Source organism: Lynx canadensis, chromosome B4 (genome assembly GCF_007474595.2).
Source record: "Lynx canadensis isolate LIC74 chromosome B4, mLynCan4.pri.v2, whole genome shotgun sequence".
NCBI classification, from domain to species: domain Eukaryota; kingdom Metazoa; phylum Chordata; class Mammalia; order Carnivora; family Felidae; genus Lynx; species Lynx canadensis.
The window spans coordinates 43,403,780-43,475,868 of record NC_044309.1 but is presented as its reverse complement, the minus strand read 5'-3'; the positions used below and the strand labels follow the sequence as shown (position 1 = coordinate 43,475,868).

Genomic DNA, 72,089 nt, shown 5'->3' with positions numbered 1-72,089 from the left:
CATTATTACTTTTATTTTAAAATGAGCTCCTCGAGTTAAGGGCAAAGCCATTTGTCTACGTTCAGTTACTGATAGATGCCATGATTAGATGATCTGTCTGAGGAACTAGTTTGAAACTAAGACCCTCCATAGTCAGTAAAGGTCAAACGTTGACCTTGTTAGTCAAAAAGCCACAAAAAACCCTCTCAGTTTCTGTTCCTGAAACAGCTCCTCTTAATGAGCAAAAGAAACGGAAAACTAGTGCATACAGTCCCGATGATGTGTTAGCTACATGAAAAACTACCTTTCTAAAATACAAGGGCTCTATATTAAACTGTGTGAATTTCATGACTTATAAGCCCTAGGATTCTGTTCACTCTTCTTATCAAATCTTGTGTCTAACAGGTGTTACCCTATACACGATACACTGGCATGTTTTTACACGGTGAAAAGACAGAGTACCCAGACAGTTATTTCAAATTTCACTTAGAAAAAAAGGATTTTTTTCTTTTCCCAAACAAGATTTTTTTAAATGAGGCATATATTTAAAAGGCACAAATGAGTGACTGTCTGGCTGTGGCGAAAAAGCCCTTCAAGGTTCCCGTCACTACTCAATAGAAGGGACTCTCTCAAGTGACTAATGTAAAAATAATTGTAACAGGTTTTGTTTTGTTGGAACAGCTCACTGATAAGAAACTATAGGAAACAGCAAAACCTCATGAAAAGTATTTAGTCCTACTTTACCTCTGCCCCACTTTTCTTGGCCTTTCTGGTTTTGACAACAGAATGGATGACAGATGTATTCAATGTGAGGAAACATAAAAGATTGTGTGAAAGACATGGCCTTTGGAGCAAAATACTCTCAACTCAAACACAAGTCTTATAGCCTGGTAGTTGTTTAACTTTACGTGTATATGGTAGGCAGAATATTGGCCCCTCAAAGATTCCCCGTCCTAATCCCTAAGCCTGTGGATATGTTACCTTACATGGAAAAGAATTTAAAAATGTCTTTAAGAGGGGTGCCTGGATGGCTCAGTCAATTAAGCATCCAACTTTTGACTTCAGTTCAGCTCATGATCCAAGGCTATGGGATCGTGGCCCTCATGGGTCTCCATGTTGAGCATGGAGCCTGCTTGAGATTCTCTCTCTCTCTCTCTCTCTCTCCTTCTGCCCCTCTGCCCTATTCATGCTCTCTCTCCCTCTAAATAAATTTTTTATTTAAAATAAAGAAAGTTGAGGCACCTGGGTGGCTCAGTCAGTTAAGCATCTGACTGCAGCTCAGGTCATGATCTCACAGTTTGTGGGTTCAAGCCCCACATCGGGTTCTGTGCTGACAGCTCAGAGCCTGAAGCCTGTTTCAGATTCTGTGTCTCCCTCTTTCTCTGCCCCTCCCCTGCTGGCACTCTGTCTCTCTCTCTCTCTCTCTCTCTTTCAAAAATCAATAAACATTAAAAAAAATAAAACTAAATTAAAAAACAAAAAAGGTCTTTGAAGATGTGGTTAAGAATACAGAAATGTGGTCTATATATACAATGAAATATTACTCAGTGGTCAAAAAGAATGAAATCTTGCCATTTGCAACAATGTGGATAGAACTAGAAGGTATTATGCTAAGCAAAATGAGCCAGTCAGAGAGAGACAAACATCATATGATTTCACTCATATGTGGAACTTATGAAACAAATTAGATGAACATAGGGGAAGGGGAAAAAAAAGGGAAGCAAACCATAAGAGACTTAACTATAGAGAATAAACCTAGACTTGCTGGAGGGAAGGTGCATGGGGAATGGCCTAAATGGGTGATGGGTATTAAGGAGGGCACTTGTTGGGATGAGCACTGGGTGTTATATAGAAGTGATGAACCGCCGGGTTCTACCCTTGAAACCAATACAACATTATATGTTAACTAACTTGAATTTAAATAATTAGATTTTTGAAAAATTAAAAAAATTTTAAAAAATGAAGACTGTTGGGGCGCCTGGGTGGCTCAGTCGGTTAAGCGTCTGACTTCAGCTCAGGTCGTGATCTCGCGGTCCGTGAATTCAAGCCCCGCGTCAGTCTCTGTGCTGATGGCTCAGAGCCTGGAGCCTGTTTCGGATTCTGTGTCTCCCTCTCTCTCTGACCCTCCCCCATTCATGCTCTGTCTCTCTCTGTCTCAAAAATAAATAAACGTTAAAAAAAATTTTTTTAAATGAAGACTGTTAAGATGGAGAATTATTCTGGAATATGTGGGTAGCTCAATTTAATCACATGGGGATCTTTGTTCGAGGAAGGTGGCAGCGTTACCCAGAGAAAGGCTTGAAGGAGCTGTGCTGCCATCTTTGAAGATGAAGCAAGAGGCCACAAGCCAATGAACGCAAGTGGCTTCTAGAAGCTGCAAAAAAGCAAGGAAATCGATTCTCCCCCAGAGTTCCAAAGAGAACAGAGCTCTACCAACACCCTGACTTTTGCCTATTAAGATCCATTTTGAAACTCTGACCTCCAGAACTATAAGATAATAATTCATATTGTTTTTAAACCACAATGTGTGGTAATTCATTATTTCACAAATTATTACAGCACATTAACTAAATTCTCTCACCCGCAAGATCTATATGGTGACAGGCTTGCTCTGAAAAACGAAATCTATGATTTAGGTAAACGTGTCCAATAAACTTCAGCTTAATACTTAGTATCCAATAACTATTAATTTATGCCTGCTTCAGGAAACATTATGAACTTTAGTATCTAAAATCTTCCTGATGAAGCTTTGATGTGGAGAATATCGACAACCTTTTTTCTGCCGGGTTCAGATAAAGCCATTTCCCCCAAGTGGACCACTGGCCAGAGATTACTCTGATTGGCTCATGCCTGGGTTAAAATATTCTGAACATCAATGTTTCTTCAAGGGTAAGAGTCATGGGGGGCGGGGGCGCCTGGGTGGCTCAGTCAGTTGAGCATCCAACTTCAGCTCAGGTCACGATCTCATGGTTTGTGAGTTCAAGCCCTGTGTCGAGCTCTGTGCCGACAGCTCAGAGCCTGGAACCTGCTTTGGATTCTCTGTCTCCTTCTCTCTCTACCCTTCCCACGTCCCTCTCAAAAATAAATATTAAAAAAGCCGGGGGGTGGGGGGTAAGAGAAATGGTGTGTTTCATCCTAGTGCATCATGAAAAGAATCTGAGAAAAATGAGGGAAGCCATCCAGACAAAGCAACTATTGCTAAGTAGCTCAGTAAAGAAAGCACCCTCTTCAAGAAGCAAAAACATTGAACATGAGCAGTTAATGATGAATTGTAACTGGGGAGAAAAATGACTCTGTGTAGGACCAGGTACATGGACATCCAGTCTGTCCAGGAGCCGATCTCCATGCTCAAAGGGGCTTTATACTCAGTTTAATATGCTGCCTTCAATGCCTTCAACTTATTACTAATATCTAAACAAGACACTCTAAGCTTTTATTTTGCACGTGACCGTGCAAATTACGTAGCAGGCCCTGACCCTTTGTGCGTAAAAGAGGTGGTGTAGTTTTTGTCTCGTCCAATATAGCTTTCATTTTTTTTTTTTTTTACTTACATGTTTTTAATTACACTTGGGTGACTGGGTTGGTTAAGCCTCAGATTCTTGGTTTCAGCTCAGGTCACGGTCTCATGGTTTGTGGGATCAAGCCCCATGTCAGCTTTCCATTAAAAGGAGTTGGACCACACAAATCATATGACCACTTTGCCGGCTCGCTTTGACATGTTACCATCAACGTCTAACTTGCCTGCCTCAGAAAGCTAATGAGGCCAAGAAGATGCTAATTCTGATGGAGCTTGGCATACCTGAAACTTCTGGGGGTCACTAAGAACAAAGACCGGGGTTTAATGAGCATCAGAGTTTAAAATATTGTGACTTCCAGTCGGTTAAGCGTCCAACTTCAGGCTCAGGCCATGACCTTGCGGCTTATGAGTTCGAGCCCCACGTCGGGCTCTGTGCTGACAGCTCAGGGCCTGGAGCCTGCTTCGGATTCTGTGTCTCCCTCTCGCTCTCTGCCCCTCCCCCTCTCATGCTCTGTCTCTGTCTCAAAAAAAAAAAAAAAAAAACATTAAAAAAAATGAAAATATTGTGACTTCCAGAAAGACTGGTGGAGTAGGAGAATCCTGAGCTCACCTGGTCCCATTGGTACACCTAAATAACACACACATCAGTGTAGCTCACCTAGAAAATGACCCCAAGACTTGCTGAACAGACTCTCCACTCTTTTTAATTTTTTTATGTTTATTTATTTTTGAGAGAGAGAGAGAGAGAGAGACAAATGCGAGCAGGGGAAGGACAGAGAGAGAGGGAGACACAGAATCGGAAGCAGGCTCCAGGCTCTGAGCTGTCAGCACAGAGCCTGACGTGGGGCTCGAACTCACGGACTGCAAGATCATGACCTGAGCCGAAGTTGGATGCACAACTGACTGAGCCCCCCAGGCACCCCTCTCCACTCTTGATCATAGAGAGGAGGCCACATCAAAACTGGAAAGATGGCCTGGAGACAGGCTGGGAACCAAACTAAGCTGCAAGGCTCACCACAATAAGGAGGTACACCATAGGCATGGAGAAGGGAGAGGAAGAGACCCACGCCGGGGACCCCAGACAAGGGGGACTTGCACTGAGAAGATGAATCCCCATCATGTCTGCCTTTGAAAATCACAGGGGCTTAACTTCACACGTTTTTATAATCAGCAGGGCTTAACACCGGAAACTCTAACAGTTAGCAGGTTTGGTTCTGACGGAGCTTGAGGGTGACAGGGAAACTGAGTTCCAACCCTTAAAAAAAAAAAAGCATAAGAAACAACCCCACCTACACAGATATAGCATAAGAGCAGCAGTTTGAAAAGCATAGCATATGGGGTATGCAGTAAGGTAGACTTATTTCCTGGCCTCAGAGCATGTACAGGAGGGGCAGATATCTTTGGGACACTTCTCTAAGAAGTGCCCTCTGGCTGGTGCCATCTCTCTCCTCGGCCCACTAGCCTAGATACATGGACACCTGTGGGAATCAGCCCAAAGACTCTCCACGTAGCTTTGCTAACGGTGCACCCTGCTCCCACATTCTCCTGCAGACTACACCCTCCAACCATCCTCATTCAGCAGAGTCCCTCTAAAGTGGATGCAGGTCTCATCCCCAACAATGGCCAGCACCACTCCAAAGTGACTTGTCCTGGGGAGAGGGTAAGATAACCACACACGTAAGTAAGACTCTAGCCCCAGCAGTGGGCTGAGGCCGGGCGTCTATCTGGTCTGACCCAACTCAAGCCCAAGGTGGCCTAAGACTGGCCCTTTAACATCACGGAGACCAAACCCTGCCTATAACAGGCCAAGGGAGCCATTGCAGACAACTAGACTGAAGGCAAACACATCTCAACCACAATAATAGGGCACACGTCTTTGCTCTGCTAATTTATCACCTTCTAGCCCCCCACTACCATAACCACTGACCTTTTTATTGTCTCCATAGCTTTGCTTTTTCCAGAAAGTCGTATAGTTGGGATCACAAACTTTTTCAAATTGATTTCTTTCACTTAGTAATGCGCATTTAAGTTTCCTCCAAGTATTTTCATGCACTGATAGCTTATTGCTTCATAGCTGTGAATAATATTGCCTTGTCTGAATGTTCCGTAGTTTGTTTAACCACTCAGCCACTGAAGGACATCTTGATTGCTTCCCAATTTTGGCAATTATGAATAAGGCTGCTGACATCCTTGTGCAGGTTTTTATGCGGATGTAAGATTCCAGCTTCTTCAGGTCAATACCAAGGAACATGATTCTCTATTTTGACCATTACGTTTGGAGACTCTGGGAGCTATACATCCTTATTTTAGTAGGGAGTCAGCTTCTTTAGATGTAGCATGCACACTCTGGCCCACTTTTGGGTTCTGTGGTTCCAGTGACAATTTTCAGAGTCAGGGTTATTTTGGTCTTGGTTTATCTGGTACCACAGGGGCTCCCGTGGTCTCTCCTGGTGCTGCAGGAGGGGGGCAGAAGGAGCGTTCTCAACCCGCCCAGCCTGGTGCATCCAGCTGGAAGAAGGGAGCCTTCAGCCACAGAAATGAAGAAAACTGCCTGGACAGTGTGCTTATTAGGGTGTGTTCACCCCTGCTGGCGTTCCTGGCCTTGTGGTGTCTCTGCACGGGAGAGGAGAGTCTCAGGTCTGGAAGGGTGAGTGCTTTCTTCAGCTGCTTACTGACAGTGGGGATCCCAGTAGATCCCTTTCACTAGCCCTACTGGACTTGCCTGGTAGTGTTAGTGGGAAGCCATCAATCAGTGCAAAAGAAGAATCTACCTGGGTTGTCTTTTATTGTTAGGTTGGGGGTCAGGAAATACCAAGCTGTAGTTGACTTCTTTTAGGTACAGTGGGAAGGGCATACAAGGTGCCCTGCCACCGTGTTAGTTCTCCAGTTCTAGGATCCCAAACCAGCTCCCTTCCATCTCACCATCTTGAAAAATTCTCGACTGCCTATCCCTGGTGTGATTTTCAGACGGGGATCACGGACAGATAATGCTAGCCCAGCCTGTCCTACCAGAAGTTATGGCCCCACCCACATTTTCTATCTGAGTTCCTGTTGTGATAAATCTTATCCAAGGTCACTTCCTTTGTCCTTCTCTCTTTTTCCATTTTTATTACTTTGTGTCTTCCCACGTCTTGCTCTCCACCTATTCTGTGGTTATCCCTGCTCTTGAGGTCTCAGTGGTCTCTCTGGTTATTACATTGTATTCTAAGAAACACAGAAGTCCAATCTTAGACCTAATGGGAATGCTGAAAGAATCCAATTTTCTGGGGTGCCTAGTGGCTCAGTGTCCGACTCTTGGTTTGGGCTTCGATCGTGATCTCACGGTTCATGAGATCGAGCCCCAATCAGGCTCTACACTGACACCGTGGAGCTTGCTTGGGATTCTTTCTCTCTCTCTCTCTCTCTCTCTCTGCTCCTCCTCCCCACTCTCTCTCTCTCTCAAAAATAAACGGATGGTGAGTTAATATGGCAGAGCAGCTCGGAGACGCTGAGCTTGTCTTTGTCCCTGAAACGCAGCTAGATCAGTACCATACCATTCTCAACACCTAGGAAATTGAGCTGAGGATTAACACAACAATCCGTATAACTTGGGCCACAGAACTCAGCAGGTACCTGGTGTAGACAGGTGAACTGGGGGAGAGAAAAGCCACAAAAAGTAGGGAGCCACTTTCACAGAGAGAGGACAGAGAGAAAGAGAAAGAGGGAAATTGTGGCGCACTGGGATTGCACAAGAAAAGTACTCCCCCTGAAAGTAGCTGGAGAGAAAGAGTGAAAACGCTCGCAGGGGACTAAATAAGAAATCTTTTCCCCAAAATCATCGATGGGGAGAAAAGAGAGGGATTCAATACCACCAGGATTCTATAAACAGTGGAGTGCAAAGTCTGAAGTTTCAGAGGTTAGTGACTGGCGGTGCTCTGGTGAGGAACTAGGGTGAATTCCCAGGAGCAAGCAGCGGGGTCTGAGGGGTCTGTATGCCGGAGAGAAGCAGTTCCCTGCTTGGAGGGCCTTTGCCCCCCTACAGTCAAAGGTCCCAGCGGACCCTGGAAAGCAGCCACGTTTGCCGGTACTGGGACGCAGAAACCAGAGTGCGGCGAAACCTGGCATCGGGCTGTGGGTTGTGACTTGGCATCTCTGAACCTCTGCTACTACGTGATCATAAGAACATTTTCTGGGGCAAGCCATTGCTCGGCGAGACCCTCCCCCAGAGAGTCAGTGGGGGTCCAAGCCACGGGGATCTCTGAAGTGTGGGGTTTGGAACACAACCCCATCTGAGATAAAGCTCTGGAGTGAACTGCCACCTGACAGGCAAACAGCTTGGACATGGACAGGGTAGAGGTGGGGAGTAGACGGAGGCCTGAGCCAAAGGGGAGGTGCCTGAATGCAGGTCAGTGAGAGCAAGAAGCTCCTTCCCCAGAGACTAAGGAGCTGGGTGAAGCCATTTTCACCTCTCACACGCACACAGATCCACCGCAGTAAGTTAAGCAGCAACAGTTAGTGGAGAAAGGAGCCATTATACCATTAATCCAAGAACATCCCCCAGAAGACCAGCACAGTCCCTCCACCTGCTTAGCGTATGGACTATAGAATACTTCATAGTTTCAGTTCTAGGGGAAACAGGATGTAACTTCATTTGGGTTTCATTCTGTTTGCTGGTTCATTTATTTGTTCATTCTCTTTGCTTCTGTTTTTGCTTAAATTGTTTTCTTTTTTCTTTCCTTCTTTCTTTCTCTTGGACACAGAAAGAGAAAAATGTATTTCCTTGTATTTTATTTTTTATTTTTTTAAAAAGTTTTATCCGATTTCATTTTATATTCTATTTTATTATACATTTTTTTAATTTTTTAATTTTTTCTTTCCTTTCCCTTTTTTTCTCTATCAAGCTTCTTTCAACAAGGACACTGAAACACACCTAAAATCTAGCTTCCTTTGATTTTTTTTGTTTTGTTTTTAATCTTTTAAAAGTCACAGGATATAAAATCAACACACAAAAATCTATTGCATTTCAATACACCAATAATGAAGCAGCAGAAAGAGAAATCAAGGAATCGATCCCATTTATAAATGAACCAAAAACCATAAGATACCTAGGAATAAGCCTAACCAAAGAGGTGAAATATCTATGCACTGAAAACTATAGAAAGCTTATGAATGAAATTGAAGAAGACACAGAAAAATGGAAAGACATTCTATTCTCATGGGTTGGAAAAACAAATATTGTTGAAATGTTGATCCGACCCAAAGCAATCTACATATTCAATGCAATCCCTACCAAAGAACACCAGCATTCTTCACAGAGCTAGAACAAACAATCCTAAAATTTGTATGGAACCAGAGAAGACCCCAAATAGCTGAAGTAATGTTGAAAAAGAAAACCAAAGTGGGAGGCATCACAATTCCAGACTTCAATCTGTATTACAAAGCTGTAATCATCAAGGCAGTATGGTACTGACACAGAAACAGATGCATAGAATAGATCAAGGGAACAGAAGAGAAAACCCAGAAACGGACCCACATACATATGGCTAACTAATCTTTGACAAAGCAAGAAAGAATACCCAATGGAAAAGAGACAGTCTCTTTAGCAAATGGTGTTGGGTAAACTGGACAGTGACATGCAGAAGAATGAATCTGGAGCACTTTCTTACACCATACATAAAAATAAACTCAAAATGGATGAAAGACCTAAATGTAAGAGGGGAAGCCATCAAAATCCTAGAGAAGAAAATAGGCAACAACTTCTTTGATCTCAGCCATAGCAACTTCTTACTTGACATATCTCCAGAGGAAAGAGAAACTAAAGCAAAAATGAACTATGGGACCTCATCAAGATTAAAAGCTTCTGCACAGCAAACAATCAGCACAATTAAAAGGCAACCGACGAAATGGGAGAAGATATTTGCAAATGACATATGTGATAAAGCGTTAGTATCCAAAATCTATAAAGGACTTGTCAAACTCAACACCCAAAAACAAATAATCCAGTGAAGAAATGGGCAAAAGACATGAATAGACACTTTTCCAAAGAGGACATCCGGATGGCTAACAGACACATGAAAAGATGCTCAACATCACTCATCATCAGGGAAATACTAGTCAAAACCACAATGAGATACCACCTCATATCTGTCAGAATGGCTAAAATGAACAGCGTATGTTGGTGAGCATGTGGGGAAAGCGGAACCCTTTTGCACAGCTGGTGGAAATGCAAGCTGGTGCAGCCACTCTGGAAAACAATATAGAGGTTCCTCAAAAAATTAAAAATAGAACTACCCTATGACCCAGCAATTGCATTACTGGGTATTTATCCCAAGGATACAAAACTGCTGATTTGAAGGGGAACATGCACCCCAACGTTTATAGCAGTGCTATCAACACTAGCCAAATTATGTAAAGAGCCCAAATGTCCATCGACTGATGAATGGATAAAGAAGAAGTGGTATATATACACAATGGAATATTACTCGGCAATCAAAAAGAATGAAATCTTAACATTTGCAACAACGTGGATGAAATTAGGAGTGACGATGCTAAGTGAAGTAAGTTAGGCAGAGAAAAACAAATATCATATTATTTTACTCACATGTGGAATTTAAGAAACAAAACAGATGAACATAGGCGAAGGGAAGCAAAAATAAGATAAAAACAGAGAAGGAGACAAACCATAAGAGACTCTTAAATACAGAGAACAAGCTAAGGGTTGCTGGAGGTGTTGGGGGGGGAGATGGGCTAAATGAGTGATGGGCATGAAGGAGGGCACTTGTTGGGATGAGCACTGGGTGTTCTATGTAAGTGATAAATCACCAAATTCTATCCCCGAAATCATTATTACACTATATGTTAACTAACTTGGATTTAAATAAATAAATAAATATTTAGGATAAAATGTAATCTTTTCCCTTTTTATTGTGATCACAAAACTGAAGGAAACCACAATATGTACCCCAAAATATTAATTAACTTAACTGAATTACTACTGTCAGGGACCGCACAAAGCAATGAGAACATAAGCAAGAAGTCACTGTGACTTCTCCTTGCATGCTGCAACATTGTTATTGGGAAATAAGAAAACTGGGTAAGTAACAGAAACACAGTGTAATGAGGTTTCTGTTGGGGAAGTAACAGCTTTGGGAACACAAGCATGTGGAGAAACTCAGAAAGGAGCTCTGCGAAAGGCCATGATTAAATGAAGACTAAGGATGAGTTGACGAAACTCCTCTATGGTTGCAGCTCTCTACACATAAACCACACCCCCAGTTGATCCGCTCCTTCAGTCTCTCTCCATCGTCTATGCCAGAATTCAGGTCTATGGAACCCCAGCTGCTGATGCGACTATAATCCCAATTACTCCTAGACGGCTGCGCCCTGAATGCTTCTCAAGTTGCTGAAAAAGCAATGCAGCAGTCCCCCCCCCCCCACCGTATCCACAGGGAACACGTTCTAAGATCCCCAGTGGATGCCTGCAACTGCAGATACCACTGGGCACACACGCACACACACACACACACACACACCCCTACGACAGAGGTTAACTTATAAACTATGCACAGCAAGAGATAAGCAATAACAATAAGAAAAGAGAACAATTGGAATTGGAACAACACACTATAATAACAGTTATGCTGATGCGGTCTCTCTTTCAATTGATCTGCTTTTCTTATACTCACCCTTCCTCGTGCGATGGTTGAGACGATAAAATGCCTATGTGATGAGATGAACTGAGGTGAATGATGTAGGCAGGCAGGGAGATGGAGTGTTAGGCTACTGCTGACCTTCTGATGTTATGTCAGGAGAATCGTCTACTTCCAGACCACAGTTTACCCAGGATCTCTGAAACCACAGAATAAAGAGACAGTGCATTAGTGGGCGACTCCTGTTCTCATTTCCAGTGGACGTGAACACCACGGAGCTCTGGCTTGACTACTGCGCATTCTGGAACGCTTCTACCAGTCCGGAGCTATCCGGTAGCTGGAAAAGTATTTAGGGTACGATTTCTTTTATTTATTTATTTTTTGGTAACAAGGTCGGGGAGATGGGGCGCAGGCATTTGAAAGATGGAAAGGAAACAGTGATATAATTCTATCATGTGGCCTTACCTACTGTTAGGAGTTTGGGTTGCACACTGAGAGCAGAGGAGGAATTATAGAAAGATTTTATGCAAGAACGTGACCTGATCCTATCTGTATTGAAAGGATCTCTCTGGTCACAATGTAAAGAATGAATCAGAATGTATTTAAATTAGGAAACTGGGTAAGTCCCAAATTACCTAGACTTTTTCTGTTATAAACCGTGTACTTTTGCAAGCTTGTTCTCATAAGGACATGTTTCACACATGCGCTTTGAATAATTAATTCAACTAATCATGATTTCCACAGAAGTATCAACAATTGACTTAAACAGCTCACTGACTTCCTGCTGGGAGGAGCAGAAGACTGACCATGAACTTAACGTCACTTTGAATTCCCCACACTGGTAGCAGAGCTATTGCTGGTACTTTATTTTTATTTCCATAGAGCTATAATGGAAGAACAACATATTTTAACATTTACTATGAGCTTCACATGCTGGCAAAGACTTTTATGTTATCTCATTTGAACCTTGTCACTAGGCAGTGAAACTGCTCCTTATACTTACTGTTCATATGAAAAAATTCTCCTCAAGGGGCTTGGTCATGGATCAAGGTCACAGCCGGTTGAGAAATGGAATCCATGCTTTAGATATATGCCTCGGAACCTAGTTTGTAAAAGAACACCAGGTTAGGGCCACGCTTTGACTCAAATTTCATCTGTGAGTCAGTCACACACAGTTTGTCAACGTAAAGTCTTGGGGTTTTTTGCTTTGTTCTGTTTTTTACTCTCCAGACGTCTGGAGAAATTTACCCGTCTTCGTCAAAAAGTTCACAGAAACCACGCAAGTAAGACGGAGTCTTATAATAATGAAGGCATGTCCACAGACCCGTTTCGAACATGTGCTATATCTGAGACACACTGCCAGTCTCCGAGGATACAGACGTGAACTAGATGGGAGTTTGTGCCTCTTGGAAACCCTGAGCTATAACAGATTGTATGGCAAAAAGCATCATATTCAGGGTGAAATAAAGTTACTACTCACTGGAAAAAAAGATTTAATCCCTGAATGAAATTTATTTGCATGCAGCTAATAACATAGCCTTAAAGGATATATAATAAGAATTTCATGGAATTACAAGAAGAAATTGACAGATACACCAACAAAGGAGGAGAAATGGAATAAGGGAAAATTGCAGTGTCAATTCCTAGTTGTTCTTTTGGGGATTCATCAGTCCCGTGTAGCTAACGCTATAAGGATTTTTAACATTTTGTTTTTTAAAACTCAATAGTATAGAAACAGCCTTGACATCGGGTGCTGAGTGCTTAAAGCGTTCCAGAAATTAACTCTGTGTGATTTAATCTGGGATAAAAGCAGAATTTTAAAGCCAAGAAAGGGTAAAATAAAGAGCGCTATTGGTTTATAGGTATAATATTTATGTAGCACCCTGTAATTTAAGACATAAACACCAAGAATTAAAGTGCAAAAAGCACTTTTCAGTGTTTCTAAGTTTTTAACATACAGAGAACAAAGTAAAGAGTTTCAGCACTTTTCAAATTCTCCTATATAATTGTAAGTGACAATGAGAGAATTTTGAATGTGTTAACACTTTTTAAAGGCCAGTCACAGGCCAGTTTGTAATTTTTCTCATTGGTTATCAAAATAATTTAATAAATGGAAGAGCACAAAAAGAATTTATATATCTTATCCCATTGTGCAATACGTGTTCCATGAGGTTAAATTTTTCCCATAAATACAACGCCCACACGTGAGCCATACATAATCCCAGTAGAAAGAAAAGAAAGCTCAAAATATACCAGACACTATATTCAGTGTTGTCTGTACATTTCCAAGTGTGATGGGATGATTCTCTGCTAAGGCCTATCTGAAGGTCAGAAGGGTTTTTTATCTTTACAGGAAATTCTATTCTAAAAGGAAAGTCTACTTACAGGAAGTAAGTACGTGTGTTATCTTTCTGTCACATTGCTCTTGGTTCTCTCTTCTCTACAGCCTTCTCTCTTTCTGGGTGGTAGCATGGTAATAAGGAGAAGCACGGACTTTGGGGTTTGACTTCCCAATTTCGAGCTTAACTCATTCAATGTCTCTGATTCCAGCTTACTTTTGTGAAACTGACCAAAAATCCCAGCTCAGGGAAGTCCCAGTTTATGCCTGTTGTGCTACAGAACCCTCTGGTCATTTTCACTTCTTAAATGAAGATGACTAAGATGATATTTAGATGACAAACTATAGGATCACCATACTTCTTCATACAGTGGGAGCGACAGAGCTAGTCTTGTAGGCTAATTATGCAGATTACATGAAAGAGTTGATCTAAAATATCTCACAGGGTTCCAGGAAGAGAACACAATAAATGTTAGGTACTAATATGCACCCAGGCCCCCAAGTCTGCTGGGATAGGGTTCTTCCTTATCCTTCAGCTTTAATCCTATGCAGTCTACCCCTCTCAGAGGGCAAAGTATTCAACAAACAGCATGATCCAAAACCATTTTTTACCAGTTCTTCCAGGGTTTCAAACTGAACCATGGCAGCTTGAGTCACAGAAGGTCTAAGTGGCTCCCTGCAGGTTCCCACTAACCTAGGGCCTCCTCCCCACCAGTGCCAGCCAGCTCCAGTGACCAGGATCCGGGCAGGGTCCCGGAAACCCAGGCGTCATTTCATCCAGGCACCTGCTGTCTCCAGTGGCCCCAAAGCCACTCCTGTGACTCCCCTGCAGGCTCCCACGAGTCATGAAACCAGCTCATCCAGCACCTGCCTGATCCAGAGGTCCCAGACACCATCCACGGCTCCAGACAGCTGCCAAGGCAGGGTTCCCTGCAGGCTCCCAAGAATCCAGGCCCCTCATTGCATCCGGGAATCTGGCAGCCCCAGCAGCCCCGTGTGGCTCCAGCAGCCCCACGCAGAATCCTTGACTCAGGCAGGGAAGCACCCGTGGCCCTAGGCAGCTCCCGTGGCACCAGGTTCTACAACGCTCCCATGAGAACAGACCCTGGTTCACTCTGGAACCTTCCAGTTCCAGTGACCCCAGGCAGGCCACACGCTCTAGGCAGCTTCACTGGCCCCGGCCTCACAGAGGGCCCCTGGGAAATGAGGCTCCTGGCCCACCTTTATGCCAGCTAGCTCCAGTAGCCCCTAGTGGCTCAGTGGCCACAGGGAGCCCCCATAACTCCAGGTATCTTTCACTGTTCTCATGAGTTCGGGCCCCTGATCCACTCCATCACCTACCAGGCTCCTATGGCCCCAGGTAGCTCCAGCTGGCTCCCATGGCTCTGGGTGACTCCTATGAACTCAGGCTCCCAATCAATACCCACAAACCCTAGCTCCATGGGAGCAACACCTATGAACCCAAGGTCCCACTAGGGCTCAACATCAGGGTGAATACAGCTGGTCCAGACATACAACCATTTTCAGCATCAGGTCACCCAAGGACTCCAATAGCAAGCCCACCCCTGGATAACACTAGACTGCCCACCCGAATCTCTGGACAAGCTGAGTAGTGAAAGGCTGGCCTTCCAACACTAGTTTGTGAAGACTGGAGAGGTGCCTATATCCTCAAATGTACAGACACCAATACAAGGCCACAGTAATCATGAATAAGCAAGGAAACATGACACCATCTCCAAAGGAAACTGATAAAATTTCAATGATGGACCCTAAATAAATGGAGATCTATGGACTGTCTGACGAGGAATTCAGAAGAATCCTCCTAAAGAAATCCAGTGAACTCTAAGAAAACACAGATAGACAACGAAAGAAAATTCAAAAAACAATGCATAGACAAAACGAGATGTTCAACAAAGGAACAGAAAACATTATAATAAGTCAAGCAGAAATCCTAGAGTCCAAGACTACAATGCCTGCACTAAAGAACTCAAAGAGAGCTTCAACAGGAGACTGCAACAAGCAGGAGTAGTGAAGACAATACAGGTCTATTAAAATCATATGGCCAGAAAAGCAAAATGAAAAAAAGAGTGAAGAAAGCCTATATGAATTATAGGATATCATGCAAAGAAATAATCTGTGCATTGCCGGACCCTCCAAAGGAGAAGAGTGGGCAAAAGGAACAGAAAGTTTGTTTATTTTTTTTTAATTTTTATTTTTTTTACTTTTTTTTTAATGTTTATTTATTTTTGAGACAGAGAGAGACAGCGCATGAACAGGGGAAGGTCAGAGAGAGAGGGAGACACAGAATCTGAAACAAGCTCCAGGCTCTGGGCTGTCAGCACAGAGCCCGACACGGGGCTCGAACTCATGGACCGTGAGATCATGACCTGAGCCGAAGTCGGACGCTTAACCGACTGAGCCACCCAGGCACCCCAGAAAGTTTGTTTAAAGAAAGAACATCTGAGAACTTCCCAAATATGGGGAGGAATTTAGATATCCAAGTTCACGAAGCTATTAAGTCACCCCACACTTTCAACCTAAAACAATCTTCTCCAAACCACAAAATAACAAAACGGCATAAAATCACAAAGAGAGAATCTTTAAAGGAGCAAGAGAAAATGAGTTTTTCACAAATAAAGTAACCCCCGTAACGTTATTAGATTTCTCAGCAAACACCTTGCGAGCCAGGAGAGACTGCGATGACATATTTAAAGTGCAAAAGAAAAAAACTGCAAACCAAAATTACTTTACAGGGCAAATTTGTCTTTCAGGAATGAAGGAGAGATAAAGACTTTCCCAAACCATCATGAACTGGGGGTATTCATCACCACTGGACCTACCTCACAAGAAATGCTGAAAAAAGAGTTCCTCGGGATGAAACAAAAGGATGCTAATTAGTAACAAGAAAACATGAAATTGTAAAACATCCTGGTAAAGACATATACAGTAAATATACATAGTCAAGTGCAGAATATTCAAATACTGGAGTATGGTGCTATGTAACCATGGCTTTAGCATAAAGGCTTAATGGGCAAAACTGTTAAGAAATAACTATAGTTATGAGACTGTTTTCATGGACCCACATCATAAAAAGAAATAAATTATGACACTGAGAACACAAATCATTGAGGGGTAAGTAAAAGGGTAAAGTTTTTGTGAGCGAGCCAAGTTTTCAGCATAAAACGCTCTGTTTTATCTGCAACACATGTTATGTAACCCTCATGGTAACCACAGACCCAAACCCACGGTAAATTCATCAAGCATAAACAGACCAAATCCACTGCATACCCCTAGAGAAAATCAAGCACCTACAAAGAAAGCCAACGAAAGACAAAGAAAGGAACACAGAACTCCAAAAACAGTCAGAAAACAGCAGGATGGTGTTAGCAAGCCCTTACTTATCAGTAATTAATTCTCCAATCAAAAGGCACAGAGTCGCTAAAAAGGATTTAAAAGCAAGTTGCAACTGGTCATTTCTTATCCAATCACCAAATATTTGTAGAATGTTTACTGTTGTGGCTTGAGAAAGGAAAGTTTTGCATACTCTGAAGGTGGGGGGGGGAGGAGGAGGGCAAGCACCTTTGACATCTGCAGGAGAGGTCTGGACAGATTTTCCAGAATGAGCCAGGCAAGGTGGGTGGTGTCTAGTCAAGAGAAGGATATCTCAAAAGGTCATGATTATCTGGTACCCTGAAAACCATGGTAAAGCCAAGAGCAATATGTTAGGAAAACAGTGGCACAGATAAGCTGCCTGATAAAGGAACCTTTTTTTTTTTTTTTTTAACACACCCCTGCTCTGCCACGAGGGGCTTGAGGACACCCAGACCCACTTTATTTTTTTATTATTTTTTTTAATGTCTATTTATTTTTGAGACAGAGAGAGACAGAGCATGAACGGGGGAGGGTCAGAGAGAGGGAGACACAGAATCTGAAACAGGCTCCAGGCTCTGAGCTGTCAGCACATGGCCCGACGCGGGGCTCGAACTCCCGGACCGCGAGATCGTGACCTGGCTGAAGTCGGACGCTTAACCGACCGAGCCACCCAGGCTCCCCAAGACCCACTTTAAAAACAAGTCTCCCCCCAAAAGTTAGGGTGGAGAAGGAGACAGGGACCAGTTCCAAGTGGATCTCTACCTTCCACTTAAAATACCAACGCTTCTTGAGAGGAGCGGCTTTCACAGATTTTCCACCCAGGAAGGCCAAGGAGTTGGGGACGAGTGGGGGGAGGACGATATTGAGAAATAGGAAGGGCAGGGACCCTGAACTGGAACACTAAACACTTGTTTCCCCCTGCGGCCTTTCCAAAAGTCCTTATGCCTCAGCCCATGGGGGTCTGTCCCAGGGACTCCATTACTTGCCCCCCCCCCCCCGCCCCTAAGTTCTGCAAACTCTGACGAACAGAATAGGTCAGGGGCTCAGGACGTCTGGGGTGGGGGTCTTAGGTCAGATTTTTTTCAAGTGGCCTGGCCAGGGCATGTTCACCAGGCTAGGAAGGCCCTCGGAGGTCACAGCCTGGGTGAAACCCGGGTGGCCTTTTCTTCTTCCGCCTTTTTTGGCTCCCGGCGCTGGTTCCTCCTTCACAATCTGGGAACTCCGGAGAAAGAGGAAAAGTGGGGACGGAGGAGTCTTAGGGCTGCCCACCTCGGCAGGCCTTGCCTTGGCGTCTGCAGAAGCCCTGCGCTCCGCGCCCCAGCTTCTAGGCCGCACAGGCCTGTCCAGGGCCGTGCCAGGTGGCGCCGGCAGCCGCCCAAACCACGAACAGGGCCTGACCGCCACCTGGTCTGGTTCTTACTCTCAGTTTCACCTCCTTGTGTTTCTATTCGCTGCCACGAGTTTTGAAATAGACAAAGAGGAAGAACGGAGCCGCGCAAGCCTGTAAACAGGAAGCCAAAGTGGTTCACTGGCTCCTTGCCACACTCAGCTGGGCCGCTCGACCTGCTGTTTGGGGTCCTGGTGGACAACTGTGGGGACGCCTTTACCCTTGTCCTTAGTGAGGACGGAGCTCCTCCCAGGGCCCCTGCCATGCCCTGCTGCGCCACTCACTGCAGGGGAAAAGTCTGCTCCGGACTCGACATCGTGGGCGTGGCCTGGCCTAGCAAAGATGGCGACAGGGCTCTGCCTCTTTGGGTTAAGTCTGTCCCCATCACCCTCTCTTGGATTTTCTTGGGCGCGGATTAGATTTCAAAGCCGACGATGGTCCACAGTGAGATTTGTCCAGTTGGAGCAGCAATGACACGTGTTTCTATTAAAACAAGACAGTAACTGAGGAAATCGGTCTTAGTTTCAACATTTTTCCCCTCCGTGGACTGTTTCAATTTCTGATACATTTTAGAAGTTTCAGCAGGTGATGATAATAACAAAGCACTCGACTGTGAAAGGCAGCAGTTTCTTAAGAAACTAAATATGCTTATCTTAGGATCCAGACCTCGGCATTTCACAAATGAGTTTCATTCTCTGGGCATTTCACAAATGAGCTGAAAATGGAGTTGAAAACCGATGTCCATGAAATACCTGCCCAAGCTTGTTTGAATTTTTTTTTTTAACGTTTTATTTATTTTTGAGACAGAGAGAGACAGAGCATGAACGGGGGAGGGGCAGAGAGAGAGGGAGACACAGAATCGGAAGCAGGCTCCAGGCTCCGAGCCATCAGCCCAGAGCCGGACGCGGGGCTCGAACTCACGGACCGCGAGATCGTGACGTGAGCTGAAGTCGGACGCTTAACGGACTGAGCCACCCAGGCGCCCCTGCCCAAGCTTGTTTGTAGCAGCTTGTCTGTCTGTCTGTCCCACAGCCGCCATGTCTGTCAATAGATGGATGGATAAGCAGTGTGGAACATACAAACAATGGCATATTATCTAGGGAGTTAAGTAAGGAGTGGGGGGGGGGGGGGGCAGTCCTTAGGTCAAGAAAAGACCTAAAAGAAACTGTAATGCATGTTGCTAAGTGAAAGAAGACGATCTGACAAGGCTACATACTAGAAAACCCCAACAATTTGGCATCCTGGAAAAGGCAGAACTATGGAGACAGTGAAAAGATCTGTAATTCACAAGGCTGAGGGGTAAGAGAAGGGAGGGATAAAGAGGCAGAGCCCACGGGATTTTCAGGGCAGTGAAACTATTCTGTCTGATACTGTAATGCTGGACATGTTCTTATAGATTTGTCAAAACACAGAGAATATATAAATAGAGACAGCCTTAATGGAAAGTATGGATTTTTTTGGCAACAAATGCACCACGCTAATGCAAGATGTCAGTAAGAGGGGAAAATGGGAAGGGAGGGGAAAGTTGGCATATGGGAACTTATTTTCATCTGTTACTATGTGGACGTAGGTTGGTAAGTGGACATACCCTGACCTCTAAAACTCCGACCTCCTCCTATGACCGGCTCCCTGGAGATATCACCCCACTGTTGAAAGGTAAACTGAAACATATTTAAAATGCTGAAGGTTTATTTGAACAAAAATGGATTCGAGTCAGCAGCATCCGGTCTAGCAGACGGAAGGAAGCTTTGAAGAGTTTTACAAAATGAAAGACTCTACAAGATAAAAGAAGGGAGTAGCATCGAGCAAGTTGTGTTAGGAAAAAAAGGTCGATCTTCACAAAGTTACCTTCCTTTAGGGGATCGCAGGGGTCTATCGGGCAAATAACCTCGCTAGCACTGATCAGGCGATTTCTGATTGCCTGGCTTAAGATGCCATTTCTGGGAAAGCTGAAATTATAATTAAGTCTTTTCGGTAATGTGGAGCTTAACACAAGTGACTCCATTTTGGACCTGTTGTTTTGTTCTTAACACCACGAATGCCATTCCATAAACCTCTAATTCCTTCCACATACTCTTGAAGTAAATTTCCCTTTATGCGCGTCCCAGATAGCCCAGAGGCAGGGGGGGAGCACCCATAACCGCCAACCATCCCTCCTCCCTTAACTCACTTTCCTTATAGACTCCTCACCCAGTGAGAAAGTCGCTTCCCACGTCTGTCTCCGTCACCTTCAAAACCATTCAGTTGCTCTTTCCCTCTTTCCCCATTGCCAGGCTCAGAAAGAAGTGTAGTTTTAAAGAGAAAAACTTCTTGGGCTTTAACGAAGTCTGAAACAGACTCTGAAATCTTTGTTAGGTAAGTAATCTACATCCCTCCTTGTACCTGAGTTTTACATAGTTGTATACCGAAGTAAGAAAGTTAAAGCTACCTGCCAAGTGCCTAAATCCACATTATTTAATTTGATGCACCAATAACTGTGTTGTTGACTGTGCAGATCAGGGCTATACCCTGTGATAAAGTTTAGTGCTTCCTGTGCAAAACTGCAAAGGAGCCTTTGCAGATTAAAAATCCGATATACACAATGACTTTCCTCCCTACTTCACAAATTACTTAAAAGATAACAATAACACCCTTTTCCATGACTTTTTTTGAATGATCAAAGGATGTTATATATACTTTTATGGATAACTTGTGTGTGTGTGTGTGTTTATTTTTGTAGAGACTGTAACTTAGCATAGGCAACATATATTAGGCCAACAGAGGAGTGAGCCTACCACCAGCCAGAAACTTTCTTTTTTTTTTAAATTTTTTTTTAACGTTTATTCATTTTTGAGAGAGAGAGACAGAGCATGAGCGGGGAAGGGGCAGAGAGAGAGGGAGACACAGAATCCGAAGCAGGCTCCAGGCTCCGAGCCGTCAGCACAGAGCCCGACGCGGGGCTCGAACCCACGAACTGAGATCATGACCTGAGCCGAAGTCGGATGCTCAACCGACCGAGCCCCCCAGGCGCCCCCCAGAAACTTTCTTAAACCCATTACACATGTGGTCTCAGTCTCCACAAAGCATCCTTATCTCCCGATTGTACTGGTTGTACTAAGAAATCTCCTCATCGTACTAAGAAATAGGTCTGAAAAGATTACTATATCTTGTCCAAGGCAACAAAATAAGTAAACAGGAAAGGGAGGGCGTGAATCCTCGCAATGTGATTCTAGGGTTTATACAAACTGACAGTTGAAAGACCTAGTATGTTGCAACTACTAAGTGAAACCTAAGTCAGGCACAGTTCTGTGGGTCCGAACTACAACTGGGTTTAATCCTTTACACTCTACTAAGGTACATTCAAGCTAGAAGTATGAATGAATGATCCCTATGACAACAAAATGACTAGAATAAAGTACCAAATAAGTGAGTACCATTTTCACCTATTAAACTGGCAAATATTAGAGAAATGAAAGGAAAGTTCTTGGGGATGTTAAGAATGAGAAGTGGCACTGTTATGCTTAATCAGCATGGAATTTAATTGACACAACCTTTCTAGAAAACAATTGGCAAGAGGTCGAGGATCTTAAAATTTTTGAGACCTTAAAGACCCAAAGATAAACAGTGTGGACAAAAATCCATTTCTCCTCATCGTATGACAGTGTACATTTTGTTATAAGAAGCTTGTCTCCTTAATTTCTCAGATCTGTATACCTAGAGAAACTGTACTTAAAGAACGATGTCCAAAGAAGCATCCACCTATGAACCTGATTTATCTGGTAAGATTCCACACTAGGAGCTGATATTTTAGTGGGATTAGATGTTTGGGGCTTTTGGGAGGATGAATGTATTTTGCACGCAGGAGCACGGGCTGGAGCTGGTAACTAACTTCTAATGCACAGAATACAACAAAATGATGGAATGTCACTTTTGACATTAGGCTACAAAAAACTGAATTCTGTGTCCCATAAACTTTCTTCCTCTTTATTCCTTAGGACCCTATGGAGAGATCCACATGTCAAACAACTGATATCTACAGCCAAAAGGCATTGAAGATCGGAAGCCAGCTAGCAGCCATGTGAGTGAGGTTGGAAACAGAACGTCCTCCAGTTGAACCCTGACATGCCTGTCTCCCTGTCCAACATCTTGGGAAACTCTCAGGCAGAGCATCTCACTGAGGGACATTCAGATTCTTGATCTAGAAAGACTGCAATATAATCAATGTTTGTTGTTTTAAGAGGCTAAATTTTGGAGGTGATTTGTTAAACAACAACGAAACCAAAAAACCCATCAAAGATGAGTCAAGAAATAGAAAATGTGAAGTGGGTTAGGAGAGGATTAAATGTAGGTTATGGACTGCCAAAGTTTCCAAATTCGAATAGTATTATTATTAATACTTAAAATACTTTTCTCATAAATGAGATATTAAGTGTTAAAGAAATCACTTGGGTATGTCCACTATATCTCAATGAAATAACTAGTTGGAATAAAATAAAAGAATTCACTCAGGGTTCTGGAGGTGAAGACCATTTGAATACCATCAGAAAATGGTGGGGGGTGGTTGAAAAGTTTGGAAAATGAGTTGATTTTAAGAGCTCTCCATAGGTATTTAGAGATAAACAATGGATTTTTTTCCCCTATCAGTTGTTTCAAAATGGTATCATATTTATTTATATGTTTTTTCCTTCTCTATTCCACACAAATTCTGCTTGCATTGTTCTTAAATTTTTTTTTTCAACGTTTATTTATTTTTGGGACAGAGAGAGACAGAGCACGAACGGGGGAGGGGCAGAGAGAGAGGGAGACACAGAATCAGAAACAGGCTCTGAGCCATCAGCCCAGAGCCTGACGCGGGGCTCGAACTCACGGAGTGCGAGATCGTGACCTGGCTGAAGTCGGACGCTTAACCGACTGCGCCACCCAGGCGCCCCTGCTTGCATTGTTCTTAATGTGTGTCTATATGATTTCCCTCTTTGCTAAAATCTTTTGATGGTTTCATACCATCCCTGGTATAAAATTGGAAATTTCCGGATCATCTATATTATTATACCCATCCCTTCCAAAACTATCTTTGAACAAATGACTGGCTTGAAAAGCTGCCCCATACAACACGAACAATGTCCAGAAAGAAGTTCCAGGGGATCCATGCATAGACACCCTCTCCACGTTGTTTTATTGTTGTCCCCACTAAAATTAGCATAGAAAAGCAGGTGAACACTTTGTATGAGAATCCATGTTTCGGGAGAAATTAGGTAATTGCATAGAAATACTTTTTCATACTTGAAGAAATTATGGACGACTCACACTGGAAAAAGAACTCCTCTAACAGGTAAAATGGAAAGGGTAAAGACATAACAGAGAGACGAAACATGAGCTGGAGGCAGTCAGCACAGAAAAGGGAGGTGAAAAATACCTCTGATATTTTTATCAGAAAGATAAGAATGCCTTCTGATATCTCAAAACTACGTTAGAGATATCATGATGTCAAAGTGACTGTGTGAACCAAGTCAAAGCAATGAGAAAATGGTTGTTAAGAAAGAGTGAGCGGTTCTGACATGCATAGAATCGGTGTTCCTGAAGACTAGCCCACAATGGAAAACAGCTAAGCATTAGTAGAAGAAAACTTCATTGAAATAAGAAGACAACTAAATCTGAGCATTGAATAAATAAACAAAGCAGTCTGGGTAAAGTTTCTTATTTTTCGGTACAAAGAAAAAGTCTGTTGCTTACAATGCAGAATGTGAACCCCACCCTGGACTTTGCCACAGGCCCATCGATGGCGGGAAATAGAAGAATAATGTCTACACTGTCTGAGAAAAACAGCGAAAGAGGCAAGTTCTTATATCCATCGAGTTGTCATGCAAATTAAAACCAAAACTTAACATTAAGAACTTATTGAATATGATAAATATAGCATATATCGTTCGAAAAATAAACAACTTGATGAATAAGCCCAGCCAACTAACGGATGATTAAAACTAAGGATCTCAGAAAAGATAAAGACGTCTTTATCATGAAATGACTAGAAGTTCACTGGGGTTAATGACTGTATTTAATATGAAGTTTAAAGTGGGTGCTGTATAACTAATATCAACACCATGTATGATGAAGTAAGAACTAAAGCTGAGCTACAATTGAAATTATTGTGACCTAAATATATAGATAGATAGATAGATATTATATATTGTAAATGTGGCTAAATTCTTCTTCTGGCAAAGGTAGAAATTCGTGTGATAGACGTTTGGTCAGCCAACAAATATGAAATTAAGAAAATCAATTTAAATCATAAAAGTTACGGAGCAACATCATAGCAGCGTAAGACATTCCTCATTTGCCCTCTCTCAACATCTAAAATTGGGCATCTATCCAGGAACGAAAGTGCTTCCGTGGGAGCCTGCGTTATCTAACACCATATGCCAAGGGATTTAGGAGAAGCCTTACTCACCTGTGAACTGGATAATAGGCAGATAGACCCCAGTGGAACCAGCAGGATCCTGTGAACCAGATCCAATCCCTTTTGGTCGTGGTGCCTGGAAAACACAGACTCGGGCAGATATTTACAGACAAGAGGGCCTTCAGGAAAGTTCAGGTTTATGGAGGAAAAGTTCCAGCGCGAAAAAACAAAAAACAACCCAGAAGAGTTTGGATGCCTTGGAGTGGGTGGGAGGAACTTTGCAAGCATTATTCCTCCCAGAAGGTGGCACACTTTAGAGAAAAAAAAGAAAGCTGGTATTCCTCCCATGAGAAAAAAAGGGAGACCAAGTGAGCGCCTGGCTTACCCAATTTGTGCAGGACACTGCTAGAGAAGGCCTTCTCTCCCACACAACCCAGAGCATAAGCGTACGAATTCTGTGAGTCCGAGAAGGGAGATTGGGAGAGAGGGAGATGAGAATATCAGAGACACTGATCTTAAAGTGACACTGGTCTTGCCAATTGCCTTCGAGGCTCCAGCAGGAAGTCTGGCCAAGAGCTAGGAAAACCTCACCTGGGGATTCCCCGAGCTGGCCCTAAGTACCAAACTCACACTTGCTCCCACTCCGTGACTGGCATTCTGTGTGCACTTTCCAGGGTGGAAGCAAGAGGCAGCGAAATAGACAAAGAGAGGATGTGCAGAAAACAAGCCAGAGTTTGACGCAAGGGAGGAAACACAAGCTTCAGCTGTAGCACCACCTTCAGGAAAAGAAAAGAAAGGTTACCAAAGCCAGCTTGCTCTGTTTGTTATAAGGTGAAGAGAAGATATACAAATTTAAGAATTATGCCAAACTAGGAGCGCCTGGGTGGCTCATTCCCTTAAGCCCTGGACTCTTGATTTTGGCTCAGGTCATGATCCCCATGGTTCGTGAGATTGAGCCCCGTGTCGGGCTCCATGGTGAGCATGCAGTGGGCTTGGGATTCTCTCTCTCGCTCTCTCTCTGCCCCTCCCCTGCCTGTGCTCTCTCTCTCAATAAATAAACAGTTAAAAAAACAAAGTGCTGAAAAAAAAAGTTGCCAACCAAGAATACACAAGCTGGCTAAACTGTCCTTTAGAAATGGAGAAATCGAGATTTTCTCAGGCAAACAAAAACTAAGGCAGTTCATCACCATTAAAACTACCTCATAAGAAATGCTGAAAGGAGTTCTTCAAACTGAAAATGAAAAGATGCTAATTAGTACCATGAAAATATACTAAGTTATACAACTCACTGGTAAAGGTAAATGTGTAATCAGATTCAGAAAACTTCAATTCTGTAACATGATAGTGTGTTAATCACTTAACTACATTACAAAAGTCAAGGCAAAAGAGTATTAAAATCAATTAGAGCTACTGTAATTACTTAAATACAAAATGTAAAAAGAGGCAAATTTTGACATTAAAAACATAAAAAGAGAGCTAAAAGGGTAGAGTTTCTGTATGCAATCTAAGTTAAGTTGCTATCAGCATAAGATGGACTATTATATCTGTAAGACCTTTTATTTAAGTCTCATAGTAACTACAAAGCAAAAAAAAAAAAAAAAAACTATAGTAGATTCACAAAAAACAAAGAGAAGGAAATCAGAGCACGCTGCCATAGAAAATCACCATTTCACCAAGGTAGGCAGCAGGTGAGAAAAAAGAAGAACAAAATATTTTGGAACTACAAAATAGAAAGCAGTTAATAAGATGGCATTATGAAGTGCTAACATATCAATATTTACTCTAAAAATAAATGGATTTCATTCTCCAATTAAAAGATACAGAGTGGCTAGATGGAAAAAAAAAAAAAAAGACGACCCAACAATATGCTGTACGAGATTCACTTCAGCTTCTGATAGCACAGAAATACAAGAATCCTAAAAGACTACTATGAACAATTATATGCTGGCAAGCTGGGTAACAAAGAAGAAATGGATAAATTCCTTTCTACCAGAAATGAAGCACAAAAAAATAGAATGTCTGAACAGACCAATAGCAAGTAAAGAGATGATATCAGGAATCAAAAGCTTCCCAACACAGGAAAGCCGAGGACCAGATGATCGCACTGGTGAATTCTACCAAACATTTAAAGAAGAGTTAATACTGGGGTGCCTGAGTGGCTCAGTCGGTTGCGCGTCTGACTTCAGCTCAGGTCATGATCTCACAGTCCGTGGGTTCCAGCCCCGCGTCGGGCTCTGTGCTGACAGCTCGGAGCCTAGAGCCTGCTTCCAATTCTGTGTCTCCTTCTCTCTCTGTCCCTCCCCTGCTCACACTCTGTCTCTCTCTCTCTCAAAAATAAATAAAGGTTAAAAAAAATTAAAGCAGAATTAATACCAATCTTTCTCAAACTTTTTTTAAAAAATTGAGCAGGAGAGACTACTCTCAAATTTTCTTCACAAATCCAGCATTACCCTGATGAAAACTGACCAACATCCCTGATGAATATAGATACAAACACTCTCAACAAAATATTAGCAAAACATGATCAACAACAGCACATGAAAAGGATCCCATGGCATGATCAAGTGGGATTTATTCCTGAGATGCAAGAATGGTCTAACATAGGTAAATCAATAAATGTGATACCCCACACTAATATAATAATTTTAAAAATTATATGATCATCTCAATAGAGGCAGAAAAAGCATTTGACACAATACAACATCATTCTATAAAAAGACTCAACAATTGGGCATAGAAAGAAGGTATCTCAATATAATAAAGGCCATATGCAACAATCCCAGAGCTAGCATCATAGTCTATGGTGAAAGGTTAAAAGCTTTTCCTCTAAGATCAGAAACAATACAAGGGTGTCATTCTCACCACTCGCTCAACATAGTACCACAAGTACTGGCTAGAGCAATCAGGTAAGATAAAGAAATAAAAAGTATCCACATCAGAAAGGGAAAAGCAAAACTGTCTCTATTTGCAGATCATATGATCTTATTATATACAGAAAATCCTAAAGACTCAACCGAAAAAACTGTTGGAACTGATCAACAAATTCAGTAAAGTCGTAGGATATAAAATTAACATAAAGAAATTAGTTGCATTTCTATCTACCAACCATGAAATGTGTGAAAAAGAAATCAGGAAAACAATCCCATGTATAATAACATCGAAAACATAAAGTACTTAGGAATAAATTTAACCAAAAAGTAAAAGACCTGTCCAATGAAAACTACAAGACTTTAATGAAACAAATTGAAGAAGCCACAAACAAATGGAAAGATATCCCATGTTCATGGACTGGAAGAACTGATATTGTCAAAATGTCCATAATACCCAAAGTCACCTATAGATTCTATGCCACCCCTGTTAAAATTCCAAGGGGCATTTTCCAAAGAAACAGAAAAGAATCCTAGAATTTGTATGGCTAGCCAAATAGTCAAAGTAATCCTCAGAAAGAATAAAACTGGAGGTATCACATTTCTTATTTAAAAGTATACTGTAATGCAATAATAATCAAAATGACGTGCTACCAGCGTAATATGGACACATAGACCAATGGAACAGAATGGAGACTCAGAAATAACCCTCCAATAATGTCTACCAATATTTGACAAGGTAGCCAAGAAGATGCAGTGGGGAAAAAATATTCTGTTCAATGAATGGTATGGGGAGAAAATGGATACCCACATGCAGGAAATAAAATTAGGTAGACACTTGTACCTCTCAATAGTTAACTAAAAATGGATAAAGGGCTTAAACATAAGACCCCTAACTATAAAACATCTAAAAGAAAACATAGGGAAGAATCTCCTTTACATTGGTCTTCAAAATAGTATTTTGGATATGACACCAAAAGCACGAGCAACCAAAGAGAAATCAACAAGCAAGACTACAGCAAATTAAAAAGTTCCTGTACAGGGGCACCTGGGTGGCTCAGTCGGTTGAGCATCCAACTTCAGCTTGGATCATGATCTCATGGTTCATAGGTTCAAGCCCTGAATGGGGCTTGGTGCTATCAAAAGTTCCTATAGAGCAAAAGTAATGATCAACAAAATCAAAAGCAACCTATAGAACTAGAGAAAATATTTGCAAACCATCTAGCTGATAAGGGGTTAGTATTCAAAATATATTTTTAAAAAAACTCATACAACTCGATACAAAATGAAAACAAGCAAACAAAATGGGGAGAGGATCTGGATAGAATTTTTTTTTTTTTCCAAAGAAGACATACACATGGCCAACAGGTCAGTGAAAAGATATTCAATGTCACTAATCATCAGAGTAATGCAAATGAAAACTACAATAAGATATCGCCTCAGACCTGTTAGAATGGATACCGTCAAAAGGCCAAGAAATAACAAGTTTTAGTGAGGATGTGGAGAAATGGGAACACTGGTGCCCTATTGTTGGAAATGTAAACTAATGTTTTAGCCAGTATGGAAAACAGTATGGAGGTTCCTCAAACAATTAAAGCTAGAACTACCATATGATCCAGCAATCCCATTTTGGGTTATATATCCAAGGAAAAGAAATCATTATCTTTAATTTTTAATTTTTTTTTTACATTTATTTATTTTTAAGAGACAGAGTGAGACAGAGTGTGAGCAGGGGAGGGGCAGAGAGAGAAGCAGACACAGAATCTGAAGCAGCCTCCAGGCTCTGAACAAGTGGTCAACACAGCCTGATAAGGGGCCCGAACCCAAGAACCATGAGATCATGACCTAAGCTGAAGTCGGAAGCTCAACTGACTGAGCCACCCAGGCACCCCAAAATCATTATGTTGAAGAGATATCTGCACTCCAATGTTCACTGTAGCACTATTCACAATAGCCATGGTATAGAAACAAACTAACCGTCCATCAACAGATGAATGGGTAAAGAAATATGAGGTAGACAGATATTATAAATGATATTATATAGACAGGTAGATCTATCTATCATTTATCTATCCAACTATTACCTATCTAACCATCTTTCTATCTATCTATCTATTTATCTACCTATCTATCCATCTATCTATCTACCTAATGGAATATATTATTCAGCCACGAAAATACGGAAATCCCACCATTTGTGACGACAATATGAATGAAACTTAAGGGCAGTATGCAAAGGAGTTAAGTCAAACAGTGAAAGACAAATACCGTATGATATTACTTATATGTAGAATCTAAAAAAACTGAATTCATAGAAACAGATAATATACTGGTGGTTGCCAGAGGCAGGAAATGTGGGTTGAGAGAAATGAGGGAAGGTGGTCAAAAAGATACAAACTAACAGTTACAAAATAAGTAGGTTCTGGATATATAATGCACAGCACGGTGACCACAGTAAACAATAATATACATTTGACAGTTGCTAAGGTAAAAGATTTAACCACAGGACAAAAGTTACAACCACATGAGGTGATACACGTTAACTAGATCCATCATGGTAATCATTTCAAAATAGATACACTTATGAACTCATTATGTTGGATACCTAAAGTAATACAATGTTATATACCCATTATATCTCAAGAAAAGTGGGGAGAAAAAAGACAAGATAGCTGCAGGCCCATGTTTATTGCAGCCTTATTCACAAAAGCCAAGCTATGCAAATAACCTAAATGTCCATCAATGGATGAATGGATCAAGAAGATGTGGTAAGTATTTAAGATGGAATTTATTAGTCGGCCAGGAGAAAGAAGGAAATCCTGCCATTTACAACAACATGGATGGACCTTATGATAAGTAAGGCAAATCACACAAAAAGACAAATACTATATGATAGCATCCCTATGTGGAATCTAAAGAAGTCAAACTTGTAGAAACAGAGAATAGAATGGTGGTTATCAAGGGCTGGGTTTCAGGAAATTGGGTTTCAAACCTGCAGTTAGAAAATGAATTCGCTATGGAGCTCTAAGGCACAGCATAGCACTTATAGTTAATGCTGTATTATATAAAGTTGTTAAGAGACTAAATCTTAAAACTTCTCACCACATAAAAGTAATAATAATCATATGATGTGTCGGAAATGCTATGAGGGTAATCATATTGCAATATATAAATGTATCAAATCAACATGTTTTACGCTTTAAACTTACACAATGTTATATGTTGATCTTACCTCAATTAAAAAAAAAACTCCAATAAAAAGCTATTTATTTCCAGATATTTAAATTTGAATTCAGTATGAAAGTCATATGCCACGAAACATTCTTTAAAAATTTTTGTCAACAATGAAAAAGGTAAAAATAAAAAATGTTTCCAGTTTTCTGGCTATAAAAAAGCAGGTGGCAGGAAGATTTGACCCGTTCCTTGATTCCTGATATAAAAGTTATAAATTAGAAGAGCTTGAATAAAGTGGGGTAGCCAAGAAGATGCAATGGGGAAACAATATTCTGTTCAACGAATGGTATGGGGAAAAAATGGATACCCACATTATCATGTCCCTTAACTGTTTGAGTACAAACAGAATAACTGTTACATATCAATCTGGGTTAAATGGGTTCATTTCTTTAATATATTAAGAGCCTTAAATATTCACTAAGGAAACCTCTAGTAATTCAATATAGAAATAGTCAAACGACCAAAACAGAACATTTACCAGAAGGATCTACAAATGGCTCTAAAGCATTGAGCAGATACTCAGCTCCCTCAGAATAAAAGCAACGTAAACTTTTAACAAGATAAATAAAATAAATAGATGCAATATTACCACTAAAGACCTTAATAACATTATAAAACTTTCAAATTTCCAAAAGATGTGCTCCTATGTCCTAGGCAAACAAAGAAAACATAGATCATATAGCAAAAAATAATCATAAAACACATATGCACAAACACACACACAAAATAAAGAGATGAAATTATGGGTAAGCTGTTACATCAACAAAAATAAATGGGATAAAACATCCGTTGAAGTTGCTGCTTGTATAAAATAAAAATTTCTGATTATGAAATGCATGTAAGCAAAATGACTAATGATATTGAAAATAAAAATACGGCCAATACCTGCTTGGGATTTATAGTAAAAAATTAAATAAATTAGTGATTCAATAAAATAATGCCTCACATATGTAAGAAATCAACACTTTTGCACACAGTTCACTTGCATCAAGTTAAAAACCTGAACAAAATTTACAGATACCACTAAAGCCATTTGTTTTTCCTTTTCTTTCTCCCAAAGTTACCTTCTAAACTGAGGTTGGTGCAGATAGCTTGCATGCATATTTTTATGCATTTACCATAAATATTTATTAATAAATAGCACAGGAAACCGTTTTATGTATTTTTTACATTGCATCGTGTTCAAAACCCAAGGCTCTTTTAAGACTTTTTTTCTTCATATAAATTCTCTTACTTTCACCACCATTTCCTATACTACAACCACCCACCCAACATCAGCTGCGAATTTACCCAACCCTTTTCTTTCTTTTTTTTTTTTTTTTGAAAACCTAAATTGTGCTTAACATTTGCTGTTGCTAACTTTGTATTGTGTATTTGTATTTTATATTTAAATTTTATTTATATAACCCTCCAAGCAAATAACATGAAGCATAACATAGTAAATGCTTCATGAATATGGACCAAATACCAGCAGAAGGATTCACATGACAAGGGGATCATATCACTTTATAAAAGAAAGACTTTGAGGCGTGCCTGGGTGGTTCAGGCAGTTAAGCATCCATCTTGATTTTGGCTCAGGTCATGATCTCATGGTTGGTGAGTTCGAGACCTGCATCCAGCTCTGCACTGACAGAACGGAGCCTGTTTGAGATTCTCTCTCTTGCTCTCCCTCTGTCCCTTCCCTGTTCTCTCTCTCTCTCTCTCAAAATACATATATATATATTTTTAAAAAAGACTTTGCGCGGCGCCTAGGTGGCTTGGTCGGTTAAGCGTCCGACTTCAGCTCAGGTCATGATCTCATGGTCCGTGAGTTCGAGCCCCGCGTCGGGCTCTGTGCTGACAGCTCAGAGCCTGGAGCCTGTTTCAGATTCTGTGTCTCCCTCTCTCTCGGCCCCTCCCCTGTTCATGCTCTGTCTCTCTCTGTCTCAAAAATAAATAAACGTTAAAAAAAATTAAAAAAAAAAAGACTTTGAGAATTTGGTAGTCCATTTAAATTCAGAGTAATTATTGAAAGCTATGGATTTAATGTCCTTGTGTTATCTGTAGGTTTCATGCATGTGATGATGTCTCTGGTCCTTTGTGGTCTTTGCAGTGTTCCACTCACAGAGCCCCCTGTAGAATCTCTTGTAGGGCTGGCTTATCCTTTAGTTTTTGTTTATCTGGGAAAGTCTTTATCTCTCCTTCTATTCTGAATAACAGCCTTGCTGGATAAAGGAGTCTGCATACCAGATCATAATGCTATGAAACTTGAAACCAGTCACAAGGAAAAATTTGGAAGGCCTCCAAATGCATGGAGGCTAAGGAACATCTTATTAAAGAACGAATGAGTCAACCAGGCAATTAAAGAAGAAAATTTAACATATATGGAAGCAAATGAAATGAAAACACGACAGTCCAAACTCTGGGATGCAGCCAAGACAGTCATCAAAAGAAAATACATTGCAGTCCAGGCCTAGCTCAAGAAACAAGAACAATCCCAAATACAAAACCTAACCACACACCTAAAGGAAATAGCAGCAGAACAGCAAAGAAACCCCAAAGCCTGCAGAAGAAGAGAAATAATAAAGATTAGAGCAGAAATAAACAATATAGATTAATAAAAAAGACCATGAGAACAAATCAATGACTGTAACAGCTGGTTTTTCTTTTTGAAAAAAAAAAAAAAAATTTGATAAACCCCTAGCCAGATTTCTATGAAGTCTGGGAAAAGAGAGAAAACCCAAATAGATAAAATCATGAATGACAGAGGAGAGATCACAACCAACACCACAGAAATACAAACAATGATTAGAGAATCCTATGAAAAATTATATGCCAACAAACTGGACGACCTGGAAGAAATGGACAAATTCCTACACACCTACACACTCCCAAAACTCAAATGGCAAGAAATAGAAAATTTGAACAGACCCATAACCCATAACAGACCAAGTGAAGAAATTGAATGACGGAGCAAAAATCTCCCAACAAATAAGAGTCCCGGGCCAGATGGCTTCCCAGGGGAATCCTACCAGACATTTAAAGCAGAGGTCATACTTATCCTTCTCGAGCTCTTCCAAAAATAGAAGTGGAAGGAAAGCTTCTGGGCTCATTCTATGAAACCAGCATTACCTTGATTCCCAAACCAGATAGAGACCCCATCAAAAAGGAGAATTACAGGCCAATACCACTGATGAACATGGATGCAGAAATTCTCAACAAGATACTAGGAAATCGAATTCAACAGCATAATAAAAGAATTTTTCACATGATGAAGCGGGATTCATTCTTGGGCTGCAGGACTGGTTCCATATTTGCAAATCAATCAATGCGATACAACACTTTAATAGAAGAAAGGATAAGAACCATACGATCCTGTCAATAGATGCAAAAAAAAAGCATTTGACAAAACATAGAATCCTTTCTTACTAAAACAAAAGTCGCGCTAGAAGGAACATACCTTAACATCATAATAGCCATATAGGAAAAGCCCACAGCTCATATCATCTTCAATCGGGAAAAACTGAGACCTTTTCCCTGAGATTAGGAACACGACAGGGATGTGCACTGTCACCACCCTTGTTTAATATAGTGTTGGAAAGTCCTAGCTTCAGCAATCAGACAACAAAATGAAATAAAACACATCCAGTTTGGCAAAGAAGAAGTCAAACTTTCACTTTCCACAGATGGCATGATACTCTACATGGAAAACCCAAAAGACTCCACCAAAAAGCTGCTAGGACCGATACATGAATTCAGCAAAGTTGAAGGATACAAAAGCAATGTACAGAAGTCAGTTGCGTTTCTATACACAATTAATGAAGCAGCACAAAGAGCAATCAAGAAATCGATCCCATTTACAATTGCACCAAGAACCATGAGATACCTAGGAATAAGCCTAAGCAACGATGTAAAAGATCTATATGCTGAAAACTATAGAAAACTTAATGAAAGAACTTGAAGAAGACGCAAAGAAATGGAAAAACATTCCGTGTTCATGGATTGGAATCACAAATAGCGTTAAAATGTCAATACTACCAAAGCAATCTACACATTCAATGCAATCCCAATCCAAATTGCACCAGCATTCTTCTCAGAGCTAGAACCAACAATCCTAAAATGTGTATGGAACCACAAAAGACCCCGAATAGCCAAAGTTATGTTGAAAAAGAAAACCAAAGTGGGAGGCATCACAATCCTGGACTTTAGCCTCTACTACAAAGCTGTAATCACCAAGACAGTATGCTATTGGCACACGAACAGACACACAGACCAATGGAATAGAATAGAGAACCCAGAAGTGGACCCACAGAGGTATGGCCAACTAATCTTTGACAAAGCAGGAGAGAGTATCCGATGGAAAAAAGACAGTCTCTTTGGCAAATGGTGTTGGGAGGTTGGGACAGCAACATGCAGAAGAATGAAACTGGACCACTTTCTTACACCACACACAAAAATAACTCAAAATGGATGAAAGACCTAACTGTGATACAGGAAACCATCAAAACCCTAGTGGAGAAAACAGGCAACAACCTGTTTGACCTCAGCCACAGCAACGTCTTACTTGACACATCTCCAAAGGCAAGGGAAGGAAAAGCAAAAATGAGCTATTGGGACCTCATCAAGATTAAAAGCTTCTGCATTGCAAAAGAAACTATCAACAAAACTAAAAGGCAACCAATGAAATGGAAGATGATATTTGCAAATGAAATATCAGATAAAGGGTTAGCATCCAAAGTATATAAAGAACTTACCAAACTCAACACCTGAAAAACAAATAACCCAGTGACTAAATAGGCAGAAGACATGAATATACATTTTCCAAAGAAAATATCCAGGTGGCCAACAGACACATGAAAAGATGCTCAGCATCACTCATTATCAAGGAAATACAAACCAAAACCCCATTGAGATACCACTTCACACTGGTCAGAGTGGCTGAAATTATCAACTCAGGAAACAACAGATGTTGGCAAGGATGTGAAGAAACGGAAACCCTCTTGCACTGTTGGTGGGAATGTAAACTGGTGCAGCCACTCTGGAAAACAGGGTAGAGGTTCCTCAAAAATTCAAAAATAGAATTACCCTATGACCCAGCAAGAGCACTGCTAGGAATTTACCCAAGGAATACAGGAGTGCCGATGCATAGGGGCACATGTACCCCATTGTTTACAGCAGCACTTTCAACAACAGCCAAATCATGGAAAGAGCCCAAATGTCCATCAACTGATGAATGGATAATGAAGCTGTGGTATATATATACAATGGGATATAATTCGGCAGTGAGAAAGAATGAAATCCTGCCATTTGCAACAATGTGGATGGAACTGGAGGCTATTATGTTAAGTGAAATAAGTCAGTCAGAGAAAGACAAATATCATATGTTCCCACTCATATGCGGAACCTCAGAAACTTAACAGAAGACCATGGAGAAAGGGAAGGGGAAGAAATAGTTTCAAACAGAGAAGGAGGCAAACCCATAAGAGTATCTTAAATACAGAGAACAAACTGACGTTTTTTGGGGGGGAGGGGCAGGGGAGGGGAAAAATGGGTGATGGGCATTGAGGAGGGCACTTGTTGGGATGAGCACTGGGTGTTGTATGTAAGTGATGAATCATGGGAATCTACTCCCAAAGTCAAGAGCACACTGTATACACTGTATGTTAGCTAACCTGACAACCAATTATATTTAAATAAATACATAAATACATAAATAAAGTGAATGGGCAGCGCCTGGGTGGCTCAGTCAGTTAAGCGTCCGACTTCGGCTCAGGTCATGATCCCACAGTTTATTGGTTCGAGCCCCACTTCGGGCTCTGTGCTGACAACTGGAGCCTGGAGCCTGCTTCAGATTCTGTGTCTCCCTCTCTCTCTCCTCCTCCCCTGCTCGTGCTCTGTCTCTCTCTCATTCTCTCTCTTTCAAAATTAAATAAACATTAAAAAACTAAATAAAAAAAAACAACGTAAATGTTTCAGGGCACCTGAGTGGCCCTAGTCAGTTAAGCGTCTGACTTTGGCTCAGGTCATGATCTCACAGCTCTTGAGTTTGAGCCCCACATTGGTCTGTCTGGATCAGCACAGAGCCTGCTTCACATCCTCTGTCCCCGTCTCTCTCTGCCCCCCTCTGCGCATGCACTCTCACTCTCTCAAAAATAAACACTTTTTTGAAGGGTAAAATGTGTAAATGTTTCTAGGAAGATATTTGTGGTAAGTATTTCCTGTGCATCAAGGCAACTGGCCTAATTTTGTTCGCAGTGGAAATTTCTGAACCTCGAACAGAAATCATTTCTGTGCAGTATCATTTTTTCATTATAATGTTGAAAACATTCTCAGCATTGGCGTAACTCCTTATGAAACGAGCTATAGACAGTGCATGAACAATTTGGAAGAGTCTGTATTTTGCCTTGGGTTAATCGGTAGGTTCAGTTGGTGTTTAGATATCTTTAATTTTTGCAGGATGATCAGCTTATATTAATAATTCCAAGTTTAGTCACACACACACACACACACACACAAACCATCTACAGTCAAATATAACCATTACCCTGATTTAAAAGTGCAAAACTTATTAGGATATTTTATGAGCTGAACTATACTCCCCTCCCTGCCAAAATATTCATATATTCAAATCCTAGCCCTAGCGCCCCAGTTGTGACTGTTTGGAAAAATGGTCTTTAAAGAAATAATCAAGTTAAAATGAGGCTTTTAGGGTGAGCCTGTTTCCAATATGACTGGTGTCGTTGTCAATAGAGGAGATTAGGACATAGATGCAGAGAGGCGATCACGTGAAGAAATGGAGAAAAGACAACCATTTCCAACCCAAGGAGAGCGGCCTTAGAAGAAATGAACCCTGCTGACATCTTGATCTTGGACATCCAGCTGCCAGAACTAAGCCTTCCGGTCTGTGGCACCTTTTTACTGCAGCCCTAGCAACCAATACGGGCAGTGTTATGCATCTAATCCCCAGTGCAAATACGCAGCACAGGACAATCACAACAAGTGCATCACGCATTCATTCATCCCTTCAGTATGTGCGTATGTAGTTATCCTCTGGCATTACAAAACAGTCATGGTTCAAGGGAAAATTTCAATCTAACAGCCAAAACATAGATACTACCATATTGCAAATAAATTGCAAACGTGCTTTGCATGCAAACTCTGCAGGCACACAGAAGAAGGCACCAAGTGTACCTGTTTTCACGGAACACTGAAGTCCTGAGACTTACACAACAAGAACAAAAATGCTACTTAAGCAGGGCAGCCGGACAGGAATGAGCGAGAAAGCAAAGCAAAGCGATGACAACCCACAGCCAACCGATAAGTTGTTTAGTGGTTAGCATTTATTTCTCTCAGTTCTCTGAAACCATGCCTAACGCTCTTAATGTCTTAAAACATTCTCAAAAGGCAATAGGTTTAACCGTTTGAATCCGGCAGGAATCATTTTGTTCACAATTCCGTATCTGAAAAAAGCTAGTGAATGGTGCATACAGGTCCATGTGTCAATGTTAAATGAGGGGAACGTGAGTGGGGTGATAGTGCTGCACTCTTCACTTCTCTCTCACCTCCCAATACCCCTCTGCATTCTTCCAACAATCGACCATTCTCCAATTCTCTGGGCGGGACTGAAAACACTGTCCTTGCATCTTGAGGATTTTCGGATAAGGTCACCTCTGTTCCCCTGTTTCTCATTACTGAACACCAGGTCAGCAATTTTGTTTTTTTTTCTATTGTGGTAATAACACCAAAAATTTACCTTCTTAACCGTTTTTAAGCGTATGGTTCGGTAGTGTCTGTTAACTATATTTGCATTGTGAATCGTTTCATCTTGCAAATCTGCAACTCCATACCCAGTAAACAAAGTACTGCCCACCCCACCCCCACCACCACCTCCAGCCACTGGTAAGCAAGTGGTCTACTTGCTGTTTCCGTGAACTTTACTACTTTAGATAATTCATATAAGTGAGCCAATACACTATTTGTCTTTTTTGAAACTGGCTTATTTCGCTTAACATAACATCCTTAAGATTTACCATACGGTGTTGTACTATGTGCCAGAACGCCCTTCCTTTGCAAGGTTGAATAATATTCTATTGCATGTATATACCATATGTTGAGGTCCTTTCTTTTTTTCTTTCTTTTAATTGAAGTGTAATTAACATACAATGTTATGTTCATTTCAGGACTACCACATATTGATTCAACGATTTCCTACATTACTTGGTGCTTAACCACGGTTAAGTGTGGTCACCATATAACATTATTACAATATTCTTGACTATATCCCCTATGGTGTACTTTTTGTCTTCATGACTCTTTATTTTATAACTAGAAGTTTATGCCTCTTAATCCCTTTATCTATTTTACCCATTCCCCCACCCATCTTCCCTCTGGCAACCATCAATTTGTTCTCTGTGTTTAAGAGTGGGTTTTTTTGTGGTTGTTGTTTCTTTTGTTTTTACGAAACAAAAATGGAACATTTATTTATAACTAAAACAAAAGCAAAACAAAACAAAAACAAACAAACAAAAAACTCCAAGCACGTAGAGTGAGAGATGAAATATAAACACAGTGAGTTCTACCCCACCCTTATTTCTCCAAGCCTCCATGGTCAAATAGAATCTCTGGAGAGAATATCTGGACAACAGAGTTGCAGTCAGTGCTGCCTCTAGTCTGGACTCCTGCTGCGTCTTCGGCCACCTCTCCCCTTGCCCTTGGGTGGACCTTGAACAAAACACCAGTCCACACTGGTGGCGCATAAATGCTGTCCCATAAAATGCTGCCCACTGAGTTCCTCCATAGCAACCTGGGTCTCCTTGAATGTTTCTTACTCAACTAGAATATACCCCTTCAGGTATCCTGTATGCCTGTCCACGTTGAGGTGGATGTTTTTTTATTTCCGCACACTCTCCAAATTTGTCATGGGTGTCTTCTCCGGTGACTTCCTCCTGGACTCCAGTGACAAATAGAATTCAGCCTTCAATAGAGTGCTGTGGTCCAGGTTCATGGCCATCCTGTTCCACACTGTCATAATCCTCCCACGTCCGTGCTCGAGACCCTTCTTTGAAGCCAAAGCCATGTCCCTTCCATTTCTTCACCTTTTCTTTCAGTTTGTGGACGCTTTCCTCCCTGTCCTCATCCGTGGCGAAATCCTCGCTCCTGGCCGCATGAGGACCCAGTTCTTGAACAGTGTTTTTTTATTCATTTATTTCTTTGTTTTGGTTTTTAGGGCCCACATATGGGTGAAATCAGATGGTGTTTGTCTTTCTCTGACTGACTCATTTTACTTAGCATAATACCCTCCAGGACCATCCATGTTGTTGAAAATGGCAAGCCCTCATTCTTTCTTATGGCTGATTAATATCTTTATCCATTCATCTATCCATGGCTACTACTTGGGTTGCTTCCGTATCTTGGCTCTTGTAAATGATGCTGCTATAAATGTAGGAACGCATGTATCTTTTCAAATTAGTGCTTTTGTTTTCTTTGGGTAAACACCCAGTAGTAGGATTACTGGATCGTATGGTATTTCTGTTTTTAATTTTTTGAGGAACCTCCATAAAAAACCCAGTTTCCCACAGTGGCTGCACCAATTTACCTTCCCACCCATCTCACAGGAGGTTTTGGTTTTTTTTTTCCTCTATATCCTCACCAACACTTGCTATTTCTTATCTTTTTTATTCTAACCATTCAAGGTGTCAATGTATCATATTTCTTTATCCATTCATCTCTCAATGACTCTATGGGTTGCTTCCAACTCTTGGTTATTGTGAGTAGGGTTGTTCTGAACATGATTATGCAAATATCTCTTTGGGCCTCTGCTTTCAATTTTTTTGAATGTATACCCAGAAGTGGGGTTAAGATGTCATATGGTAGTTTCACTTAAAAATTTTAAGGAAGGTGTGATGCAAGCAAAAACACCCTTCGGACAAGCACAGGACCTGACGTGTCTGACAAGATGCAGGGAAGAAAAAGACGGCCGAAGGGGAAATAGATCGTCAGGTGAGGAGTCAACATGGTGGAAAAATAGGGGGACCCAGAGTTTCCTCATCCCTCAAACACAGCAGTATAGAGGCCAGAAGACTTGGAATTCTGGGCATCCAGGCTACAGAGTGACAGAAACATCTCCAGGGGCCCACGGGAACACCTTGGCGGTCCATAGGTGCATGATTGCAAGTTGGGAAAAATAAAATGGGTGGTGTAGGCACAGAGAGGAGGGATTCCCTTCTGTGGAGAGACACAAGGAAGAGAAAGAAAGGCTGTGGAAGTGTAGGATTGTATTTGGACAAGAGAAAAATCATGGAACAGGGAATGGAAAAAAAGAGAGAGAGAGAGAGAGAACCAATTTCTAACATGATCCAGGGTTGCAGGACTTTCTCCGAACTGGGGCCTGCCATCCTGTACGGGTGCCTATGGGAGAAGAAGGACCAGCTCTGGGATCTGTAGTGAGCTCAGAGGTACAGTTGGACAGAGCAGTCCTCTCCCTTAAGTGCTACGGGGAAAAAACATGTAGCCACTCACCAGCCCACCAGCCAGAGGCCCTTTGTCAGCTTGCTGGGTGGAGTGGCACTACCCTGGAACAGGGGCACACAGATCAGGATCCTTTAAGACACTGGGGTTTGCAATCCAACCAAGCACCTGGGAGGCATGGGAGACTGTGGAGCAGGACAAACCGCCTGATTCATGCTCACGCGGCACTGTGAGGACGGCCTGAACAGAGTGGTCTGGGACACCCGGTCAGGGGAGGAGAGACGGGGGTGTCACAAATTTTCTGCCCATCACCAACAAAGTGGGGCTTCAGGGAATGGGACAGAGGGTCCACAGTGGAGGCGGGGCCAACCTACACAAACCACACCCCTCCTGGTAACCTGCGTATCTAATGGAGCAAGACTGACCCTGACCCAGCCAGACGGCCCCTCCTCCAGACCAGTGCAGCCACTTGTTCCAAGTCACCATCAGATATTGGTCCAATGGTTTTGCATTTTCTGATTTGATTCTTGGTCAATTCTTTATATATATATGTATATATTTCCTTTTCTTCCTCTTGTTTCTTCCCTTCTCTATTCTAATTGTGGTTTGTTTAAGCAGACACTTTTGATCTATTGTTTTGCACCACTTCTGTATCTCCTTCTTTATTTTCCTCTCTCTCTGGATTAAGCCATATAGTTTCTCTAATTCTCTGCCTGGTCAATATGTTTTTTCCTCTTCTCTCTTTCCCCACCCCTGTCATTTCTCTCTTTGTAGGGGATAAGGCTTTTTCTGCCACCTCCCCCCCCTTTTTAATTTTTTTCCAGGGTACTTCAATGAACAAATCAAAGCACACTTGATGGAAGATCCAAATCACCACTATGAATAGGGAGATAAATCAACCAGAGTCACAAAAAGAGAGCATGCAACATACTCCAAAAACACCTCCTGAAGAGCCAGGCCCTGGGAAGTGTATGACCCCTTTTAATATAATAGTGCTCACAGCAGCAGGACACATAATAAGCTATTAAGACACATAAGGGACAGAAAACTAGCCAAAAAGACAGAACAGAAGAACTTTCCTCAAAAGAAATTACAGGAAGAAATGACAGCAAGAGAATTACTCAGAACAGATATGAACAATATATTTGATCGAGAATGTATAATAATAGTTACAAGATTAATAGCTGGGCTTGAAAAAAGCACAGAAGACATCAGAGAATGTATTGCTACAGAGATCAAGGCACTAAGAGACAGTCACGACAAATTAAGAAATGCTGCAAAGGAGATGCAAAATAAACTACTTGCAGTGACAGCAAGGATGGAGAAGACAGAGGGGAGAATAAGTGAGAGAGAGGATAAAATTATGGAAAATGATAAAGCTGAGAAAAAAAGAGATAACAAAATACTAGACCACGAGGGGAGAATTAGAGAGTATCATAGGAGTTTCTGTGTCATAGGAGTTTCAGAAGAAGAAGCAGAGAGAGAAAGGGGCAGAAAGGTTACTTGAAATTCTTATCAAATTATAGCTAACAACTTCCCTAATCTGGGGAAGGAAGCAGACATCCAAGTCAGGAGGCACAGAGAACTCCCTTCAGATGAACAAGAATAGGCCTTCTCCATGGCATAACATAGTGAAACTGGCAAAATACCAAGATAAAGAGAGAATTCTAAAAACAGCTAGGGACAAACAGGCCTCAACCTACAAGGGTAGACACATAAGGCTACTAGCAGACCTGTCCACTGAAATTTGGCAGGCTAGAAGGAAGGGGTAGGAAACAGTCAGTGTGATGAATAGGAAAAAAGTATGCAGCCAAGAATCCTTTATCCATCAAGGGTGTCATTCAGAATAGAAAGAGAGATAAAGGCTTTCCCAGACAGGCAAAAACTAAAGGAGTTCATGACCACTAAACCAGCTTGCAAGAGATCCTAAGGGGGACTCGGTGTGTGGAATGCTGCAAAGACTACCAAGGACCAGAGACATCACCACAAGCATGAAACCTGCAGGTAACACAATGACACTAAATCCATATTTCAATAATCACTCAGAATGTAAATGTACTAAACACTTCAATCAAAAGACATAGGGTATCAGAATGGATAAAAAAAAAAAATAAAAAATAAGATCCATCTATATGTTGTCTACCAGAGACTCATTTTAGACCCGAGGACACCTTCAGATTGGAAGTAAGGGCATAGAGAACAATCTATCATGCTACTGGAAGTCAAAGAAAGCTGGAGTAGCCATACTTATATCAGATAAGCTGGATTTTAAACTAAAGACTGTAACAAGAGATGAAGAAGGGCATTATATCATAATTACAGGGTCTATCCATCAAGAAGAGCTAACAATTATAAATGTTTATGTCCCCAACGTGAAAGACTTTAATAACTTTAATAATTTTAAGAACTTTAATACTCCACTCACAGAAACTGACAGATCATCCAGGCAGAAAATCAATAAAGAAATAATGGCCTTGAATGAGACATTAGACCGAAAACTTGACACATACATTCAGAACTTTTCATCTAAAAGACACAGAATCATGGAGCCCCTGGGTGGCTCAGTCGATTAAGCGTCCGACTCCGGCTCAGGTCATGATCTCGTGGTCCGTGAGTTCAAGCCCCGCATCGGGCTCTGTGCTGACAGCTCAGAGCCTGGAGCCTGTTTCAGATTCTGTGTCTCCCTCTCTCTCTGACCCTCCCCTGTTCATGCTATGTCTCTCTCTGTCTCAAAAATAAATAAACGTTAAAATAAAAAAAAAAAAGAAAAGAAACAGAATCCACATTCCTCTAGAGTGCACATGGAACATTCTCCAAAACAGATCACAAACTGGATCACAAAACAGCTCTCAATAAATACAAAAGAATTGAGATCATACCATGCATACCAGATCATAATGCTATGAAACTTGAAACCAATCACAAGGAAAAATTTGGAAGGCCTCCAAATGCATGAAGGTTAAAGAACATCTTACTAAAGAATGAATGGGCCAAAAGGCAATTAAAGAAGAAATTTTAACATATATGGAAGCAAATGAAATGAAAACACGACAGTTCAAACCCTTTGGGGTGCAGCAAAGACAGTCCTCAGAGGAAAATACATTGCAGTCCAGGCCTAGCTCAAGAAACAAGAAAAATCCCAAATACAAAAACTAACTACACACCTAAAGGAACTAGCAGCAGAACAGCAAAGAAACCCCAAAGCCTGCAGAAGAGAAATAATAAAGATTAGAGCAGAAATAAACAATATAGATTAATAAAAAAGACCATTAGAAAAACCAATGAATGTAACAGCTGGTTTTTCTTTTTGAAAAAATAAACAAAATTGATAACCCCCAGCCAGACTTCTCTGAAGTCTGGGAAAAGAGAGAGAACCCAAATAGATAAAATCATGAATGATAGAAGAGAGATCACAACCAACACCACAGAAATACAAACAATGATTAGAGAATCCTATGAAAAATTATATGCCAACAAACTGGACGACCTGGAAGAAATGGACAAATTCCTACACACCTACACACTCCCAAAACTCAAATGGCAAGAAATAGAAAATTTGAACAGACCCATAACCCATAACAGACCAAGGGAAGAAATTGAATGACGGAGCAAAAATCTCCCAACAAATAAAGTCCTGGGCCAGATGGCTTCCCAGGGGAATCCTACCAGACATTTAAAGCAGAGGTCATACTTATCCTTCTCGAGCTCTTCCAAAAATAGAAATGGAAGGAAAGCTTCTGGGCTCATTCTATGAAACCAGCATTACCTTGATTCCCAAACCAGATAGAGACCCCATCAAAAAGGAGAATTACAGGCCAATACCACTGATGAACATGGATGCAGAAATTCTCAACAAGATACTAGGAAATCGAATTCAACAGCATAATAAAAGAATTTTTCACATGATGAAGCGGGATTCATTCTTGGGCTGCAGGACTGGTTCCATATTTGCAAATCAATGAATGCGATACAACACTTTAATAGAAGAGAGGATAAGAACCATACGATCCTGTCAATAGATGCAAAAAAAAAAAAAATTTGACAAAACATAGAATCCTTTCTTACTAAAACAAAAGTCGCGATAGAAGGAACATACCTTAATATCATAATAGCCATATATGAAAAGCCCACAGCTCATATCATCTTCAATCGGGAAAAACTGAGACCTTTTCCCTGAGATTAGGAACACGACAGGGATGTGCACTGTCACCACCCTTGTTTAACATAGTGTTGGAAAGTCCTAGCTTCAGCAATCAGACAACAAAATGAAATAAAACGCATCCAGTTTGGCAAAGAAGAAGTCAAACTTTCACTTTCCACAGATGGCATGATACTCTACATGGAAAACCCAAAAGACTCCGCCAAAAAGCTGCTAGGACCGATACATGAATTCAGCAAAGTTGAAGGATACAAAAGCAATGTACAGAAGTCAGTTGCATTTCTATACACAATTAATGAAGCAGCACAAAGAGCAATCAAGAAATCGATCCCATTTACAATTGCACCAAGAACCATGAGATACCTAGGAATAAGCCTAAGCAACGATGTAAAAGATCTATATGCTGAAAACTATAGAAAACTTAATGAAAGAACTTGAAGAAGACGCAAAGAAATGGAAAAACATTCCGTGTTCATGGATTGGAATCACAAATAGCGTTAAAATGTCAATACTACCAAAGCAATCTACACATTCAATGCAATCCCAATCCAAATTGCACCAGCATTCTTCTCAGAGCTAGAACAAACAATCGTAAAATTTGTATGGAACCACAAAAGACCCCGAATAGCCAAAGTTATGTTGAAAAAGAAAACCAAAGTGGGAGGCATCACAATCCTGGACTTTAGCCTCTACTACAAAGCTGTAATCACCAAGACAGTATGCTATTGGCACACGAACAGACACACAGACCAATGGAATAGAATAGAGAACCCAGAAGTGGACCCACAGAGGTATGGCCAACTAATCTTTGACAAAGTAAGAGAGAGTATCCAATGGAAAAAAGACAGTCTCTTCGGCAAATGGTGTTGTGAGGTTGGGACAGCAACATGCAGAAGAATGAAACTGGACACCTTTCTTACACCATACACAAAAATAACTCAAAATGGATGAAAGACCTAACTGTGATACAGGAAACCATCAAAACTCTAGTGGAGAAAACAGGCAACAACCTGTTTGACCTCAGCCTCAACAACTTCTTTCTTGACACGTCTCCAAAGGCAAGGAAAATAAAAGCAAAATGAACTATTTGGAGCTCATCAGGATAAAAAGCTTCTGCATTGCAAAAGAAACAATCAACAAAACTAAAAGGCAACTGAAAGAATGGGAAAAGATACTTGCAAATGAAATATCAGATAAATGGTTAGCATCCAAAGTATATACAGAACTTACCAAACTCAACACCTGACAAATAACCCAGTGACTAAATAGGCAGAAGACATGAATAGACCTTTGTGGGAATGCAAACTGGTGCAGTCTCTCTGGGAAACAGTATGGAGGTTCCTTAAAAAATTAAAAATAAAATTACTCTACAACCCAGAAATAGCACTGCTAGGAATTTATCAGAGGATACAGGAGTGCTGACGCATAGAGGCACATGAACCCCAATGTTCATAGCAGCACTTTTGACAGTAGCCAGATTATGAAAAGAGCCCAAATGTCCATCAACTGATGAATGGATAAAGAAGATGTGGTTTATATATACAATGGAATGCTACTTGGCAATGAGAAAGAATGGAATCTTGCCATTTACAACACCACAGATGGAACGGGAAGGTATTGTGCTAAGTGAAATAAGTCAGTCAGAGAAAGACAAATATCACATGTTTTTGTTCATATGTGGAACTTGAGAAACTTAACAGAAAACCATGGGGGATGCAAAGGGGAAAAAAAGTTTCAGAGAGTGAGGCAAACCCATAAGAGACTCTTAAACACAGAAAACAAACTGAGGGTTGATTTGGGGTTAGGGGAGAGGGGAAAATGGGTGATGGGCATCAAGGAGGGCACTTGGGATGAGCACTGGATGCTGTATGTAAGCGATGAATCATGGGAATGTACCCCCAAAACCAAGAGCACACTGTATACACTGTATGTTAGCTAACCTAACAATATATTATAAATAAGTAAATAAACAAACAAACAAACAAACAAACTTTTAAGGAACTCTTTTATTTTACTTAGCAGTTGCACTATTTTACTATTCCAGCAACAATATACAAGCATTCTAATTTCTCCACATTCTCGCCAACACTTGTAACATATATTTTTGTAATAACCATACTAACTGGGTATGAGGTGATATTTCACACCAAGTAGTATGGTTTTCATTTGTTAAGATGATTAGTGATGTTGATCATCTTTTTTATATGCTCATTGGCCATTTTTACGTCATCTTGGAGAAATGTCTATTCAAGTTTTTTGCTCATTTTTTTAATCAGACTCTTTGATCTTTTTGTTGTTATTATAGATGAGTCATAGAAATTCTTTATATATTCTGCATATTAATCCCTTATTAAATATATGATTTGCAAACATTTTCTCCTATTCTGTAAGTTGATTTTTCACTCTGTTGATTGTGTCCTTTGATGCACGAAAGACTTAAAGTTTAATGTAGTACCCATTTGTCTATCTGTGCTTTGGTTGCCTTTTTTTTTTTTTTTTTGAGTATCATATACAATAAAAAATTGTCAAGTTCAATGTTATTAAGATTTTCCTGTATGTTTTCTTCTAGAAGTTTCATAATTTTAGGTATTACATTTACGTTGTTAATGCATTTTGAGTTAATTTTTATATAAAATGTAAGATAAAATTCCAACTTTGTTCTTTTGCCTGTTGGCAGGTACTTCCCAACATCATTTACTGAAGAGACTCTCCTTTCCCCATTAAGTAGTGTTGGCACCCTTGTTGAAGATAATATGGCCAAAAACATGGAGTTATTTCTGGTTCCTATTCGTTTTTATTTATTTGCCTGTCTTTATACCAGTTTCACACTGTTTTTATTACTGTAGCTTTGTGATATGTTCTGAAATCAGAAGGTATAAGTTCTCCAACTTTGTTCTTCTTTTTCAAGATTGATTTATTTGAAGTTCTTAGGGATTCCATGTGAATTTTAGGATGATTTCTTTCTATTCTGAGAAAAAAAAGTGTTACTGGAATTTTGATAGGAATTGCATTTAATCTGAGTTAAATGTGAAGTATGCACATTTTAATAATATTAAATCGTCCAATCCATGAACATGGGATATCATTCCATTTATTAATGTATTATTTAATTTCTTTCAGCAATGTTTTGTAGTTTTCAGTGTTCGAGCTTTTCATTTTCTGAATTAAGTTTATTCCTCAATATTTTCTTCCTTTTGATGCTTTTGTAAACGTAATAATTTTCTTCATTTTCTTTTTTTCCCATGTCTACCTGCAGTACTGCAGCTCTGCTTGCTGCTCACATCAGTTATCAGTGGCTTCTAAAGTTGACCCGGTCCCCTAAGCACTCTGCCTTAAGCAAGACAAAAACCAGTCCCTTAAGTAGTCCTCAAACAACCTGGAACGTTGGATGCACGAGCCACTCTGTTTTTTTTCCCCCATCATGAAAGAAACTACATGGGATTTCCTCATGATATCTCCACAATATGCTGTGTAGGAGTAAGGGCACTAATGAGTGTATCAAATGCTGGAGCTATCATACCCCTTTTGTTGGAATCTCTTCTTAATTTTACAATGCCCTGGGTGCTGTGGCTTCTCAGCTCATCTCTGGAGTTCTTACTGAGGTATTCTTGTCCACATATTGTTGTTAATTCAGTGGAAGAAGATGAGCCTGTGGCTTCCTAGTCTGCCATCTTACTGAAGTCACCATTTTCTTTTATATTTTAAGCCTAGAGTGGTTCCTCTTTTTTTTTTCAACGTTTATTTATTTTTTTGGGGGGGGGACAGAGAGAGACAGAGCATGAACGGGGGAGGGGCAGAGAGAGAGGGAGACACAGAATCTGAAACAGGCTCCAGGCTCTGAGCGGTCAGCACAGAGCCCGACGCGGGGCTCGAACTCACGGACCGCAAGATCATGACTTGAGCCGAAGTCGGACGCTTAACCGACTGAGCCACCCAGGCGCCCCCTTTTCTTTCTTTCTTTATTTTTTTAACGTAGTATATTCCTAAATTCTGATAAACTTTTTGCAAAAGTGCCAAGTGTAGTTAGATGAACATAACTAAAAGCATTCTGCAGGTATGAATTCAGATGAAGGTTTTATTTTTTATGTATACAATAGCGGTTGCACAATAAAAGTCTTTTGTGATAGATGATTGTGAAGACGGCTGTAGCAAACAAAATGAAACATCAATGTGTTGCATATGTAGTATGGACAACTAAAGACTCTTCTTTGTTTCTACTTCTAGCCAGTTCATTCTTTCGTAGCCCACAAGACTTCTACAAGTTTTGCTTGAAGGGAAATAAATGTCTTTGAAGGGAGCACTCAAATAAATTAGTTTTCATTTGGCTACTGTGGATTCCAAAAGTCACAGTCATGCTTCATTTAAATGAAACTCTAGTATGCCAAACCATGATTTAAATCCCCTGAATTATCAGACTTCTGTTCACTCTGTTGATCTTTCTCAAATATCCTCACACTTTTCACTTGCTACATGATTATTTCTTTGTGTGTGGTTCGTGAACCACCTCATTAATCTGGGATGATTTTTTTTAGCACATCCCCCACCTTAGCCTAACTGTGTCTTAGGAAAGGAAGGATACATGTGGCAAGAGTCTACAATATTAACAAGTTTTCGGGTGGTCCCTATATAGACACTAAAATTTGAGAAACAGTATTCTATACAGGTGACCCAGTATACCCTTCCATAATCCTGGCAGATTATGTTTACTTTAAAGATTTAGATGAGGTCTGTGACAAAACCAAATATCATAGCACAAATAAAGTGACTGCTAGTTACCAAATAGTCAGATACTTAAGGAACATTGTCATTGAATCACTGAAGAGAGCATATAATGAATGGTATTATCAACCTAAGCTTGTTTTAGTGATTCGATATATTATACTCAAGACTTTCAGAATTTTGGGGGAAGGTGAAATATCCACCTTCTAAATATTGGTGGATAACCATTGGCGCATCACTCTAAAAATTAAACTCTCACAAGGAAATAAAAAGAAATAGCTTAGAAATTTTTTAAATTCAGAATATTACCATCAGTCATGCTGGATATATTTTTATAATACAGGAAAATATATTTTTCATATGTTTCTAAAAACAGCAACCCTTTTTATTTTTCCCACCATCCACTTAAAGATGCATAGATTGTAAATGTCATATGCTTTCTTTTCAATTCTCACACATGCTTACTTTTTTCGTAAGTATCCGTAGCATTTAAAGAATAAGCATGTGTCTCTATAACAGGCACAGAATGAAAACTTTTCTTCTATGAATAGCCACTTCCTCCTTCTGGGGAATCAAAGCCGGGAGACCACCTCCAGTGTTCAGTGATTCTGAACATTTGGTACAGTTCTGCTCTGATTACAGCAAGTGACTTTGAGGAAATCCCTGGTTTTCTCTCGTATCATTTGCAATGTGGGAATGTCAGACTTGGTGGCATCTAAGATCCTGCTCTAAGGTTCTATGCCTGAAAATCCTTGAAAAAAAGGAAATTCTACAGACTCAAGGCCTCTACTTTCTATAATTCTGGTAGATTTCAATTTTGTACTTATGTGGAGACTCTGTTATAGTCACGAGTGCCTTTAGAACTAAGCTAAGCATGGTCTATGGATCTTTAGCTATTTGCTTTTTTAAATTATGTTATTAAGGGGCCATGTCCACATTTACAATGCCATTTTTCATATTTCGTAGCTTGATCTACAGCACAAATATTTCACAAAGAATTTAGAACTTTTGAAAGGCATCCTGCCATTTTTTGCATAAATGTTTACTTTTTACAACATTGCATTAAATGTTATTTCTCTTGATTACTGAATCTTTTTGGAGAGTCCCTTAAATTTGCACCCTAGATGAATGTCTCATTTGTCTCATGCCGGTCCTGACCTGGAGAAAGATACTCAAAAGGGAGGATTAGAACAACAACAAGATCTTCCCCAAATTTTGTCAAACAGCTGACCAGTTAACTAGCAAAGTAGACGTTACATATCTAAGTATATTGGAAACTCAGTAAGTGGATTGTCTCACTAATTTACGGAGAAACCCCACAGCTAAAAGTGTAGGTGGGAGGAGATACAAAAGAAACAAAAAAGCATTTCAGACTGGGCACTTCCTTTCGCTGATCTTGACTCATAGCACTTGGAGTCTGTCCTTACCCACAAGTTTTGTGCCACGTTCTCCTGCTTGCAATGGACAGACAAGTGACATATGCTGATTTAAACTTATCCAGGGGTCCTTGCCTGGAAAGTTCATCACCCCCATCTCTTCCTCAGGGTAAGTGCCTTTTGTTTTCCATTTGGCATTTGTTTGTCTTTCAGAGTTAGATTTTTCTCTTATATTGATGGTTTTAAATCACAGCTCTGAGGATAAGCAGCAGTCCTATATATATAGGATATATAGGATATATATACACCATATATATATATATATGGATATATAGGATATATAGATATATAGGATATATATATATATACATATATATATGGTATAGCATATCTTACCTGTAGGTAACAGTAACTGTGACGAAAAGCACACACCTAGTAGATTTCTTTTTTTATCAAGATATTAGTGTGAAGAGTGAACATCACTCCTATTCCTGAGCCTTGGTTAAAAACCAGGAAGAAATATTTTACACGTATGAACAAAGTAATATTTTAGAGACTTCCTATCATGGTAACGTACCTTATTCCAAATCCTTCCCCAAAATACTAATGCTAAGTTTTACTGCATTCCCTCCCATAGTGTTTTGCCCCCCAATATGAAGTATAAGTGCAATGATTAATATCCTTCGCTATCCAAAGAGAAGGAGAAAATTTTTTCTAGAAGAATATCATATTCAAGATCAAAGACCTCAACATAATTATAATCTGATAGTTTCTAACTTTGAAACTTGATGCTTGAAATGTATCCTGGTTTCGACGGAGATAAGCCATGAGACACTGGAGAATATCATTAAAAGAACCTATTTGACACTTGTTGGAATCAGCACTTTTCTGTGTCAGAGGAATTAGTATTTTCAGTGGGAAAAAAAAAAAGGGTAACGGTCATGTGAGGTAATAGGTGACGGATGCCAATAGCCTGGAAATGGATGAAAAAAGACCAGAAACTAGGCAGAAAATATGCACGGAATTATCATGACGTTCTGAAATCTAACCAAATGTACTACTGGGATTTTTATCCAACCTGATATTCATTTCATATTGTGCTAAACATTGGGCTATAGCCTTTTAAGATGATTTGGTATAGGTTTGAAACTACTAAATTATCAAGTTCTAAATTGGGAAAAAAGGCTTAGGGTTACCAAATAAGTTTCACTATACTCTTCTTTATGGGGGTTAAGGGGAATTGGAGGATCTTGATAACTACAGTCAGGGTTTGGTGTGGCCACAGTTATTTTTTAGGGAAATAATGAGACTTTCTCTTACCCTATTCAGATCTAGCAAAGGTGGAGAGGGAGGAGGCTGGTGTTTAAAAGGGATGACCTAAAGTGAATACAGAGAAAGGCAGTGAGATTTTCCTCAAAAATTACTATGACCCCAAATCAGTGCGTCCAGAAAATTTGTCCAGTCTGATCATATTTTTTGTCCTATTTCACCATCGTGAAAGGAAATCTGAAACAAAGTAGAATAAGGCCAACAAAACGTGTAATTTAAAAACACTGATCTGATATTACAATTATTGCGAAACCACTGCTGAGCTCCTTGGCTAAACTCTTCAGGCTGTGGTAACTGTTAAACAGTGAACGCACCAAAAGGAGTCAGCGAGCTAGACGGAGATGTGAGCTGTGACCTATTTTGTTATAGCCAATGGTTTGGTTCCTTAGAAAAGTAAGTAAGGTGTTTGTAAAATGCCTCTAGACATTGTTTGTTCATTCAAAAATAAACTATTGGTTTTGAAGCTACAACAGGGAACAAAATAGCGAAAAAATATTTTCCTTTACTGCAATTATACTACTATAAGAGACATAATAAACAAATAACTGAGTATATGTAAAAAGATCATGTGATATTTAAAACATTTTTTTTAAATGTTTATTTATTTTTGAGAGAGACAGAACAAGCAGCGAAGGGGCAGAGAGAGACACACAGAATCTGAAGTGGGCGCCAGGGTCCAAGCTGACAGCACAGAGCCTGACGTGGGGCTTCAACTCACAAACTGCGAGACCGTGACCTGAGCCGAATGGGACGTTTAACCAACTGAGCCACCCAGATGCCCCAAAAGATCATGTGATATTGAGTGAAATTGAGAAGAATAAAAAATAGAAGTAGAATTTAGTTTGGTGGGGGGTACTGTATCAAATGGAATATTTACAGGAGGTGATGATAAGAAGACATTTGAGTCAAGACCTGTCAAGACTTGTGGGACAAAGTCATGCTTTCTGGGAGAAGAGTCTTTTAGGAAGCTGGACACACAAGTGCAACCTCCCTGACATCAGAACTTACCTGTCATACTGTAGGAGAGCACGCAGATTAGGGTGAAATATCAGCATGTATATATGGAGAGCCACAGGAGATGAAGTTAGAGAGGTCATTCGAAGCCAGATTGAATAGAGATCTGCAGACCACTTTATAGACTTGTCCACATTCAAATCTCCATAGAAAGCCATTGAAAGGTTTAGAGCAATGGAGTAGAATGGTTTAATATATTGTTTACACCCAAAGAGTAGCCCAGAGTGGGTATTTCCCAATAACTAAGGTTTACTTGGCCTCTTCAACTTGTTATTGTAACTCCATTAATTTCAATCTCATATAGTGCAGCAGAAGAACTTAATACAGAAGAGCATCCCAAGCACAGGACCTTCCATTCAATTCCTTAAGTTTTATCAAGAATGAAGAAGTATCTTTAAAAGTCACTTCAGGCGCACCTGGGTGGCTCAGTCAGTTAAGCATCCAACTCTTGATTTCGTCTCAGGGATGACCCCAGGGTCATGGGATTGAGCCCCATGTTGGGCTTTGTGCTGAGCATGGAGCCTACTTAAGATTCTCTCTCTCTCTCTCTCTCTCTCTCTGCCCCTCTCCCAGGCGTGTGCTCTCCTTTTCTCTCTCAAAAAAAAGTCACTCCAAATTTCCTTTGAGCTATACAGATGGTCCCCTACTTACTAAGGTTCAACTTGCAATTTTTGGACTTTCCAATGGTGTGAAAGCAATACACTTTCAATGGAAACCATACTTTGAATTTTGAATTCAATCTCTTCCCTGGCTAGCAAGGAGCGGCACAATCTTATTGCGTGATGCGGGGCAGTGGCAACCACAGGTCCCCATCAGCCACACCATCATGAAGGTCACAGCCGATACAGTCATCCTGTTCCCGTGCAACCATGCAGCTTTTCACTTTCAGTACACTATTCCGTAAATTATGAGATTTTCAATACTTTATTCTAAAATACGGGGCGCCTGGGTGGCGCAGTGGGTTAAGCGTCCGACTTCAGCTCAGGTCACGATCTCGCGGTCCGTGAGTTTGAGCCCCGCGTCGGGCTCTGGGCTGATGGCTCAGAGCCTGGAGCCTGTTTCCGATTCTGTGTCTCCCTCTCTCTCTGCCCCTCCCCCGTTCATGCTCTGTCTCTCTCTGTCCCAAAAAAATAAATAAACGTTGAAAAAAAAAATTAAAAAATAAATAAATAAAATAAAATAAAATAAGCTTTGTGTTAGATGATTTTGCCCGAGCTTAGGCTAATGTAATTATTCTGAGCCCTTTTAAGATAGGGTAGGCTAAGCTATGACGCTCGATAGGTTAGGGATAGTAAAACTATTTTCAAATGACTATCTTTTCAACTTTCACTGGGTTTATGGGGATGCAAGGAATATACATAGGGAACAAATTGAGGAAGATTTGTAGTTTTTAAAAAAGATTAAAAGAAAAATAACATAATATTTATTGAATAATTACTATGTGCCAGATACTATGCATAGCATTTTAGAAGAATTGTCTCATATAGTCCTTTCAAAAACCTTGCGAAGTAGATATTAGTCTACATCTTATAAATGAGGAAATTTGTCACTTATGAAGCTAGAATACCTTGCCCAAAGCAACATGTTCAAGTACAGATGTGCTAGATTTGAAAGCCTCTGCTTCTAACCACTGCTGTGCTTCCATAATAAATATTAAAATAGTCACTATATGTCTCCATTTTGCAAAGTTTCAAGGGAAAAAAGGACGAGGAAGGAAAGAGACATAAAGGTAAAATAATATACATATCTACAACCGGAAGGAGTGATATTTTAGGGCCAGTCTTAGGTTCATTGACTGCATTTAGCCATTCTGTATCACAGTGGTTTTCATTAGAAGTTCTAGGTCAATGTTAATCAAATTTGGTGTTCTCAGATTCGGATGTATGCCCAGAGTTTAGGAGTCCCCTCTGGGTACTTACTCATAGGTGATAATCTATGTGTCACTACCTTGAATCTTATCGATCACCCGTTTCTTCCCATAATCTTTGATCACATTAGCTATTCTAAATTCCATCTACTGGAGAACATTTTAGAAAGAGCTAAGATATGAATGTCAACATACTAACTAAGGGGACCATTAGTAGTTTTCTGCAAATTGGGTTGCACAAAATTATTGCCAGGGACAGTGTAAAAAAACAAAGTGCAAATGGACTTGTAAGTCACTCTGGAACATTTAAGAAGAATAAAAGATAGCATTTTAACAAACCTGGTACTAATATTCTTAACAACTGACTCAAAACAAATAAATGTCTATATAGAGAAATATTAGAAAAAATATAAAAAGAATAGATAATATAAATAAATCCAGAGCTTTAGATAAATTAAAAAACCTTTACTTGTAAAAGCCCTCTGCTCTAATAATATAATTTAGAAAACAACTTGTAATATATCTTACAGCTATATTATATATATGTGTGTGTATATATATATGTGTATATATATGCATGTTATGGCTATATTACATATATATGTTATATATGTGTGTATATGTGCATGTGTGTGTGTGTGAGTGTGTGTGTGTGTGTGTGTGTGTGTGTGTGTGTGTTACAAACCAAATGAGAGCAAAAGGGGTCTTATAATTAAGTCAGGGGTATAGGCATTACCTAAACACAATTTCAAGTGGAGAAACTAAGGTATGAATTACTAGACTAATTCCTATCAGAGTTGATTCAATTTTGGAATCTGAGCTGGTGTTTTCCTGCAAGTTTTTTTATTAGAACATTACTCTCAGGGGCACCTGGGTAGCTCAGTCAGTTCAGCGTTCGACTTTGGCTCACATCATGATCTTGCGATTCGTGAGCTCAAGGCCCATGTCGGGCTCTGTGCTGACAGTGCGGAGCCTGCTTGGGATTCTCTCTCTCTCCCTCTTTTTCTGACCCTCCCCCACTCACACTCTCTCTCTCTCTCTCTCTCTCTCTTAAAAATAAATGAACATTAAAAAATTTAAAAAAAATACTCTCATTATTTTTCCCCATGAAATTTATAGTTTTAAAGATGTGTAGAACAAAATATATTGATAAACTTATGATTAATTTATGCTTCCATTTCATTAATTAATATAATCACAATTTCTTTTTTTAATGTTTATTTATTTTGTGAGAGAGAGAGGGAGCAAGAGCATGTGTGCTTGCAAACAAAGGAAGGGCAGAGACAGAGAGAGAGAGAGAGAGAATCCCAAGTAGGCTCCATGCTGTCAGCACAGAGCCCAATGCAGGGCTCGATCTCACAAACCATGACACCATGACCTGAGCAGAAATCAAGAGTCAGATGCTCAACCAACTGAGCTACCCAGGCTCCCCCATAATCACAATTTATGATAAACATGATAAACATGAGACACAGTATACTGTAAATGATATGATTGCAGAGAAAAACAAATGTATTTGATATTCTGTTAGACTATGCAACGTTGTAGACATAAGCTCATGTTATGTTATATTCATCGAAATACTAAAATAATATGCAGCCTCATAAAACACTCTTCTCTGATTCAAGTTGGAGATAATTGCTTTAGACAACAATAAAGCAGAGGAATCCATGTCTAAGAATAGAATTGTTGTGTGTCACAAGAACCTAAAATGGTACTTAGCACAAAATAGAGCCTCCATAGAACTCATTCTAACATATCTTGACTGGATGAAGGCCATCCTTTTTAGACAAAATTCTTTGACTTACTTCCTACAATAGGGCGTGTGCTTCATTTTCATACAGCACTTGGCAATTTTCGAAACTTTTCACATCTATCCCGTTTGATTGTTACACCAATCTTTTGTACCTAAGACAAGCGTAAATATTTCTGTTTTACTCATGAGCCAAATCTCAGGTGGATCTGACTGAGAACCCATCTCGTGGAGCTCTAATATGGCTGATAAGCGTTCTTTCCTGCCCCAAGCTCCCAACTTGAATCTGTCTATATGCGACCCAAACCACCTTTGCTTTTTGTTCCAGATGGACCCAACCAGTTAACTAAGTGTATTTTCTTAACTTCTCAGACATCTGTCAAGGTCCACCTTGGCATCAGTTGGCTCTGAAACTTGGTTGTACTGGGGTTATTCTTCTTACCTTGACTGTGATTGGGTTGAGTATTTCAGGTAAGTGATTCAAGATCATTTGCTTCAGAATACATATTTTGTTCCTATCACAAATATTAGAGTATCAAATAATTTGGCCACCCCCAAACTTAGCGAAAGACCGATGAAAGAAAAACAATTACAAAACAATGCTTTTAACAATGCTCAGCCCAAATCTACTCTGTGAACTTCAGCTTTTTGGATTTCTGTTCCTAATTGTTCTGATCATCTTCAGATGTGCTTCAGATATTTCAGATGTGCTCCAGAACTAAAATTAGATCACCACTCTAATAAAGACATGACAATAACAAAGATAATTTGAATTTTCCATTATTTACAGTTTCTTCAGTACCTATTATATTCCAGATTGCACTAGGCAATCTCTCCCATGGGGTAGGCATAATTATATTCCTCCCGAAAATGAGAAAGCTTGGTCAGGAGTATAAACAACTTAAGAGTAGATAACAGGTAACAACGTCTATGTAAGTTCATTGTTAGGTGTTTTTTCTTGTTTGTTTGTTTACGTATGCTGTGTTCTAACTAGACCCTTTGTTACTACATAGCTATTGCCTTTATATTCTACCCACATTCAAGCTTGTTGAGATAACACAGTTTCCCGAAGTGATAATAACATATCCATTTTGCCACATTCAGCATTTAATCTTCTTACTGGTTTCTCCTTATTTACTAGTAATATTCTTAAGACAAAACTTGTCAATAGAAGAAAGCGGTGTGGATGTTCACGAGAACAGGAATGAAACAACAGGTAATTTTGTAGCTTGGAAGTTCCTAAAAATAACAGCTCGTATTTGACCGATACCATACATTACATTAGTAAAGGCTCCTAACAACCCATATATTCAGATAGTATGAGTTTTCTGACTTTATGTTTGACAACCCTGGGGAATGGGAGGGTTAAGCAACTCACTTAGGGTCATACACCAAGTAAGAGGCGACAGTGGAAATTGTACCTGTGGCCTGACCTCAGAGCCGATGATCTTAACCACTAGGTCACACTTCCACACTTAGAGGAAACAAAATAAGTATTCTGAAGCCAATGATCGTGAATCACTTACCTGACACACTCCACCCCAACACAGATGTTGCTGCTAGAATATTCAAGAATTAACAGCCAAATATCAAGTTAAGAAGTAATATACGCACCTAAGTGAAACAGTGGATGATTTTAGTGAGCATGTCAAACAGTTAACTTTTGACTGAGGTTAATTAGTAAAACTGAAATATAAAATAAGTTTCTAAATATTTATCATATTCACTACTAAGAGGTTAATCTTGCTTCACGAAGCAGTGTGCGTTAATAAAGACACTGTGGTTGAATGACTGTAGTAAAATATGATTGTGGATGGTGCACATGCTCCCAGATCACCAATTTTAAGCAACCTGGAAAATCCTTCTGGAAAATGTTACCCAACAGATTGCACTAAGTAAGCAAGTATATACTTTGGCAATTGGAAAGTTTCCGTAGTACTGGTCATCAATTTAGGGCGATAAATTATATTTGCTTTGCAGTTTACAAGTTGTTTGAGGTAAAAACTCCTTTCGATAAGTTTGATATTGTTGGATATGTACTAGAATCAACACTACTGATGAGCTTGAGAAAATTCAGGAATAGTTTTGACTCTTCACACCATCTGATTATGTGCACTTAAATTATTCTGTCAGTGCCTTAAAAAGTAAGATGTGGCTGCATAAATGATTTTAATGGTCTTTTCCTATTCTAACACTCCATGATTCCATTTATGCTCCCTACAACTGGTCATGGATTTCCAATTCTTGATATCAGAATGGAGAGTGTCAAAAACCTCAGAATTATAGCAAATCCATTCATTGTTCTCACAATGATAATCAGAGACTTTTGTGCATTTATGATGACTTGTGCGTGTGCGATTGGTTGTGGTGGGTGGAAACAGGAGAGAACTATAACACTTATTTATTTCATCTTTCTCTTTACTTCAGAGAAACCAGATCTGTTAAAGTGCCCAAAAGATTGGCGTCTACTCCGAGAAAAATGCTTGTTTTTTTCTCTCGCTTCCAACACTTGGAACTACAGTCTAGCTGACTGTTCCACAAAAGAATCCAGTTTGCTGCTTTTTCAAGATCCAGAAGAATTGGTAAATAATTAAATAAGATACCTTAATAGAACTTAGCACTTTTTTCTAACCTTACCACGGCCTTTGGGGTTCAGCCCAAAGGGGCTATGCAGATACAAGTAGCAACTTTGACTTCAAGAAGCTCACAATCTGAGAGACGAAACAGACATATAAGGAAATAATTGAATGTAATTTGATGAATGCAACAATATAAATATAGAGAGTAATATCACAAAGAAGGAATAATCAACTCTGATGCGGAGTTAGGAAAGTCATCATAGATGAGGTAAGACTTGAACTCAGTTTTAGAGAAAGAGTAGAAAAATGCAAACCATGAATAGATCACACAGATTCAGTATTCCGCCATTTTGTTTGCTTTATTTATAGAGACACGTACAAAGCCTGATACCTAAAAAAGAATTTCTGTTTTGGATTGGATTAAATTTAACATTATCAGAGAAGAAATGGAAGTGGATAAATGGGTCATTTTTAAATCCAAACGTGTGAGTATTCGATAAGCCAATTTGAATATTCACGCTATACCAGCTTTGTATTTCGAGAACGTAAAATCGTTATGAAAGACTGAGTTTTGTGGTTTCCATTTGGCTCAGAAATTTTCAAGATGTCCAGAATAGACTTAGAAGATGAACGATTCTGAAGCTGGTTGGTTGAAAGTCCCATATGGGAAAAGACATCAGCCCTTTAGAGCAATATATATATATTTTTATCTACAACAGAGATTTAGGAAACAAGGAATAGATAATTTGGTGGCGGGGTGGGGGGGATGGGGATCGCATTAAACAATCTCTAGCTGTAGGCTTTTAGCATGCAGAATTATTTAAGTAGTGTTTTTCAGTGAATTAAAAAAAAAAAAGGTAAATATCAAGAGTGTGGAACTCAGACAGGCCGGAAAGCCTTACTGATAACGTAAACAGTCGATTAACATATATTTTAAATACATTATAGTTATTCTACACTGTATTCTTGCAATAAGCTAGAGAAAAGAAAATGTTATTAAGAAAACCATAAAACTAGAAAATACAGTAACACACCGTATTTATCAAAAGACCATTTGAAGTGAACGCATATAGTTCAAACCCATGATGTTCAAAGGTCAACGGTATATTTTAATAAGAGGTGCAAAGGAGACAATTATTTGAGGGGATGCGATGAATATGGCATAGGCCACAAAGGATCTATTAGCTATTTTCTATTGGGTGTCTCATTGTAATTTTTTGTGTAAGCTGTCCAAGAAAATTATCGGTTCAATAGGAGGGTTGATACTACCCAAATAAATTACATATTTTAACAGAATTAATGGATAATTGTGTAACAAAGGCAGAGAATTTTTTCCTCCGAAGCAAAAGTATGCATTCAAATAATGTTTCTGTAAAGAACTTCTTTTGATAAGTTGTTCAGAAGAGATGATGTTGTGTTGCTTTATTTTTTAACTTATTTTAATGTGTATTTATTTTTGAGAGAGAGACACAGAGCATGAGCAGGGAAGGGGCAGAGAAAGGCAGACACAGAATCTGAAGCAGGCCCCAGGCCCCGAGCTGTCAGTGCGGAGCCCGACGCGGGGCTCAAACCCACAAACTGTGAGATCGTGACCTGAGCTGAAGTCGGACGCTTAAACCGACTGAGCCACCCAGGCGCCCCTGTGTTCCAGTTTTTGAGTCTGTGAAGACTTCAATCACATTTGTATAAATGAGAGTTAAAACTTTTTTATCATTCAAAAAACATGAGGAATATGAGGAAAACACATGAGACTTAAAACACAGGAACATGTCCAAGTTTATCTAAACTATAGTGTAAACGTGTAAGGAAAAGTGTTAAACATTGAAACATATGTTGGCTTAATTAGCAAATTTTTACGTTGTTTGACACATGTTCTAAAATATTTTTTAAAGGTGATTCTTCAAAAAAATTATTTTAGGGGCGCCTGGGTGGCTCAGTTGGTTAAGTGTCCGACTTCGGCTCAGGTCATAATCTCGCGGTCCGTGAGTTCGAGCCCCACGTCGGGCTCTGTGCTGACAGCTCAGAGCCTGGAGCCTGCTTCAGATTCTGTGTCTCCCTCTCTCTCTGCCCCTCCCCCGCTCATGCTCTGTCTCTCTCTGTCAAAAATAAATAAACATTAAAAAAAAATTATTTTAAAGTCTAAGTGTTCCGAGGTAGAATAAATTTATGAAAGGGCAAGCCTACTCTTTCTGGTGGATAAAATGTGCTTTCACACCACACATGTATACCACACACACACCAAAAACAACACACACACGTCAAACACACATCACACATACACGACACAAGCCACACACAAAATACGCTGACCACACGTATATAACATACGTACTCCACACATACACCACACACACACCACACAAATTCCAAAAAAAAAAATCTATCTTCATTTTTTACATGTTTTCTGGCGATTACTCTCTGTACTTTATTCCCATATAAATGAAAATTTAATGTTGACTTATTTTTCTTTGTTCATACCCAAATTAGGGTTAATGGAAATCAGTGTGTGTGTGTTTATTTTACTGAAGTTTATAATAAAATTGGAGAATACTGAAGTGTCCGTGAGTGGAAATATAGGTAAAGCGGATGGATTAAATTCAGCTGAACATCCCATTTTACTCTGAGATAAAAATTATGCTTTAATTAAATATGGCAGTGATCAGGTAAACCTGGAAGGAATGGGGTTGTAGTAGAAAGAGTATTCATTAAATTCTGCTTTTATTTTAACTGTCAGCCTGACTTTCAGGTAAAAAAAAAAAAAAAAAAAAAAAAAATAGAGGGTGATAGTAATTGTTTTTGCAGGATTAATAGGGATTAAATGAGATAAGGTAGAGAACCAGGCTGAGATCTGGTTAAGGAAAGCCTAGGAAGCCATTGACGATCTTTTGGAAAGAAAGTCTTTGATTTGGCCATCTAAGCATTAAAAAGTTATCTTGTAAAGCGGAAGAAGGAATCAAATGGGTAGAAGAGATAAAACATGGCGGACTTTGACAATAGCCCAGTTGAGAGAAGTTCATAATTTGACTAGGGTGTCAGACACTAGGAAGGAATCGGATTGGCTGCTCAGGCCGAAAGGGCTGCATGGAGAAATGCAGTGAAGGAACAAAGAAAAGCTGTGACAGACCCCTATCCTCTTTGTTTAAAATTGGTTAAGAGAGTCTTGAACCATCCCATCCTGGCACCTCACCTTAGTGCCGCCTATTCCCAATACATTCCATAAGCCTCATGCGTGTTGGAACCAACGGCATTTTGAAGCAGACACTCACCAATTTCTGTTTGGAATGAGGAAAAATGGAAGCCTCTGGCCCATACCACACAAACTAAGCCTCTTTTTTTTTTTTTATTTTTAAATGTTTTTATTTATTTTTGAGACAGAGAGAGACAGAGCATGAACGGGGGAGGGGCAGAGAGAGAGGGAGACACAGAATCTGAAGCAGGCTCCAGGCTCTGAGCTGTCAGCACAGAGCCCGACGCGGGGCTCAAACTCACAGACCATGAGATCGTGACCTGAGCCGAAGTCGGACGCTTAACCGACTGAGCCACCCAGGCGCCCCGCTAAGCCTCTTTTCTAAGCTGATCCAAATTCTGTAGACCCTGCATGTCCATCACCTGTTGTCTACTTAATATGTTTACTGAGCGCACACTTGAAGCATTGTCAGACCTTCACATGTGCTATCTCAATGCCTCCCCCAAATATCAAGTGGTCCTGTCCTATTTAAGAAAACTGAAGCTCAGTAAAGTTAAGAAACTTTTCACATGTATTAAGGACAGAATAAGAATAAGAAGAGAGCCCCAGTTTGCAAAGCTTGGTGTTTGTTTGTTTGTTTGTTTGTTTGTATATATTAGTTTGAAGCTTCTTGGTAGAGAATGCTTTTCCAGTGAAGATAAACTGGCAAGGGCCGGAGATTTATTATTAGCTTTAAATTAAAAGTTTACCCCATTAGGTTTGTGACTGTGCGCTTGCTCTATACTCAATAATTTAGCAGCCCATTGTTTCCTGAAAGTTGTAGGAGACGCTGGCTGGATGAGGAGAATTATGTGAGAAAATTCCAAGCACTAAATGATGCTTTTCGTTTGCTCCACAGATTACATATTGTTGGTTATACTAAGAAAAACAGCTGTGTTTACGTCTCACCGACAGGAATTTTTTCTGAGGACTGTGACACAGACAATAAATGGATCTGCCAGAAAGAACTACAACCTGTCAGAAATAAGGCGTTTTCTGGCTCTTGACTATGCATTCCCTCTCAATTTCTCTACTTTCCATCACAGGTCTCTGCATCTATACAGCTAACCTGGCCCGATGTATATCTAGAAGCACAAAGTGAACCAATACTGACTCTTCTAAAACTGTCGTGAATCTTACAGAAGTTCACGGCTAACCTACTCATTGTATGAATGAGGAAGCAAATACATAGGGAAACCAAGTATCATTTCAAGATACAGTGATGTTCCATGGAGAGGAGCCCAGACCAGCTGACTGGTTTCCAGTCTTGGCCTATACATGTGGCCTTCATTGATCCCCTCTATGCTTTAGCTCACCTCTAGAAAAGTTACAGTAAAAGATTTCTAAAGTCCTGTGGATATTTCATAGTCTATGATTTTTCATATTATCACACAACTGGATTGTTCCAGAACATTGGCCTAAGTCCATTCTCTTGACTCTGATATCAGAATCTCATGACCAAAGGATCTTGGGAAGGGACCTAAACTCTTCCGCCATTCCAGTGTTCTTCCTATTTTAATTTTCTCATTACTTCTTTATTTTCCTTCTATGTCCCCTTCTCTCTAGGCTCACACACAGGCGGTAGGAAATATGTAATTAAATTTTTCATTATTTAGTGAAAAATAAGTGATTTTTTTCATCAAAAGGGAAATATTTATTCAGATAAATGTCGGGAGTGTTCACTTTTTAAAAATATGCCACATTTTCTATGGAGATCAAACAATAATAATCCTGGACTTATTCTGTAAGGGGGTTTACAATAAAATTTCTGAAAAATAGGTACCTACTTACTTTGATCATTCAATGCCAATTTGAATTACACAAATTCAAATACATATAATAATGACCTAAATATTTCAATTTCTGTTTTTCATGATGACTTATAATACTTGTTAATATAAAATTTTGAATATACCCAAACCCCAAAGCATAATTCATTTTGTGTCAGATACTTGGGAAATAAATTACTTAGGGAGACATTCTACACAAGAGCGTCATTACAAACGATGTAACATAAAAGTGAGACTATGAAATGTTTGGCACCCTTGAGGAAATGACCTGCAAAGAACAGAAACCTGTGTTGCAAGAAAAAAGTGTTTCCATAACTGATAACATACATTTCCACCTCTTGGAGTGACATTCAGTTCCACCTTCTAAAGCGAATCAGGATAAGGCTAAGTGCATCCAGTTAAACCAGAATTCATTCCAAACATGGGCCTGTTCCTTCTCCTACACCTGTTAGATCTGAAACGAAGTGCCCCAAAAGTGCACATCCATAAGAAACTTTTACAAAAAAAAAACTGACTCCAAGAACTTAGGGTCTTGGACTTTTGCTATTGCAGTATGAGGAAGGCAGTTCTAACCGTATTCTAGGCAGATTAAGAAATATTAGGTCTAAGGAACAATTTTGGTTACGGTATTTGAGTCAGTGTTGGTTGACAATAAGCCGACTGCGACTCCAAAACACGTCAAAAGAGATCCCGTGTCATTCAAGATCTGCCATCTACGTTTTCTCTAAGCAGCCCATACGCTCCAGGCACAGACGCCTTGCCTGTCTCCAGACACCTCCTGATGTTTTAGGATTACGGAGTTTCATACCTGTTGTCCTGCAAGGGTGTGACGCTGTTTTCACGCAACATCTTTATTCTGTATCTAGAAGAACCCTAGCAGTTGTGGAAGGCTTAACTCAAATGGTAGTTCCTTTCTGAATTTTTGCTCAAACTTCTCTGTCTCCCACAATTTGTCATTTATTTCTCTTTCCTCCTCTGAAATATAATGACATTCCTCCTTTGCTGTCTTTTCGTGCGCTGCTTTTACACTTGTAAGGCTGGTTCCACGGCTCTCCTGGCTAGGGTTGGACAAGTACCAAGATAGAACAATGGAGGGAAGAAAAGAGAAGTCCCTGACTCCTTTTGACACAGTGAGCTAAGCTGACTAACTGGCACAGTAACAGTCTGTTTACGTTGTAGGAGATTGACCTTGAAGCTGAACCAGTGAGACTCCCTCTGTTTCTTTTCTATGTTACGTGGTTGGATTTGAAGTCCATTTGCTTCTGTTTGACCTTCCTACCTATTCACTTCACCGCTCTCTTCATTAGGCACCTTACCTGTTAAAAAGTAGGTCTCATGGGAAAACATGGTGGAAAAAACTAAAAACTAAAAATAAAATATCCTCGCTACCTTAACCTAGCTTTGTTTTTGTTTTTGTTTTTGTTTTGAGAGAGAAGGAAAACACAAGTGGGGGATGGGCAGAGAGAGAGGGAGACACAGAATCTGACACAGGTTCCAGGCTCTGAGCTGTTAACGGGAGCTCATTGGGCGGGGGCTCAGAATCACAAACCCTGATATCATGACCTGATCCCAAATCAGCAGCTTAACCAACTGAGCCACCCAGACACCCCAAACTTAGCTTTTTCAAAAAGTCATTGTTTCCAATGCACAGATGTGTAGGCAGCCAGCTATGAGATTCTTTTCCTTTATAATGCAGGTATGGGTAAACCAGAATAACTTTTGACTTAGGTATCAAGCCTGGAAACTTGAAATACAAGGCCAACAAGGGATATGTACTTGTACTTCAGTGGTTTGCTGTGGACTCCATTCTGCCCCCTTGTGGACTTAAAATCACTGTACAGTAGAATTTGTTTATTGAATGGGTTTACCTAGATGGCTCTTGCTTGGGGTGTCTAATGCAGTTTGAGTGAAACGGCGATTGGGGCTGGTGTTATTTCAAATCCTTCCGCCTAACATCTGGGGCTCTTGATTCCGACCACAGACCTTTGCAAGGTGGCTGAGTTACAAGAACAGTTTTCCTAAAAAGCCCATTTTTCAAACAATACAAGCTGCAAAGAATGACTTGTCAACATTCGGGAAATGACCCACTGAGAGAGCTAGAACCCAAATCGGACCTCCCAGGTATAGGAAGCCAATTGCGTGGCTACCTCTCTTTCTATCCCAACACAATCAGTCAGGGCCCTTTCAAAACAAACATTTGAACATTGCTACCCAGAGTGTGCTTTGGATTTATCATTTGTGCTCCCTGGGACACTTGCAAAATTCCACTTTAGGTAACTGCCACGTGGCTACAAATTCCCAGGTGCAGAAATTCAATAGGCATAATCTCTCCATGTAATTCCAATTCTGATTTCAGTTTCTCTCCAGATAGTTTGTTTCTCCAGGCTTTTATTCAGATATTTTTTATTCATTAGTAATAATTTTGGGGCTGAAAGCACCAAAAACAGTATCCAATTATTAGTACTTTGTTTGGTGCTAATGAGGACATAGGATGATTTAAATTAATGATTATTTGTAAGTGAAGTGATTTTGCCCAACTAGCAATGGAAGAGTGGATCCAGAATGCAAGCTTTTGAATCACAATTCTCTCTGCTTGTTTCTTCACTGACGTGTCCCAAGAACCTAGAAAGATGTCTGGGATATGGCAGGTACTCAGTGAATAGTGCATGAATGATGATTTAAGAAGAATAAACATTTTGGGGTGCCTGGGTGACTCAGTCGGTTGAGCGTTCGACTGTGGCCCAGTCATGATCCCGTGGTTAGTGAGTTCGAGCCCCACGTCAGGCTCTGTGCTGACAGCTCGGAGCCTGGAGCCTGCTTCGGATTCTGTGTGTGTGTCTCTCTCTCTGCCCCTCCCTAGCTTATGCTCTCACTCTCTCTCTCTCTGTCGAAAAAAAATAAACTTAAAAACATTTTTTTAAATAAAAAAGAAACAATAAATATTCTATATCAGAGTTTACTTTGTAGGAAATTTGGGGTAGTTAATAAAACAATATTTAGGAGCTGATATATGGGATGTGAATGCTTTTGTTCATGCTGCTTTTCTGAGTGAATGCCCTTCTTTCCTCTTTACCTGTTGGGAACTTCCAATATTTTTAACACCCAAATGAAGTCTATCTTCTAGAAAGTGACCTGTGATTGTTTCGGCACAGTAGATGTTGTTTTCTATGAAATCTTGTACGTTCAGCCTTACCCACTACTTTGTATTACATGTATTATCAATTCCTTTCTCCCTCAATTTTGTCACTATGCTAAGACAAATTCAGGTCTTTCGGGTCATTTATTTTACTTATTTTCAAATTTTCACACTACTTAGGGGCTCAGCATATAATTGAACTGCTTCTGGCTTATCAGTGTTTTTTCCTGAATTAATATCCATTGCAGTTATCAGGCAGCGACAGACAAAAACAACACAGAGGAGGGATTGCTACAACAAACCGAAATAAGGTCCCAAATCTCTAACCAGTTAAAGCAGAGCAAACGAACCCTCAGCAAATTATATTTAAATTTTTCACATTTAATTAACGGGATTATACAATGCCAAAATAGACTTAGAAACAATAAGTACAAATACAATCGTATTTGCTACCTTCATCAGTTAAGTTTTGCTACGTGACAGATCACCTCAAAACTCAGTGGATTAAAACACAATGACTTAGTTTGCTCACCAGATTATGGGTCAGCCAGAAGCTTCTACTGATCTGATCCTGGTTTGGTTGGTCTCGTCTGGGCTCACTCATGTACCTGGGAGCTGCTGACTGACCAACTGAAGGCCGACTGGGCTAGGGGGACCTTAGTCAGCTGTGGGCCAGTGGGCTTACTGTCCACTTGGCTAAAAGGCCCATGCGTTTCTTATTCTCCATCAGACTATCTCAAGTTAATCAGACGGTGGCTGGGAGAGTTCCAAGAGGTAGAAGGCTCTAGGTTTGCAGCTGGACTTGTTACTCTCCCCGCATTTGATTGGACAAATCAAGTCAAAAACTAGCCCAGATTCAAGGTGTGGAGGTAATCGACTTTTGGTCTTAATGGGAGGAAGTTCAAAGTCCCACTACAAAGGGCGTGGGTACAATGGAGGGGGACAGAACCAGTATCGGCGCTATTTCTTTTTATTCAATTTGCATATAACCCTTTAAAAAAACTTTTAAGTGTTTATTTATTTTTGAGAGAGAGACAGAGACAGAGTGCAAGTGGGGGAAGGGCAGACAGAGAGAGAGAGAGATTGAGAGAGAGACACACACAGAATCCGAAGCAGGCTCCAGGCTCCGAGCTGTCAGCACAGAGCCCGATGGGGGGCCTGAATTCACGAACTGCTAGATCATGACCTGAACCAAAGTCGGGCACTTAACCAACTGAGCCACCCAGGCGCCCCTGCATATAACCCTTTAAAGTGATTTCTGGTTGTACCATACTTCACGTAGCATATATGCAGAATTTTCTCCTAGTAATTGGGATATTGGTACTAGATGTCCACAAAGGCATTTTTCAATGGGAGGATTCAATAATTCTATGGTTTCAGCCCCAGAAATCAGAAGGGGGGGGGAGGTATAAAAGGGACTTCCGATCAGTAAAACTTGTCACTTAGTTTGAAGATATGTTTTCCCTATGGAATGGACTTGAGTTTTGAGGAGGGAAAGAGCTGCAAATGGGTTGATAATGGTGGGCATGATAAAAGAGGGAAGATCTGGTTGCTTCCAAAGCTCCCCGAAAAGATTAAAAGGACACCAGCTTCCTGGTTATGGCATGTCAGGAAAGTAGCACGGATCATGAACAAGATGAATTGGTGCAGGGTGAGAAAGACGAAATTCGCAGGATAATTTGTTCAGAGCGAGCTCTATTTCCTTTCCTTATCAAAGAAATGTATCATTTAAATCTTCCCAGATCTTTATCTTGTGGCCTATTGCCCACTGCCTCTTCATCCCTTATAGTTTTGTTCCTTTACTCTCTCCACGTGGCTTACACGTGGGGTGACAATGCACAGGAGCAGAAGAGGAGTGATTGGCTCTGATGAACTGTCCACTATATGTATGTATATATGTTTTCAGAAACACCTATGCATGCACAGCAAACAGATATAGTGCACAGGAATATTTTATGGCATCTCCTATCATATATGCATATCTTTTTTTCTTAAGTTTATTTATTTATTTTGAGAGAGAGAGAGAGAAAGCAAGCAAGAGAGGAGCAGAGAGAGGGAGAGAGAGAAAATCCCAAGCAGGCTCCACACTGTCAGTGCAGAGCCCCATGTGGGGCTCGAACCCGCAAACCACAAGATCATGACCTGAGCCAAAACCAAGAGCCGGTCGCTTAACCAACTGAGCCACCCAGACGCCCCTACGTACAGTATATCTTAAGAGGAACTATGTTTCCTTCTCCGTAGGAAACTAGTCGCAGCAACAGAAAGTCAATTAAGTTATCAGGCATTTCCTTCTAGCGTCAAGGTCTCTGAGGAGTTAGACTCAAGAAGTTCATTATTAGTTACCGTATGCAAGTTGGACCAAAGAGAGATGTGACTTTTTTGACACACGAAAAGAAAGTGAAAGATTCCTGAGTCTATTTTGTTTTGTGTTTTTCGTTTTGTTTTGTTTTTCATTTTACACATGAGAGCTACTTATAGGTGACTTGGGTAAGGTCACAAAATTAAACATTAATTGAGCCAGGACTAGATACTGGATTTCTCCCAGTCAGTCCTTGCTTCTTCCTGTTTCAGTGTTTCTTCCACTTTCCTGCATGCCTACGTGAAGGTTAACTACTCAATCTTAAGTGCAAATTTTTTCAGGGATTCTTACCTCCCGAGATTTTTTACACACGTCATCTCCTAGAGCTAACAGTTGAGGATGTTTTGTTAAGTATTTTTTTCTGGGGACACCTCAGTCAGTTATGCATCTGACTTCAGCTCAGGTCATGATCTCATGGTTTCGGAGTCCAAGCCCGCCATCAGGCTCTATGCTGTCAGCACGGACCCCACTTCAGATCCTCTGTCTCCCTCTCTTCTTCTCCTCCCCCATTCACATTGTCTGTCTCAAAAATAAATAAATATAGGGGCGCCTGGGTGGCTCAGTCGGTTGGGCGACCGACTTCAGCTCAGGTCATGATCTCGCGGTCCATGAGTTCGAGCCCCGCATCGGGCTCTGTGCTGACAGCTCAGAGCCTGGAGCCTGTTTCAGATTCTGTGTCTCCCTCTCTCTGACCCTCCCCCGTTCATGCTCTGTCTCTCTCTGTCTCAAAAATAAATAAACGTAAAAAAAAAAAATTAAAAATAAATAAATAAATAAATAAATAAATAAATAAATAAATATGTTTTTAAAAGTATTTTTTCTGGATACTCCTTTCACAGCAGGAGTGTTCTTAAATTCAAAGCGAATCTATCGCCACCTTGTGACTATAATGTGCCACTACAACTGGAAAAGCACAGTTTGGGGGGGGAGGTTTCACATTCATAAAAAAGATTCTTACCTAGATTTTCCTTACGTAGATCTAATAATTGTTAGAACTTTTCCACACTGAACTTTACCTCTCTCTTCCGTTTTATGATCTTCTTTTCTGAATGATTTGAAAGTAAGTTGTACATAGAAATTAATCTATACAAAGCGTATATTCTAAGATATATTTCAATCCAAATTTTCCCAAGTGGTCTTGGAACTACCTTCCTCAATCCACTTCCTTCCTCAATCCAGGATCTAATCAAAGTTTACACTCTGCGTTTGGTTATTACCACTTTGATCTCCTATAATAAAGAATAGTCTATATGCTCTTTCTTTCTTATGCACAGCATTTAGATATTGAAGAGTCTGGGCCATTTATTATAGAATGACCTGCATTATGAATTCTTATATTTTTTGCTTACAATATCAGTGTTCATTTTAATATGTTCCCCTTCCCCCCCCCCCTTTTTTTTTTTAAATTTTCTATTTAGGGCAGAGGTCTGCGTTTCCCCACCCTTGAATGTGATCGGGCTTTGACGATACCAAATGTGACATCAGATGCTAGATCACAAAACTCAGGGTAGCTTCTGCTTACACTGAACAGCTCATGGGAAGCTTGCTCTTGGAATTCAGCCTCCAGGCTGAGAAGTAAGACCACATGGGGGTGTTCTGGACAACCTCGGTCTAAGCTGAAGTTCCAAGTGACCGCCATCT

General features: G+C 40.2%; 1 protein-coding gene, 1 long non-coding RNA gene and 1 pseudogene across 2 annotated transcripts; 1 reads left to right on the top strand and 2 right to left on the bottom strand.

Annotated features, from left to right (window-relative positions):
• Positions 1–4,378: 4,378 nt before the first annotated feature.
• Positions 4,379–25,502, bottom strand: LOC115518244. Its single transcript, XR_003970199.2, has 5 exons — positions 24,646–25,502; positions 12,128–12,226; positions 11,161–11,323; positions 5,424–6,109; positions 4,379–4,751 (listed from the first exon to the last, which is right to left on the bottom strand). It is a non-coding gene; the product is annotated as an uncharacterized LOC115518244 (long non-coding RNA).
• Positions 25,503–39,327: 13,825 nt separating this feature from the next.
• Positions 39,328–41,068, bottom strand: LOC115518646 (annotated as a pseudogene).
• A 10,322-nt stretch (positions 41,069–51,390) lies between these two features.
• KLRB1 (killer cell lectin like receptor B1) lies at positions 51,391–66,347 on the top strand. Its single transcript, XM_030322031.1, has 6 exons — positions 51,391–51,564; positions 57,731–57,829; positions 58,500–58,574; positions 59,786–59,940; positions 60,307–60,422; positions 64,023–66,347. The coding sequence occupies exons 1-6, from the start codon at positions 51,480–51,482 to the stop codon at positions 64,168–64,170; spliced, it is 678 nt and encodes a 225-aa protein (XP_030177891.1). The 5' UTR covers positions 51,391–51,479; the 3' UTR covers positions 64,171–66,347.
• Positions 66,348–72,089: the final 5,742 nt, after the last annotated feature.

What these genes read in the sequence shown, in the direction of transcription:
- KLRB1 (XM_030322031.1), top strand. Translation starts at nt 51,480, where the DNA reads ATGGACAGACAAGTGACATATGCTGATTTAAACTTATCCAGGGGTCCT. An exon ending in TTCAAGATCCAGAAGAATTG is followed by an intron (nt 59,941 to 60,306) that starts GTAAATAATTAA and finishes CTTTATTTATAG; the next exon opens with AGACACGTACAAAGCCTGAT. An exon ending in TCATTTTTAAATCCAAACGT is followed by an intron (nt 60,423 to 64,022) that starts GTGAGTATTCGA and finishes TTTGCTCCACAG; the next exon opens with ATTACATATTGTTGGTTATA.